The following is a 60,948-nucleotide window of genomic DNA, read 5'->3' as shown; positions in this document are numbered from 1 at the left end:
GGTGAATAGATCTGTACTATTAGTGGGTGGCTGAGCCATAGCTACAAGATCTATGCGATTCCTTTGTTTTTCTCTCTATTTCTTTGTACTACTTGTTTAGATCCGGGAGGATCTTGTGTTGTCTTATTGACTAGGGCTTTCATGTGTGCAGGTTCTCGGTGATTCCTTGGAGCTTCCCGTCCAAGATTGCAAGTCCGAGACAATTAGCTAGCTACTGTTGTAATAGTTAGGATTCTTTGTAAATTAGTCGCGAGGTTGATAGTTTGACTGAGCTATCTTGTACAAGACCAAAGTGGTCTCGATAAATAGTGAATCTAAAGTAGTCCGATCCCTACACATACAAACCAAATAAGACTTTTATTGCGAGATTGAGGGAGTATTTGATAAACACCAAGTATTAAAATGACTTAAATTGGAGAGCTTCTAGGAGGTTGGCAGATGAGGTGGATTGAGAAATTTTTGGGTGGGCATGAGAGGGATACTCAACGATATTACTCGGAATAAAGAAAATAGTCAGAAGATAAGCAAGGTCGGCAAAACGAAGATAAATCAGTACAAATAAAAACAGAAACATTGATCCAAGTATAAACAAAGATAGAAAATCATCGATGAAACTGAGGTTCCTCGTTGGTGGTGACGCACATATTTAAGCTCTCACGATCCTTTGAACGTCCCCCACACAATGGGTGTCTCCAAAATCTTGTTTCTTTGCATACCTCTCATAATAATCTCTTCCGCTACTACGGCCTCATCCGGCATAAAAGCGGCGTACTGGCCTTCATCTTCAGCACTTCCACCATCAGCCATACCCACTTCCTACTTCACCCACTTATTCTACGCCTTCCTCCAACTCGACCCCACAACTTTCCAGCTCCTCCTCACCCCGCCCGACCACCACCTCATGCCGGCCTTCACCTCCTCCGTCTCCCCCGCCAAGGCCATCCTCTCCATCGGCGGCCAAGCCGCGGATTCCCGAATCTTCTCCAGCATGTCCCGCAACCCCGACAACCGGGCTGCATTCATCCAGTCCTCCATCCGCACAGCAAGAGCTTATAGTTTCGACGGCCTCGACCTCGACTGGGAATACCCGGCCGATCCCCAGCAGATGGCCGACCTCGCGTCCCTCTACCAGGAGTGGCGCGAGGCCGTCGATCAGGACTCGCTAGCCTCGGCCAAGCCTCCTCTGCTAATTTCGAGCGCAGTCTATTTCGCGTCCAGCTTCTTTCTCCCGGGAGACGTCCCACGGACGTATTCCGGGGACGCTATCGGACTGTATGTCGACTTTGTGAGCCCGATGTGCTACGACTACGCCGGCGCGTGGCAGCCGAACTTCACTGGGGCCCACGCGTTGCTCTACGACGGGAGCAGCAACGTGAGCACGAGTTACGGGATTGCCACGTGGAAGGGGAGCGGCGTTCCGGCGGAGAAGATAGTGATGGGGATGCCGGTTTATGGAAGGGCGTGGCGTCTGGAGGATCCGAGGCAGCACGGGATCGGAGCTCCGGCGGTTGGAATCTGGCAGGAGGAGACTCTTGGAGTGATGAATTATTCGGCTATAGTGGAGTTTAATCAGGAGGGTAACGCCACGGTGGTTTTCGACAACGACAGCGTTTCGGCGTACTCGTATGCAGGGACGGATTGGGTAGGATACGACGACGCTATTTCTGTTGAATACAAGGTCAAATTCGCAAAGGCCCAAGGGCTTGGGGGCTACTTTTTCTGGGCGCTTGGCTTTGATAGCCACTGGGAACTTGCTAAAGCAGGTACGTATCCTAATCCAAATACTCCTACGCTATTTGTTTTCTCAAAATAGAAACTTTTTTTTTATTTTTTTTTCTACTCATTTTCCACTTTTCCATCTCTCTTACTTTAATAATTTTACTATTTTGAAAACATAATTGGGTTTGTGTGATGTTTGTAAACCTTTTGCTTGCAGCTTCCACAGCTTGGGATAGTAATTGATGGTTGATTCCGCATCAGCCTCCAGCAATAAGGATGATTCTATATTTCCCATTCATACATATATACTATTACTATGTATATATATTTGTTAGTTTCCTGCTTTTTTAATTTCATTGTTTAAATTTTAGAGCAATCTATTTTGACGAAACCATTCTCACTTCAAACTCCCTTCTGGTTCAATGTAGTACTTACTAACAGGTATATTTTCTGTATTTAGCTAGCCCCCCATCTCCTTTCTCATATAGAGCTTATCTATATTACCAAAATAAATTAATTTAACCATTGTAAACGCAGCCCATGTAAAGGGTGAGCAAATATGACCATAAACTTGATTGACCCGGATTTTACCCATCAGATTCGTTCAACATGACACCATTTTTATGAAATTGTTTAAGTGTATGGTAATTAGATTGTGGTAATGGAATATGAGAATCACATATCACATACCACATACATAGTAGTTATTAATTTGAGATTTTTTAATATCAATCTTTTTGACTCCCATTTTTATTTCATTACTCCTTCCCTCTCATAAATATAGTCTTCTTTTTCTATTTGGTCGTCTCATAAAAATAACTCAATTCTATTTTTGGCAAGTCTTTTATCTCTTATAAGGTGAGTGTCATTCTTCACTAACAATACTTCAATCACTTTTCTTTCCACATCTCTCTTACTTTATCAATTTCACATTAAAAATCGTGTCGTCCCCAAAGTTTATATTTTTATCGGATGAAGGGAGTATTTTTAACCTCGATTTTGAGTGATATTTTATAAAGTTTGAAAATTAATCTCACCTTATACAATATGTATCACATTATATTGTAGATGACGTACAAGGCCGCATGTAACTTTGTTTTTCAATCTAAGAACCTGATTAACTACAAAATAATCAGTTCACTAATTAAAAATTGAGGTTTCGAACAAGACGGAAATTTGGACTATTATTCAAACATCTCAAAATCTCTATATATACATTCATTGAGGACAAATTCCCCCAAAAGTCTAATGTTTTAAAAACCAGACCGGTTTAATCACTGGTCAAACCATTTTACTATTGCAAATATATACTCCATCCGTCCCACTTTAGCAGTCCTGTAACGACCACTAGAGACTAGAGTTCACCATTGGATTTTTAATAATTGTGTGTAGTGTGTATAAATTGTATGTGAGTTCTTGTGCATGTGGAATGTGTGTAGTGTGATTTTTTTTCAATTAATAAAATTTTATTTTATTATAAAATCTAAAATTATAAAAGTGAGATGATATTGAGTTTAAATATAATACTCTCTGCATCCTCTAATATGTATCTTGTTTTGAATCGACACGAGTTTTAAGAAATGTAAAAGAAAGAGAGTTGAAAAAGTTAGTGGCATGTGAATCATACTTTTATATAAGAGTATTATTTTATACTTCCTCCATCTAACAATATTAGTCCTATTTGATTTGGGCACGGGTTTTAACAAATGTAAAGAAAAATGGGTTGAATAAATTAGTGAAATGTGAGTCTCACTTATATATATATATATATATATATATATATATATATATATATATATATATATATATATATATATTAGTTAGTTTTATAATAAAATGTGAGTGGAATGAGTTGATGGAATATGAGACCTGCTTACCATTCAAGGTAAAAGTAAAATAGGACTCTTATTGTCGGACGAACAAAAATGACAAAATAGGACTCTTATTGTGGGACGAAGGGAGTAATAAAATTGTGAGAGAAATTGAGTTAGTGGAATGTGAGGTCCATTACTAAAAGTAGTAAAGTGAAGTGAGACAATTGATCAGGGAGGTACAAAAATAGAAAACTGTAACACATAATGGGGGACGGAGGGAGTATAATATAATATATTGTATGATTTTGCTAATCTAAAATAAGAAGAAAGTAGAATGAAATGACGCTAAATGGAAAGAATGGTGATTCCAAATATAATGATGGTTTCTAAGGAAAAAAAAAATACCAAGCAAATGAATGGAGGTAGAAATACCATTCCATTCGGTAATAACAAGTTATCCCTTAGTCTCGAAACTTAGAAAACAAAAGGTTGATGCCGATAGGATCCTCCACACTTTGTTTTCCACCAAAACACCGACCCTATCCTAACTTCACACCACACAGTTCGTCGGGAAGTCGACGAACCGCTGCTGGATGAGATACGTGAATCTGGCCAGGTGTGGAGGCGTCGCGTCGCCACGCTTGAGCCGTAAAATGAAATACCTCCCCTCTCCTACTTTCTTCACGTCATCGGTCACCACCATGAGGCAACGGTGGTGCTACTAGTATATGAGGGAAGGCCAGCCAACCGTCCACCTTAGTTATTTCGGCCTAACGATGCAGATTTGACTCCTCTACTATATGTTCATAAACTCTTTTTCTATTCATAAATCTCTAAGTTTATTATTGAAAGTACACATTTATTGTTGTAAAATTTTGGGATATTTTTGAACCGCAGAGTGTAAGATTAGTTAAAACTACAAATGCAAAATATCGACAAACACGTTCGTCGTAATCCAACTTCTTTACTGAGTCACTTGATAATTAACGACAACTGATTAACCATCTTCACACTCCGCTGTTTTTGTATTTTCACTATGAAGAAAAATATGTGCTTAATTTGTTTGTCCATCTTTGGAGATAAAAAAATTCCTGTGACAAACCATAATTAAAGAATCAAAGTGGAACGCAGCTCACATATGTCAAGTCTGAAAATTCATATATAACTAAATCATAGAGAAGCAGTATTAATAAAAGCCAAAATGACGATTCTAAACTTGTCATTATAAGTAAAAATATGATTGATCAGAACAGGAGAAGGAAAAAATACAAAAACAAGAAGCAGATGCAGAAGTAAACTTTTCGAAAGAATGGCGTATTATACAGCCAACATTACATGTCAAGTATATATTCAGGAATCCCAATCAACGACATGTATGATTTTCCGAGCATAGCTTTGGATTACCAGACTTATGCAGTCGCCACATTGTCTTGTCGTTTCGTCCAGTCAACATAATTATCCAGAATTAAAGGCCAAGCTTCATCTGAATCATAATTATTAAGGTCTGGGAAGCTTATCTGTCAAAGTAAATAAACAAAGTTTACAAACGGCCAAGGATGATGCCAGACAAGAAACAATCGAAAAATTAACTGAGAAGTACATACCTCTTGGCAAAATCGAAAGAAATTCGTCCACTGATCCATATTTATTACCTTGTACTCACTTTGACTCTGAAGACAACAAATTTACCATATCAATCAGGAAAGTGGAATTATCAATACTGGTCACACTTATGTACATGTTACTTAGATTGAGCACTCATAAACATCGGAGTACTTAAGGTCGAAGCATTTCAGAGTCAGAGGATTATATTTCAAAGCTTAAAGGGGAATGAATATTCATATATAGCAATCACTACTCACCTTAAGAAATGTAATGAATGAATCTACCTGGGCCTGATATTGGACCCCTAAAACGAGTTGTAATAATACACATGTGGTCTCAATGTCTAGACACTTTTTATTATCCTCTGCAACAAATCAACAGGCTAGAGTTACATTAGAAAGAGAACACACTTATATCGGCACAGAGATTGCAGCTGTACATCATTGCTTACCTGTTAGGCAGTAACGGAAGGCATATCTGTAGAAACTAACAAAATTCTCTGACTTCATGGCCTTCCAATTAACAATATGAATTCGTTAGTGCTATGTTCTCAGAAAGGCTAAAACATCAATTTCAGTGAGCAATTGCAACAGAAGCTTAGCTACCTCTTTCTCAAGTTCTGGCAATGACTTCTTCAGTTTAGTTAATGTGTCAACCTTAAGAGCTTTCAAGCCTCTTCGCCACTCATCCTGATGGATCAAGGACACGAAGAAAATTAAACCCAAGGAAAACAATGCAATGTATGAACAAATGTTGACAGACAGAACAATATTGTGTAGCACAGATTGAGCATACAAAATTGAAACTTTATATTTCGAATCAGAGCTAAAACCAGATCATTTTATTATGAGCAAAGTTAGCTGGAGTCTAGAAATGAAAATTGAAGCACCATGAAACAATAAAATTGAGAATAATGCATTGATGTTTCATGGTGAGATATTTCTGACGTGCTTCTCAAGAGCAAAATGTGAAATGCTAAATTTTGCCAATGTAACTCTCAAGTTCAAACATTAGGCCAATAGACAAGAGGGATATTCAATAAGTAGCATGATTTGTCGTCACATAGTCACCAAAAAAAACACCAAATAGAGAATCATGTGTTCGGGGCTCGGGTGAAGCCAAGAAGGCCCAACTAATGGCCAAAGGATGGAAAAGGTTAAAGGGATAAAACACAAAAAAACCACACTGGTTAATGATGGAAGTGGAAAACAGAAGAATACGTATGTCAATCACCTAAGAAGCACAGGTACAAGCAGAAGGCTGGAGTCGCTGTTCTAGGACGTATATACTACAAAATACTTTTCAATACACCTAAAATACATATTACATTCATATTTATAATAAATTTTGATATTAAAAAAATACGTCTTGAATACGTTTTAGCCCTAGCTTAATACGTTGTAGCCAAGCCCAATACGTTCTAGCCCCCTGCTTCTCTGTTCACACGCTTCTCTGTTCCTAAAACGTCGCCTCTGCTCTTAGGATTAACCCATGTCCACCCCAAGTTCATCTGGCTCAGATAAACTTGGATGCTTAGTAGTTATTTTCTCTATTTTTTCGTGTTAAATAATATTAGAACTTATAGACATTTAAACCTATTTTAGATGTATCGAATCTTGGTTTTTGGAGATTGACATATTTTCATCCTCACATAATATCATATTTGCATCATCCCAATGGTTCTAAGTTAATCACAATAGGAAAAGGATGGAAAGGAAAAAGGAAACAACCTCATGCGAGATAGGTTTGTTTTGTTAAGGTTATAAAGAAAGAACTGATAAAACTAAACAACAATAAAGGCTCACCTGAGTAAAATATCCCTGCTTCTGTGCATCCATTTTCCTTATAATAAGTAAAACATATCCAGGTTCAGGAAATAGAATATAGCAAGTTACATGTTTACAAATAAATTAATTTAGTGCGATTTTTCTTCAACAAATAACTTACCAAGCTAGCATCAATATCCTAACATCAGTACAGTCCACCTTTAAATCAGAGCATAATGCTTCAACACCTTCTGGACTGTTCAACAAATCATTATAAGATACATTATTCTGTGAGTAATTAATGTCTTTCAAAGAGGCACGATGAATCCAGATTTACTTAGAATTAATATGTTAAAACTAAACACAGAGAGTAGCAGTGCAAAAGCTTAGTTACTCAAGGAAAATTACTATAGCAATCATCACTATAACTACAACTAGTAGGGAATTTCCAGCTACCGTTTCTCTTTTTTGTTGATCTCTACTACTTGAAGTACAAAATTACCAATACAACACAATCAATTTCATTTATAGAGGTGAGAAAAGTCCCTTGATATTATACAGCTTACATACAGTCGTAGTTAAAATTCATCCAAAATTATCCATCTACCAATGCCCCAAAGCCAAAGCATCAATATCCCAGAAATTGAACACATATTGCTTTTGAAATTTGTTGGAAGGAAAACAAGAGAAAAGAAAATATGATAACCATTAGTAATTTACTTTAAAAAAATCAGAAGTTAATCAGCAAAAAGTTTAAGCCACAATGTCATCCCACAATAGGCTCCACAACTAATTTTCAAGTTTCAACACATATAGGAATGATCTACCATAAATGAACTGCAGCCCAATTTTTTATAAAATATATATAATCACATCATTCATGGCCGATATCAATCAAATTAAGTTTTCGTGGATTCCATGAATAGGACAGAACTTAGAAAAAACTAATTTTAACAAATTGTGAAGGCAATATTGCTCAGGGTTAGCCTACTTGAACTCAGTATGATTTGCTTTACAAAGGTGTCTTCAATAGTTCAATGTCACACACAAATGTAACTATATAAGTAAACCGCAAGGCATGTATTTGCAGAAACAAAGCATTGATAATTTTCATGCAAGTAAGTGGTTAAAGGCAGTAATCCACAAAAGAACACTCACTAAATCACACACGATGACTGGTTAGCATATTTTGTGTAAAGTTCATCAATACGTTCGTCCACTTTCTTTCCAGCTCTGCTGGATGCTGGAAAATAAAACCAAACAAAATTAAGTCAAACGATATAGAAAATGCATTCTAAAGAAAACTAGAAAAGAATGTGCCATTGCGACTGAGGCAAACCGTAAAAAGCATGAGCCAATGCACCAGCTTATGGTCCCACAAGGAAATTCACTAATTCAGAGCATTTAGAGTTTAGACCATAGTAACTACACATATTCGTTAGTACATTGAGTCTTCAAAAGTCTATCCATTAAACCATACAGAAAAGAGACAAAACTGATTTATTCTTTAAAAGGATGCATATCCCCTGGAAGTTGAACAATGGACCCCTCACAAAATCAAAACAACAAAATACACTTAACTAACTTGAATTCAAAATCACCAAAGGAAAGGACCTAACCTATCTCAAAACAAACTTGGTGGTCAATTGAATCTGTTGACTAATACTTTAATCCAATCAAAAACCTAATATATCATCCAATCAATACAAAACCAAATGCATTGCTCATCAATCCCAACCACACAGAATGACTATAACCAACAACGAAAACATACATTAAATGCCACCGAAAAGTATGCAAGTAAAAGATATTTCATAGATTAGAAATCATCACAGAACAGATACATAATAAATAAAAAAAACTGCGCAGCCGATTATATACCAGAACGAACAGAGTCGACGCGGGCAGTTTTGATAGGGGAAGAGGTTTGATTGTCGGATTTTCTCTTGGAGGCGCGAGTCATATTTGCCGCAATTTCGTTGAGAATTTGGTAATTTGTTGAATGAAAAATGAGATGGTTTAAGGAGCGGATTGCTTGGGTGTAGACGGGGATTATATATAGTTTTTCCGAGGGGACGTGAATGTAGAAGCCTCGGGCGCGGGTTTTCGAGGAAGAAGAAGCTACGGTTGTGCTGAATGCTACTGCCACACCCACTTCCCTATTGCCAGACAAGTTTCAAAACATTTTGACACAAAAGCACCAATGGGCCAGAGAAAGAAGGGCCTCGATCCAATAATATAGCCCAATACCATTATGTATCGTTTTGGGGCCGGGCCGGGCCGGACTAAGAAAAGTAAGCTAGTTTTATGATTTATTTGATTTTCAAATTAAAAGTGGCACAATAAATTATACTCCCTCCATCCACAAAAAATAGTCTCATTTGTCGAAGACATGAGTTTTAATGAGAAATTAGTAAACATACATGAGAAGAAAAAATTGGCAAAGTATGAGATATAAGAGGAAAAGTAGGTAAAGTATAAGAGAGAAGAGAAAAAGTAGGTAAAGTATGAGAGATGATTTTCATTTTAAGAACCGAGACTATTTATTGTGGATGTTGGAGATATAGCTGTAAAAACACTAACCGGACGTAATACAACCCGAGAGAAGATCGAAGAAAAGAAAAAACAGAAACGAAAATTACAATAAGAAATTCGAAACTTTAAAGATGAACTTAGCCGAGTCGAGCAAGGCCTCTTTCCGCAAGACGAGATACGCCCCGGTAGTGTTCTTGGTTTTGGCGCGTCGTCTCTAAAGATAAAACGGCTACGTCTCGTTCGTTGCAACACTGCAGTTGGAACGAGCTTCGGCGAACTTGAAGAGGAAGAGGGCAGGGCTTCGAAAAGACTATGTAGAGAGGAAGTATGCTTGTGATATTCAGTGTGTGAAATGCAATGGAATGGCTAGCCTATTTATAGGCCAAGCCACCATGCAGGGTCAACCAAGCCATGAAGGCTCATCATGGCTCATTCGTAACCGTCGGCGGTTACAAGCTTGTGGCAGGAGTGTGCCTTTCACGTGTGGAGCGTGTGGATTTCTCACGTGGCAGCCGTGTAGGCTTTGACTGTGCCACGCTTGACGATGTGTCAAGCCACTTGGATTGCTGACTCAGCGGTGGTCTAAAAAGATTACTGCGGGTTCAGACCCGAGCTCAAAGACCAATTGCCAAGATCCAAGTCCAAGATCGAGGCCCGAGGCCCGCGACTACGAGCACGGGCTCAGGCTCGGGCGGGCGGCAGCGGCGCGCGCGTGTGGGCTCTTTCACCATCTTGGTCCACTATAATTATTAAGTAACATTAAGCCACTTAATTTAAGCACATTAAAAGATGTGTCACTTCTCCTATGTGGGATAATTAACACTAGTTAATTATTCCCTAAGCTCAAACTCCAAGCTTTAGTTAAAAGCTAATTATGCCCAACTTTAATCTAATATTTCTCACTCACCGGAAATCGGATTTGAGAAAGTGAATATACTACATTTATCTACGTAAAATGTAGATCGACGCTATATCATTTAATTTCACAAAATTAGATGTCTCGTCACATTTATTATTTGGTCAAAATCCATTGACATGGCATATTTTATTCCATGATTTCTACAATCCATTACATGAGTGGAAATAACCAAATGCATATGCATGCAGACACAAGCTCAACCCTCATGAGATATGTAAGTATTAGGATAGGTAGTTTGTGGCTTTGAACCATCCATAGTCAACATCATCGGAAACACGAGCGGACTAGTAGCGCGATGCTTTGAACTATTCCTCCATCGCGTGCATCGAGACAATGGTGTTAACACTTAAACACCTCAACCTCATCCGTACTCACATTTTGTGTCCATTTCGGCCTTGGACACCACTTTGGGTTCATAAGTGCTTAATACGAAGTGACCATACTTCACACTTACATAGGTGATTCCTATTTGAGTATCTTGCCCTACACTATCTCCTTGAGAAGTCCATCTCTTAGAGATCTTTAGGATTCATTAAAAGTCATAGACTTAGCCTCACCACTAGGCAAGCTTAGCAACACTCTTTTGTTGTCTGGGGAATAGATTTTAGGTGAGTGTTTCGCACGAACTCTCATAGCTTAGTTTTCCCATTGAACCAAGTTCTTGGGATCTCCAGTCATCGTGGTTGGGTTACCACTATGATTATTCCTTAGTTTGTGGATTTCAGTCCAATTCCCTCTAGCAGTTTGTTCATTTGATCACGGTTTAACCCTTTGGTTAGCAGATCCGGTAGATTATCTATTGACTTCACATAGTCAATTGTAATCACGCCAGTTGTGATCAAGAGTCTCATGGTGTTATGTCGTCGACGAATGTGTCGAGACTTCCCGTTGTACAAGCCATTATTCGCCCTTCCAATAGCGGCTTGGCTATCGCAGTGAATCATCACCGGAGCCACAGGTTTAGACCAACATGGAATGTCCTCGAGGAAATTCCTAAGCCACCCGGCTTCCTCACCAGCTTTGTCTAAAGCTATGAATTCGGATTCTATAGTTGATCGGGATATATAAGTCTGTTTCGTAGATTTCCACGAGACATCAGCACCCCCAATAGTATAGACATATTCACTAGTGGAAAGTGAGTCTTTATTATCGGATATCCAGTTCGCATACAGTACCCTTCAAGTACCGGGGGGTATCTAGCAAAATGCAGCCCATGATTTTGAGTATGTTTTAAGTATCTCAAAACTCTTACAAGAGCTTTCCAATGCACTTTGCTTGGATTACTCGTGTAGCGTGCTAACTTGTTCACGGCGCAAGCAATATCGGGTCTCGTACAATTAGTCAAGTACATAATGCACCTGATAACCTTCGCATAATCTTCTTGTGCGACAGGTTCGCCTTTGTTCTTGCTAAGGTGAACATTAGCTCTATAGGCGTCTTAGCCGGCGTGCTGTCATAAGCATTGAATCTTTTTAGCACTTTCTCCACATAGTGAGATTGTGTTAAGGTGATTCCCTCGGATGTTCTTAGAATCTTCATTCCAAGAATTACACCGGCTAGACCCATGTCCTTCATGTCAAAATTTCTTTTCAACATGGCTTTAGTTTCGTTAATTATTCGGGTGCTACTGCCCATGATTAACATGTCATCAACGTAGAGACATACTATAACATATCCGTTATTAGTATTCTTAATATAGACACACTTGTCACACTCGTTGATTTTAAATTCATTTGATAACATTACATTATCAAATTTTAAGTGCCATTGGAGCGGTGCTTGTTTTAATCCATATAAGGACTTAACCAGTTTGCAGACCTTATTTTCTTGTCCAGGTACTACAAAACATTCAGGTTGTTCCATATAGATCTCATCTTCGAGTTCATCATTTAGAAACGCAGTTTTTACGTCCATTTGGTGAATCTCAAGATTGTGCAATGCAACAATCGCGAGAAGCACTCTTATAGAAGCAATTCTCGTTACAGGTGAGTACGTATCAAAGAAGTCATGTCCTTCCTTTGTTTAAAACCCTTGACTCCTAATCGGGCTTTATATTTATCAACTGTTCCATCGGCCTTAAATTTCCTTTTAAGGACCCATTTACATCCTAGAGGTTTAGCTCCTTCGGGAAGATCAACCAACACCCAAGTGTGGTTTAGCAAAATTGAGTCAATTTCTCTTTGAACAGCTTCTCTCCAATGCAGCCTGTCTGGGCCTGCATAGGCTACTTTGAAAGACGTTGGTTCTTCATCCAACATGAAGGCAATGTAGTCGGGACCAAAAGATTTTGGTGTTCTAACCCTTTTGCTTCGTCTCGTTACTGCCTCATTTGGATCAGGCCTAGCACGCTTGCGAGATTCGGGCTCTTTATCTAATGACTTAGCGTTCGTTATTTCATCCTCAATTCTTGCTTCAAAATTAGATGCTACATTTTCTTGTTTTTTACAAGGAAATGTATTTTCAAGAAATACAACATTTCTTGATTCAATTGTTGTTCCAACAGTCACAGTCGATATTTCAGACTTATGAACAACAAATCTATATGCACTACTGTTAAGTGCATATCCAATGAAGATACAATCAATCGATTTAGGTCCGATCGTAACTTCTTTGGGCGGAAGAACCATCACCTTTGCCAAACACCCCCACACTTTGAGGTATTTGTAGGATGGCTTCCTTCCTTTCCACAACTCGTAGGGAGTGACATCCTTACCTTTTAGTGGAATTTTATTCAAGATATAGTTAGTTGTCAAAACAGATTCCCCCCACATGTTATGTGGTAATCCTGAACTGAGTAGCAGTGCATTCATCATCTCTTTTAGAGTTCGATTTTTGCGTTCTGCAACCCCATTAGATTGTGGTGAATAGGGAGCATTTGTTTGATGAATTATGCCACTTGTGTTGCATAGTTCTTCAAACGGGGCTACATATTCGCCTCCTCTATCACTTCGAATCATTTTGATTTTACAACCAAGTTGATTCTCTACTTCGTTCTTGTAATTTTTGAATGCTTCTATTGCTTCATCTTTACTTCTTAAGAGGTAGAGATAGCAATATCTTGTGCAATCATCTATGAAAGTGATAAAGTACTTTTTACCACCTATAGTTTGCACAAACTTTAAATCACATACATCCGTGTGGATTAGTTCAAGGGGTTTCGTGTTTCTTTCTACTGAATGAAACGGTAACTTGGCCATTTTGGCTTCAAGACAAATTTCACATTTATCTTTAGTGTAAACTTCATTTGCCTTTATTGACTCTAGATTTACTAGTCTTTTACTGGCATTTGAACTTACATGTCCCAATTTTAGATCGCAACGTAAATCAACAAACCACAATTGATGAAATTAACACAGCAATGAGCAATCGAATAGGAAATGGTATTAATGCAACGTAAACGATCACCAAATACACTGCAAACATAAAGAAACATGGGATATAGCTTCAGATCCACGATCTAAGCTCATGAACAAACACACAGCCTAACATGACATGAAGATGGTTGTGGTCCCTTTTTATACTCCTCTGATCACACGCCCCACGCCTTCCTTGCCACCTCACTCCGCCACCTCAGCCTGTCAGCTCGATTGAAACATGTGCTACTTATTGATCCAGATAAGCTTATTCCATATCTAGTAATTAACTAAGCCACGTACACCTCCGGATCCCCAGGTAGCTATCTATGTTGCGTGCACATACGAATATTGCAATATTGCTTGAGATAATCGTTTATGTAACAGAATTACTACAGATGTATCTCCTCTTTTGTTTTGTGCTTTCGATGAAAAAAATTGGTGTTTAGTACGTAAGTCTTGGAAGATAAAGAACGATGCAATTTGGTCGGTTAAGAATTGAAAGCATCTAGTATTTCTATACTTCTAGTATAACTAAACCTAAATCCTAATTTTATTAATGCTACTATTCTTGTTGAAGGAATCATGATGTTTGTGAATTTATATTGGGTTAGTAGAATTGTCCACATTCTAGGTATGAGTATGGCTTATGATCTACCTAGTTCGAAACGAACACGGAGAGTGTTTCATATAATCAGTTAGTTTCAATTTTATGTGATAAGATTAAAATAGACAAGAATGTTCGAACTCGGAGAGTGTTTCATATAATCAGTTAGTTTCAATTTTATGCGATAAGATTAAAATAGACAAGAATGTGTACACGATAGATATAACATGGAGACATGTTGTAATTTTCGGAGGTAGATTCAGTCATGTAAGTGTAGAACTTGATGACAGATGCATGCAGCATATCACTGGTGGATCCAGGATTTTTGATTCGGGGTACGATAAATAATTATAGCGACTTGATTTTTTAAATTTCGACCGATACTTTATTTTCTCTTTAATACATTTCATAATCATAATCTATATCATTTTTAGTGGATAGTGAGGTCCATATTATTAGTAGTGTGTTTAGTTTGACTAATTTAGAACATTCATAATTTTAAGGGGCAGCTAAAAAAATACTAGTACATTACATATTTTTAAGGAACAAAGATAGTATTTTATATGCACCATAGATCATAATACGCAATGAATTCTGACCTATGTAAACAATCGCGAGAAAGTTGTATATTGTTTCGTGTACATTGGGAAAAATGTCTTACGGACTAAGAGCGTTAGCAATGGGAGCCGATCGCAAAGGCTGAGCGATCGGCCCCCGGCTCCGGAAGGTCTCCATTGTGGAGCAAGGGCCGATGGCCACTCACCATGGGCTACTCCCAAAGGCCGATGGAACGGCTCAGCCGATCTCCCTCTTTTCTTTTTAAAAAAAAATAAATCATCTTTTATCCAATATATACCTCATTCCCCATCAATTCACATCCATCCCTCTCCAATCTCAATCTCAATTTTACTTCTCTCTTGTTTTTTTAATGTATGTTGTTTTATTTTGTTTTTTTTTTAAATTTTGTTGAAATTTGCTTCTCGTTGTATTCTTTTTCCCAATATTGTAATACAACGAAGAATTAATTTATTATGTATATTTTAATTAAAATATTTAGACATTGAAATAAAATAATGATGATGTGGAAATGAGATGAGCTCTGAGATATGCTCTGAGTTGGGCTCTCATTGCAGAGAGATAGGCTCTGAGATAGGCCTGCTGACGTGGCATGAGAAAATGGAGATTTTTATTGATCTACTCCCTCTGTCACATAGTAAATGGCATAGTTGAAGAATGACACGAGATTTTAGGAAATGTTGTTTTGTTTGTTAGAAGGAGAGAGAAAATAGTATATTTATATTAATGTGAGAGAGAACTTTTTCCAAAAAGGAAAATGTGACATCTTTTGTGGGACAAACTAAAAAGGAAAGTGTAACATCTATTATGGGACGGGGGAGTATAATTTAACCGCAATTGGGCGGTGCAACTATAGTCTAGTGCATTCTAATCATTCTGATACCTAAGGTGTCGTAAGCATCCATAACGGCGGCCGTCGCGGCGGACATCCGAACGGCATGCCGGACGTCCGTGCGGGATGTCCGCCATTAGGCGTGGGAGGGACGGATGCGGAGGTCCGCTGCGGACATCGCAAATCCGCAGCTTTCCGACGACGTCCGTCGTGATGTCCGCCATTGCGGGTTCCCGACGGACGTCCCGATTTTTATTTGTTAAAAAAAACTCTGTATATACGGCTCGTTGAACTTCATTTCATTCGCACCACTTGTTTTAACGAGTTTCTCTCTCTGCGTTTCTTTTATATATCCAGAATGTAATTTGTTTAGACTTTTTATTTGTTGAAATGTACTTTTTTTTATATTTAATGAAATTATCATTGCACTTTCTCAGTCCGTATTCGTGTCGAAATTTTAATTCCGTAAATTGTTTAATTCCGTAAACTGTTAATTTGGTGAATTTGTGAATTTTTATTATTGTGGATGTCCTTGGGGATGTCCGCCATTGTGCAGTGGGATGTCCTTATGACGTGACAGTGCAGTGGGATGTCTTTATGACGTGGCAAGAGGTGTTTTTGGGAAGTCCGTCGGGATATCCGCCGGAACATCCGTCCCACTGTGGATGCTCTAATATGGTTACCCACGATCGACTTGAACATGACTTAGTCAAAATGCTAACTAATTATCACTCCCTCCATCCTTGATAATTTGTTAGTACTTATTTTCATTTTCATCCGTCCCAAAAATTTGTCAGCTTTCATTTTTACTATTTTTTATAGTGGACCTTATATTCCACTAACTAACTCTCACTCACATTTAATTATAAAACTAATAAATAAAAGTTGGATCCAAATGTCACTAACTTTTTCAACTCACTTTCTATTACATTTCTTAAAGCTCGTGTCAGATCAAATGGTGACTAATTATTAGGAAAAGAGGGAGTACTATGATTATATTATGTAATTTTTGTTTTCTAATTTTAGGATTTAAATTATATAGCAGTAATTTTTAAATTTTAATAAATTTTCTATTTTTAATGAAAACGCATAGTTACTTTAAATATAATACATAATACATAAATGAATAAAAAATTAAAAGTGAGACTATGAATAGTGTTAAAAAAAAGTTGTGTGTTGTTTTATAAGTAAAAAATGGTTTAAGACTCAGCTAAACTTCTGCCAACTGAGGTTCTGATTGAATTCTCGTCTGCTAGCAATGCGCTTATATTCATTTTCTATATTTAGTTGTGAATTGATCTATTTTCAATTTTAGCTGATATCAATTTGCTCTTAATAGTTCAATTCAAGTGTTTTATAGATATTTGATAATGCATGATATTTTTGTCTCATCTCTTACTTGAATTTAGTCTCCACGGCCTATATTAGCATCATTTTCTTTTGAGTATATTTTGATAAAATATAGTCCTTCTAATATAGAAATTTATTAAATTGTATTGATTGGCAGTTCACATTTGAAGGTGAAAACTCGCAAGTCAACCTTTCACTATTGAAAAAACTAAATATGGAAACGGATAGAGAAAGTGTTGGATGGCGCATTGTTTTCGCATAGCTAAAAAAACTATTATAAAAGGAACATTAGGTGTGACAGAAAAGGGTGTGTTCATTGTGCTCACCATCAAGTTATTGCTTGGCAGTCACACACTGTTAAGCAATAAGGAAAGAGATACAAACTTTTATCTCTTTCCACTTGAACCATAAATAAAAAAAAAAAACATGGCTTCCGGCATTTCCTTTGAAGACATAAGAAATGAAACAGCTGATCTTGTAAATATTGCATTGCAAGTTTTGTTGAAGAATGATCGTATAAATATCGTTTCTTCTTGTTGTTTCACAGGAGAAGATCCCCGTTGAGGAAGTGTTCGCAGCGTTGAAATGTACGAGGGAGGGATTGACCTCAGCCGAAGGAGAAACGCGCCTCCATAATAAGCTGGAGAAGAAGGATAGCAAGTTCCTCAAATTCTTAGGCTTCATGTGGAATCCTCTTTCTTGGGTGATGGAGCTTGCTGCTATCATGGCTATTGCTTTGGCAAACGGAGGCGTATTATCGTCGTTTCCTTTCGTAACCTCCTTTTGTGTTTGTTGTCATTCGACTTCAACGATCGTGTTTTTATGCAACAGGGGAAGCCTCCGGACTGGCAGGAGTTTGTTGGGATTATGGTGCTTCACATCATCTACTCCACCATTAGTTTCATCGAGGAGAACAATGCTGGAAACGCTGCCGCCCGCTCTCATGGCTGGCCTCGCCCCCAAATGCAAGGTTTTGAGAGACGGAAAGTGGTGCGAGCATGATGCATCTATCCTTGTTCCGGGAGACTTGATCAGTGTCAAGCTCGGTGATATTATTCCCACTGATGCTCGTCTCTTGGAGGGAGATCCTTTAAAAATCGATCAGTCTGCTTTCACCGGTGAGTCCCTCCCTGTGACCAGGCACCCGGTGACGAGGTTTTCTCCGGGTCCACCTGCAAGCAAGGCGAGATCGAGGCGGTTGTCATTGCAACTGGAGTTCACACCTTCTTTGGAAAGGCTGCTCACCTTGTTGATAGCACCAACAATGTGGGACACTTCCAGAAGGTAACTACCAATGCGCCTGATACAGACCAATCAGGAGAACTCAGCCCAAAAGACTAGTATGTTAGAGAAAGCCCATTTAGTCTATATACCACACACCAACTGTTCAGTTGTTCTTACGACTGATGTGGGACATTGAGTCCGTAACAACCCCATTTTTGTTTTTTTTTTGTTTTTATAGAAAATGCTGATGATTGTTTTTGGTTAGGTGTTGACTGCTATTGGCAACTTCTGCATCAGCTCTATCGGTGTGGGAATGATCATTGAGATTATTGTGATGTTCCCCATCCAGCAGAGGAAGTACAAAGACGGGATCGACAACCTGCTGGTATTGCTGATTGGAGGGATTCCGATAGCCATGCCAACCGTGCTGTCTATAACAAGACGGGAATGCTCATGCTCAACAAGCTCACCGCTGATAAGGCTCTCATTGAGGTGTTGTTAAGGATATTTACTCAAATGTGATCAATAGGATATCCTGAAAGGCATGAAACACTTTCAGATCAAATCAATTTGGTGGTTCTACTAATATTTGATCGGATATAATTCAGGTTAGAAGTTTCGTATGTTGATTCTGCTATATCTCCTTTGAACCAAAAATGATCAATAAGAAGAGGCCTGAAACGAAACGTCGCGTCTTTTCATGAAACGTTGCGTCTCTTCGTTTCTTAACCGATTTTAACTGTTTCAAATATTGCAAATTAGTCCTTCGACTATCAGAAATTATATTTCCGGATGAATTTTCTATACAGCTCTAACCCAGCCAGGGGCTCTGCCCCTTGGACCCCGCTACTCGGCGGCACTGGCCCCGAACCCCCCGTCTAATCATAATGAATTCAAACAAGCGTGCACTCCGCACTTTCCAAACTTAGTTGATGTCTCACTATAACAATATTGATCAATCAAGTTAATCCAATTACACTAAAATAACCAACAATCCTCCCCTATTTTAGTGCAATCCTTGATTAAATAAAAACATGTCATCTCTAAATTCAAACTTTTGCATAAATGAAATATCGTAACGATTGAATTGCACCTTAGTACATTACACATTCCATACATTCGAATACCCAGGGTGTCTCTAAGGATTGAACCCTGGGAACTCACATTGAATACACGAAGATAATGTACACAAAAGTTTACGTACATATATGTTCTATCTTGACACTATATTTACTAGCCTATGTCCTTATCCTTCATACACATGTCGAAACCAAGTCCTAGTTTCTTGAAGCGGCTAATCTTCATGCTTATATAGGTAGTTATTTTATTCTTGCACCTACATATGCAATTTTTCAAAAGAACTATTAAGAATATATATACATTCAACCTCTTTAACTTGTAAGTCTGAACACATACCTGGGGATGATTATTCAATGTGTTCCAATCTCTAAACATTAAGCCTTCCACATTGAATTCAACATCTAGTATCATACTAAATGGGAACTGGGTATCTTAATATCAAAGATTTATAGTGGACTTTAATCCCATACCTATAGCCGACTTGTGCATAAAATCTCTACTTAACCCTTTGGTTAAATGATCGGCTAAATTGTTATGAGTTCTCACAAACTCCACATATATCACACCATCCGTAATAAGTTCACGAATCATGTTATGTTTAACACCTAAGTGTCTTGACTTTCCATTATACACTTGACTATATGCCTTAGCCAAGGTAGCTGCACTATCACATCTGATAGATATAGGTGATATCGGTTTTGGCCACAATGAAATTTCATAAATTAAATTTCTTAGCCATTCAACCTCTTTACCAGCTGCTGCTAATGCCACAAACTCAGATTCCATTGTTGAATTAGTGATACAAGTTTGTTTCATTGATGCCCAACATATAGCACCACCTCCAAGACGGAATACCCAACCACTTGTGGAAGAATGATCTTCCATATTGATAATCCAACTTGCATCCGAATAACCTTCAAGAATAGAAGGAAATCCAGAATAAGACAAACTATAATCCATGGTTCCTTTTAAGTATCTGAATACTCGATTCATTGCTTGCCAATGGATTAAACTTGGATTATGAGTATATCGACTCAATTTTCCAACTGCAAAGGCTATATCGGGTCTAGTACTAATCATAGCATACATCAGTGATCCAATAGCCTTTGAACATTCAAGATGATTCACAACAACTCCTTTATTAGGCACGAGTTTTGCACTAGGATCAAAAGGAGTCCTAACTGGAGAACAATCTTTGAAATTAAATTTTTCCAACACCTTCTCAATATAATGTGATTGAGAAATGGAAATTCCTTGTTCTCCATGTGTGATCTTAATTCCAAGAATCACATCAGCCTTCCCCATGTCTTTCATCTCAAACTTACATGACAAAAATTTCTTTGTGTTTATCAACTTGATCTCGTTCAGTACCAAAGATCAACATGTCATCTACATATAGACAAATGACCACTCCTTTACGAGTAGTATCAAATTTGTTATATACACACTTGTATGCTTGATTTAATACAAAACCATTAGACAATACCACGTCATCAAACTTTTGATGCCATTGCTTAGGGGCTTGCTTTAGTCCATAAAGAGGTTTTACCAATTTACATAGCTTATGTTCATTACCAGGCATGACAAAGCCTTCTGATTGTTTCATGTAAATCTCTTCATCTAATTCACCATTCAAAAATGCAGTCTTAACATACACTTGGTGAATTATAAAATTATGTATAGCAGCAAGTGCTAACAATAATCTAATGGTGGAAATCCTAGCAACATGAGCATAAGTGTCAAACAAATCAATTCCTTCCTTTTGTCTAAATCATTGGATAACCAATCTGGCTTTATATTTGTCTATTATTCTATCCATATTCATCTTCGTTTTGAAGATCCATTTACTATCCAAAGGTTCACACCCAGGTGGTAAATCAGTCAGTTTCCAAGTATTATTTTGGATTATAGAATCCATCTCATCTTGGATTGCCTCTTTCCAAAATGCAGCATCCCTCGATGCCATAGCTTCTTTGTAGGTCCTTGGATCATCACCAATATTAAAACAATATTGGTATTGAAAGTTAATTTCATTCCTTGATCATTCTACCAGGTACAATCGGAAATCATCACCAAAAGACTTAGCTTTTCTTGCTCTACCACTTCTCCTAGCCTCAGGAGGTGTATTAGTCACTTTGTTAGTCACATCGCAGTTACTAGAACTTGCAATCATGCCTCCAAGTTTAGGTAAAGACGTGAATTTATCCTCATTTCCAAAATCAGCATCTCTTGACTCAATAATAGAGTGCACGAATATGTAGTCATTAGGCTCTATGACATAGAACCTATAGCAAACAGAATTTTCAGGATAGCCAAGAAATACACAATCTATACCTCTTTGACCTATGGTTTTCATTTTAGGGTCATTTAGTCTTACCACAGCTCGACAACCCCAAACTCTGAGATAACTCAGTTTTGGTGGTTTCTTATGCCAAATTTCATAAGGGGTTATCTTGTTCCTTTTATTAGGAAATCTATTCAGTAAATAACAGGTTATTAACATAGCCTCACCCCAAAATCCTTCACTTAGGCCAGAATAGCACAACATTGAATTAACCATTTCTTTCAATGTTCTATTCTTTCTTTTCGCTACACCATTTTGTTGTGGTGTATATGGAGCAGTGGTCTGATGTACTATACCAGTAGATTCGAAATATACTGCATCATAATACTCACCTCCCCTATCAGTGCGAAGAACTTTAATCTTCACACAATGATGGAGCTCTACACTTTCTTTGAAGATTTTAAATTTATCAAGAGCTTCATCTTTTGAATGACACAGATAGACATTGCAATATCTAGAAGCATCATCAATAAAAATAACTACATACTTTTTATTACCAAGTGATAGAGTCGAATGAAAGTCACACAAATCACTATGTATAAGTTCTAATACCTTAGTATCTTTACTGATATGTTTATTGAAAGGTTGTCGAGTAATCTTAGTTAACATGCAAGTTTTACACCTTTCAACATTCAATTCAAAAGCTGGTATTAAACTCATTTTCGACATATCTTTCAATCTCTTGTAATGTACATGACCTAATCTAGCATGTCATAATTCTGATTTGCTAACATGATTACTAGAACTAGTAGAAGTCATGCAAACATAATTTTCAACAAAAGAAACATCTAGATTCAGTTTAGACATACCACAAAGATAACCAAATCCAATAAAAGTATCATGTCTTGACATAATGTATTTGTCACTTTCTAAAACTTGTTTATATCCACAATTATTTAATACAATACCATATACTAAGTTTTTACGAATTCTAGGTACATACACAACATTTTCTAAAACTAAAGAGTTTCCAGAAGTAAATACTAGGCTAACATTTCCTATTCTTTTGACTGGTTCAGTTGCAACATTGCCCATCTTCAATGAAGATCCATCTTCAATTGGTTTGAAATCTTTGAACCATTGACGATCCTTGCACACATGACATGTTGCACCCAAATCAACCCACCATGAGAGATCATCATCATGCACACATAGTGCTTCAGAAATTATTGATGCATAATAATTCTCAACAGAATGATCATTAGGTACAGAAAACGAACCTGATTGTTTTCCCGGATCCTTGGATGCACTTGTACCAGCCTCGTTCTTTCCTTTACTTCCACCGTTTCCAGACTTGCAATCCCTCTTGAAGTGCCCGGATTTACCGCTCTTCCAGCACATCAGTTTAGGCTTCTTATTCCCAACCTTACTGTTGTTTCCTTGAAACTTTCGTTTCCCTTGAAATGTTCGTTTCTCTTTACCAGCCTTGGAGGATTCACCCTCTTCCACCATGTTCACAGAAGAACCAACCATTGTTTTACCATTACCAACTGAGCCTTTTTCCATATCACGTATGGACTATTAGATTTGGAAGTCACTTCCAAGTTCGACCAGATTTAACTCCTCCTTCTTATGTTTCAGATTATTTTTAAAATCTTTCCAGGAGGGTGGCCGTTTATCGATAATGCTAGAAACAGAAATGGATTCATCCATTTTCATATCATATTGGGAAAACTGTCTCAATATCCTCAACAATTCGTTGTATTGTTCCATGACAGGCCTCGAATCCACCATTTTATAGTTAATAACATTCCCAACAAGAAATTTCTTGCTAGAGGCATCTTCTGCCATATATTTGGCTTCGAGGGAATCCCACGACTCTTTAACAGACTCTACGTTTTGATACACATCAAATAAGGAATCAGACATACCGTTTAAGATGTGACCACGACATATGTAGTCGTCTTTCTCCCACTTCATCTGCCTCCTTGTTTGTTCCAGAGTTTCATTTTCAACAGCATGGGGCATGGGAGTACTCAGAAAATACACGACCTTCAGATTCGTCAACATGAAATGCATCTTCTTTTTCCAGCGTCTGAAATCCTGGCCAGCAAACTTGTCCAACTTCGCGAAACCTTTCGTTGCTTCCTTCGCCGTTTCCTTGTTCGACATTTAAAAAAAATTGATTTGATCTTTGTTAGGGATATTTACTCAAATGTGAACAATAGGATATCCTGAAAGACGTGAAACACTTTCAGATCAAATCAATTTGGTGGTTCTACCAATATTTTATCGGATACAATTCAAGTTAGAAGTTTCGTATGTTGATTCTGCTATATCTCCTTTGAACCGAAAATGATCAATAAGAAGAGGCCTGAAACGAAACGTCGCGTCTTTTCATGAAACATTGCGTCTCTTCATTTCTTAACCGATTTTAACTGTTTTTTTTTCAAAGGATTTCGAAACGTTGCGTCCCTTGGACCCCGCTACTCGTGGGCGCTGCCCCCGAACCCGCGTCTAATCATAATGAATTCAAACAAGCGTGCACTCCACACTTTCCAAACATAGTTGATGTCTTACTATAACAATATTAATCAATCAAGTTAATCCAATTACACTAAAATAACCAACAGGTGTTCCCCAAGAAGATGAGTCCGGATACTCTCATGCTGCATGCGGCACGGGCTTCTAGGGTGGAGAACCAGGACGCCATTGATGCTTCGATTGTCAACATGCTTGCTGATCCTAAGGAGGCGAGGGTCGGGATCATTGAAGTGCATTTCTTGCCATTTAATCCTGTCCAAAAGCGCATTGCGATCACCTATTATGACTCTAATGGAGATTGGCACAGATCTAGCAAGGGTGCTCCTGAGCAAGTAATAATTATACTAAATCATATCTACACAATCTTCATTCATATGTTTCCATTTAAATACTTCATCCTTTTCAACATGTTAGATTATTGAGCTCTGTGACCTTGGAGCGGCATTGAGATGGCTGGTCTTTTAAAGGTATATTCTTAGGTCCAGAGGATTCACTAGAGCACAGGGTCTAGGAGATCTTGAACTTTCAGAATGCAGTCGTTGTCACAGCAACCCCGCTTCAAAACCTCAACCCTCTACACTATTGGCTAGTATAGGGAAGTCGGGATCGAATCCACGAGGACGGAAGGGTTAGAATGCATTGAGAGAAGTTTTGGAGGTTCGGCTGCTGCCACGCAACAAGAGGGTTGAGTTTTAACTACTGGGAAATTAATTCTAGTTTATTCTAACTACCAGATCTGGAGAATTGGAAGTACGTAGAGTATAAATGCCTGCATAATTTGAACCAAATCCAACTTTAGAATATTCACCGAATTTCCTGGGTCAAGTAAATGAGTTTCCTAAAATAGCTAGACACTAAGCATGCTAAAGTAAACGACAAAACATATTTCCCTAACTAGCTACTGACAGAAAACTGCAACTGACCAACTAAAGCAAACTCGTCTATAACTACCGATCGACTTCATCTTCTTCAGCAAACGAACAGGAAATGAAAAAAACAGAACATAAAAACATAGCATACTTCAATCGAACATTAAACGAGACGATTAAGCTAAACATCACCAGATCTAATCTACCAGGTCAAGCAAATCAACAATAACAGAAAATTTCATGCAGATCCAAAAGTGCGTACTGAGATTCAAACATTAAAAATGAAATCTACACTAGATCCAACAAATTCAACACCAACAAAACCAGATCCACAACTTTCAACACCATTTCAACTTCGATTCAACCTCGATTCGCTAGATCAACTCCGATCTACCGATCTCAACTCCAATCAACAATTCAATTGTGTAAAGCATCCAACTCAGTAAAACAGAACATAAAGCATCAGAATCAAAACGAAAACTGAAAACAGAGCTAGATTAACCATAAACTGCAAACAAGTCACAAAACATTCGTCGAATTTCCCGCAAGGAAATCGGCGAGAGAAAGTACGTGCGAAAAGTAAATTGTTTCTTCGCTCCTTATCGGAGTGGTGTTACACTTTCCAACTGAACAAAACACCACACTATACTACCCCAGGTCTCCCATGGAACCAAGTGCGTGAGCTAAGTGAGTGTTTCAGAGAGCGACCCGAAACACCTAAGGAATTTTCTAACTAAGAGCCTCTCTTCCAAAAAAAACTTTTTTCTTTGATATTTTTCCTCATATTTATAGGCACGGCTCCAATCCCTAGGGCAATCGGTCTTTGGGGTTTGACGTTTATGCCCTCGAGGATTCTGCTCATTTTCTTCACTTTTTGCTCATGTTTCCTCTGCCCTGGTAAATAGAACACGTTCCTAGGTCCGACAGAATATTTCACACACCTGGACTTATAAATGCGCGTTCGCACTGTAGAAAACACAAAATTTATATCTAAAATAGATGCATGAAACGAGCCTTATTAAACTGCTCACACTTAATCCATACTTGTCCTCAAGTATGAAAGACAAGAAAAAAGAAAGAAATAAGGCAAGTTTCAATGCATCCTCCCGTTTTAACCTTCCCCAAAAAAACGTAAACTCCTAGACCTAGACGCAAAAGACAAGAAACAAACAGAAATCACAAGACAAAATAAAGAAAAACACATAAGCGCATAAACTGGTATTTTTCTAGCAGCCATCCCCACAAGTTTAAGGTCAATCCAAGCATTTACAGCCTCAGATTCTTCCCCCTCCCTCCTTCTATCTAGTCAAACTGTCAGTTCGTCAAGATAGCCTCAAATTTTTACTTCCTGTTGGATTCACTCGATCACTAATTCCTTACCAGGGACGTAAGGATCATCCACCCTTTATTTTGTCATACCATTGATGCCTTAAGATTGATACCACAAAATAGTTCCTTAAGGTCTTTCGTTGGGTTATAATGGGGCTAGGGGATTACAATGTTTATAGGTGAGAATCCTAAGGGACCTAAGTTCAGAAATATAAGTGAAGACATGATGCGGACATGTGAACTTAGGGACAAAACTTGGTAACAACCTCCCCGTGTATAATTTCATCTTCCCTAACATTTTGGAGATGTTCCTTGGCGATTCAGCCTTATTTTTCATACTCTATCCTCCCTGGGTAATTTTTTTTTCTTGGGTCAGGTAATAAATGTTCTGCCCATTTTCTTTTCTAACTTTTTTCTGGGCTGATATAATTTTTTCTGCCCTTCTCTCTTTTTTCTGTATTTTTTCTTGGGTCAGGTTACAACTGTTCCTGCCCGTTTATTTTTTCTAACTTTTTCTCATTTTTCCCATGTTTCTCAATCTATCTTTTACCCTTACTATCGAGCTACTCCATCCATGCCCCCTTGTTCACATGGCATGAAGGCTTAGAGGTTCCAAAGAAAATGGATAAAGTTTAGTACAGGCCCAAGGAGTTCACTAAGGGGGTGCCTTTCCAATGAGGCAGGTTCAACAAGTTCGAAAGAATTAAGCTCAAAATGGTTATCCCTATTGCCTTTAGTCCTTACTATCTGTGTCATTTTTCCTTTAGTATCAATGGCAGCCACTCTATTTTTTTTAAGTGTTTAGTAGAAAGTGTTCTACTCTAGGCTTATAACTCACCTTTTCCAGATGGCTCACAATAAGCTTAAATTCAGGCATTTTCTACTGTTCTTACTTCTTCCAACTGACTTAGATTTATTAAGGAAAAAAGGGATTCACAAATTAACATGTATTCTCTCTTCAATTACTCTCCCTAAGGGGTTTTTGCTATTTATTATACCAGTTATGTATAAACACAGATCCTAAAAAAACTTCTACTAATTCTTAGACCTAACAGAATATGTACATGACACTAACGGCACTAATTGCTTCCCCCTCCCACTTCGTTTATGCTTGTCCCCAAGCAATCCTCATGAAGTGGAAAGTAGGGCAGTTAGTGGCGACACAGACAGAAAAGCAGAAAAAAACACAAAGCACAAATTTCTCACACTTAGACCAAGCATTGGGCTAAGTGTAAGGAGGCAAAACACAACAAAATATATACAAAACAATCTTCTCACACTTAGGCCAAGTCTGGGCTAAGTGTGAGCAGATACACAAGAAACATAGAAAATAACACATCCTAAGCACACAAACTTCTCACACTTAGGCCAAACCATGGCCTAAGTGGAAGAAAGCATAAGAAAAAGAACACCCTAGGATGCATACTAAAAAGAAAACTAGACTCGAACCAAAAATAAAGCAGAAATTAAAATTACTTGGTTACTCGGGGGGTGTCGGATCAATTCTGGCCCTGGTCCCTGCGGGGACCAGGCTTCCGGGCTACTCCTCTGGGTGATGGTGGTGTTGCATCCTTCCTTCTGCTCTGTTCTGGTTGGCCGGCTGGTTGAACTGGTGCTCGCTGAACAAGGGTAGCAATGGGCGGCTGTGCTGAGGGGATTCGTCATTCGACCACATCTATCATTCTAAGCATGACATTAATGGCCTAGGTCATTTTCCTCGTCTGAATCTCACTAATTCGCCTCTGTGAGGCAGCAGCCTCGCCAAGCTTGACCAGCATTGCTTCCATCCGTTCTTCCAGCCATCCTCGCTTTCCTTAGCCGTCGATGCCTCTTCATATTCTTGGGCTTGCTGTACAGCCACTACTTTCCGTCCACCACCTTTGTAAAATTGGACTTCACCATCCTTAAGCACAGTGAGTCTCTTATTAAAGAAGAAAGGGAGATCAAAACTCCCTGAGGTGGCACACATGGGTAGGTCGGTGATTGTATCAGAGATTTTCATCACTATGTTTCTCTTGAGGAACGTTCCAAGCAGGTTACATGTAAAGAGGTGGCGATCTGGATGAGTTCGAACCATATGGGAAGCATGGGCTATCCAATAGCCCAAATGTACGTTTACTCCATTGACCATGCACCATGTGAAATAGAGTTCAGGTGTGGTGAGAGTGGCCCCAACTTGCCCCAAGAGGTTGTATCCAATGTAAACCTGGGCTAATCTGAGGGAAGGGTCAGTGATGTGTGCCCCTTTCGAGTAGCTTGTCTTAAATTTCTCTCCTCTTTTGTGGGCCACTGTTCTCCAGGCGTCATCTACGTTGAACCCCCTTGTCTTCTTGGGCGGGCCAATGGCTCTCTCATCCCATTCACATTGTTCATCCTCATCTAATGTAAAAAGGCCCAACCGTAGGGAAAATTCTCTGATACTTAATAAGAATTCTTGGTTGAACAGCCGGAAGGAGATAGAATCTGCATCTGGATCTGCGGTAGATTTGAACGTGAAGGTTGTAAAGAATTCTCTGGCCAGAGTCACCGGAACCTCTTCGGTAAAGTCGCTCAAGAGCCATTGAAATCCAATTTGCTCAAAGTAATTGGCGAACTTTTCATCCACACCAAAATCCTTTAAGTCCTCAAGACACAGCTTCCTTCCTGACTTAGCCATCTTTCTGCTAGACTCTTGCCCTGCGTACGCTGCACTTTGCTTAGGATCCTCAAATCTGGCCATGTCATACAACAACCTCTTAGTCACCAGAATTTCTATCCTCTCGAATGCCCCCTCCTCTTCCTGGGGTTGTCCATCTCTTCTTCATCCTCATCATTGGTCCATGATATCTTTGGATCAGATAGCTGATCGAAAGGGACCACAATAGTTTCGGGATCATCCTTTGGACTCCCAACTGGCGGGTGTTTGGCGGGGTTTCTTGGGAGTGGGTTCAGCTATGTGTTTCCCCTTCCGTTTCCATTCTAAAGCATAGTTTTCGTCCAGGGCCTCCTCTGTAGCATTCGGCTTCAACCCCTTTTTTGAAGTTATATCTTCCAAGCGTTTGAATCGCCGCAACTGCTTTCTGACCAGTCTTTCATCCACTGAGATTTCTTTATCATCTGAAGTCACATCATCGAGTACAATGATCTCGGCGTCTATCATCGTCTCCTCTTTCTCTTTCTCTTTCTCAGTAGTACCAGCTTCATCCCCAGCGGCTATCGGCTCTGCTTCATCAGGGTTTCCCAGCATCCTTTCCAATAACTCTTGTAACTCATCGAATTGCACATTATCTCCCGCCCCAAACCTGTTCTTCCCTGACACACCTGCCACAGTTGGCTCCATATCGCCTTCATCTCTTAACTCTGCAATATCTGCACTCTCTGTTCCGACCTCCACACCTTCTGCTTCCAACCGTTTTTCTTGTTCGTTGATGGCCTTGATACCCCTTCCCGAGTGATCGATAAGGGTTTCGGTAACATCTTGAGGAGGTAAGGCTTCGGCTGGAGTGGTAGGGTTATTTCTTAGCGAGTTCAGTGCTCGTGCTGTAGGGGTCTCAATGAGGGATTGGAGCCTCGATGGAATTTCCAAGGGAGTTAGGGTTTCAGTGGCCTCTTCCTCCTGACAAGCCACAGCCATACGCGTGAAAAGCTCGCTAGCATTTACGCCCTGGCCGAATTTGTTGAGGAATTCTCTCATAATCTACTCTGGGTTAAGCTTGTCGGTCGTCGCGGCCGCAATAGGGGTGGTTGAAAAGGTGGGGCTGCCTAAAGTAGGACTGGCTGCGGTTTCTCTGAGTTGAGCAGTAGCGAGTCTAACCGCGGCAGATGCCTCTTGAAATCTTTGGACGGCCGTACATGATGGTTTCCCCTTCGTTTGCTCCTGTGATTGTGCATTCTTCTGTCGGGGCTGACTGGTGGCGGTTTGATTCTTCATCGCGGTCGTGTGTAGCTACAGCGAGGGTTCCCCCTTTTTTCTGCAAAGAAAATTTGTAGCTAATGAGAGAGCGATTTTGGGAGTTTTAGGGGAGGGTTCACAATTTGAGGGGAGTTTATTTTGGTAAAAGAGACATTAAGAAAATAAAACAGGATATTAAAAATATTGATGGAAAAATGGAAGGTTGTGCGATGACATCAGCGACCGTTCGTTTCCTTCTCTCTTTTGAATTTTAAAATTCAAAAATCAAAACTCCCGCCCTTTTCTTCTGCTTTCTCCTAACTGCAACCGCTGCATCCCTGTATCCACAAAACTTATAAAAACACATTAAACAAAAGAATGAAACACCGAACTCCCAGGTCAATGGATATTAGGTAGAAAAACATTTCAAAGTTCAACCGACCCTTTAGGGTTGTTCGACATTTCAAAAATATTTTTGGGTGAATTTTTTTTTTTTTTGGATTTTTATAAGAAAACATAAAAAAACATATTTACATAAATCTGTTTAAGTATTCTTGGGAAGATGGGTTCAGTCCTCAAAATTTCCAAAACTTCTTACTCATCTACCTGACCCAAGAATTCCCAAAAAATACTTAAACCTTCTGACCAGTTAGGCGATAGTGGAGGGCATGCGCAGTGGAACTTCTTCCACCATACACAGCTCTGAACCATCCCTAATCACCTTGACTCTATGACCATTAACTAGGAAAGGGATAGAGTTAGGAATACATCCCTGAATTTCCACGGCTCCATTGGCTCTGAGGCTCACAATAGTGTAGGGTCCGGTCCACTTAGACTTTAGTTTCCCGGGCATCAGCTTCAGCCTTGACTGGAAAAGGAGCACCTTCTGTCCAACCTGCAGTTCCTTCACCCGGAGATTTTTATCGTGCCACAACTTGGTTTTTTCCTTGTACCACATTGCAGCATCGTAGGATTCGAGTCTTAACTCCTCCAGCTCTTAAATTTGCAGCTTTCTTTGCTCTTCACAAGTCATGTTCATCTCTCTGACTGCCCAATAAGCCTTGTGCTCTATCCCAACCGGAAGATGGCACATCTTGCCAAACACGAGCCTATATGGTGACATTCCAATTGGGGTCTTGAACGCTGTTCGATAGGCCCATAGTGCATCATCCAGCCTTTTGCTCCAATACTTCCTTGACGGGTTAACGGTCTTCTCCAGAATCCCTTTGATCTCTCTGTTAGAAATTTCTGCTTGACCGTTTGAAAGGACCTAAGGTGCGGAGGTGTCGTTCAAGCAAGGATATATCCTACTGATCAGGATAGAAATCCTAACTAACCTAGACCTTGGTTTCAAAGATTCCTCAACCCACTTCTACTGATCAGTATAGTGGTGGTAAGGGTCGAATCCCACAGAGATGGTGCGTTCTTAAACTACCGCGGTGACAATCGGAAGATTTGGTTAGCTACCACGCTGGGTTGAGTTTCTACCTAGGCTGGAACTTAAAGGAGGTGTTCTTCTGGTCAGGCGGTAAGGAAAACATTTGGAATGTAACTGTGTACGTGGAATGGGGAGATAATTTTGTAACAGAAAATATTTGGAAGGTACGGGTTTCTATTTCGGGCTAAACAGAATATTCAGAGTGTAGTGGAAGTTTTGTGACTGGGCTGACAGGGCTTAACTAAAAGTGAAGGACAAAAGCAAAAGCATCTTGAAAAGTAAGTGGTCCCCTCCAATTGAAATAGACATCATCTTCTTCAACAAACACTTCCAAAATTCAGATAACAATTCCAGATTCAACACGGAAAAAACTCAGATTAACAGCTTACAAACACAGATCCAAAACTAAGAAATCAAATCCGAAATCAAACACTGAAACTGGACTTCTGCATACTGGTCAACATGAAAGAACGATTCAGAAATTAAAACTAAGCTTTGCATTCAACGACCTACTTTCCGATCAAACAGTACTTGTTTATCTATCCTAAAGAAATTTGTTACGTAAACGGAATTGAGAGAATCAGCACTTTAAACACCGAGAAACTTTAGATCTAAGCTAACTAGGCAAGGGAATAAAGAAACACCACAATAAACGAAACGGAAATCAACTTCATAGCATAAACACGTTCGGATCTTCAACAAAGTATTTCAAAAGCAGAAAATATCCCAAGGTAAACAAGATCCAACGTAAGGAAAGCGAGAAATTTAAAACTACGAAAGCAATGTAAAAGTGTTTTGCCACTCCGGGCGATGAGACTCTAAACTACGATCTTGCTGGCTGGAATGGACGATGACTGGAATTCTGGGAACATCTGATCGTCAAGTGATCATGGCTACGGCGAGGCAAGAAGTGGGACACGGCTGAAAGACTGAAACTACCGAGAGAACTTTCTACCTAAAGATGGTGTGTTGAATGAGTCAATCCCGCTCCTCTCCAATTTGGCTTCCTTTTATAGGGAGGCTACCCTTGATTTTAGGGTAAATCCTCGTTGCAATTTGACTTCTTTGCCCTTAATTGTGGGTAATCCATCCCAGCTATCCGTCTTCTTCATCTCAAGCCGTTTTAGCACGAATACTGATCAGTATGAGATCATGCTGGCGCCTTCTTCACCTAAACATTCCGAAACTTCCCTACTGGCTAGAATGCTTAACCTGCACACTTTAAACAACTGTTTTGCAAATATAATCAATTAAGCACATCATACTGACCCGTAACCAAGGCCTAGAATACGACTTATCAAACTGCTCACACTTACCACAGGCTTGTCCTCAAGCGTGAAGAACAAACAAAGAAAAGAATAAGTCGAATTCTAGCCTGGTTACTCCCCTGACCGACTCTACCTAACTTAGACTCTAAACTATGACGCAAAGAAAAACACAAACAAACACAGAGAAACATAAACACATAAAAGACTGAAACACATAGATCGGGCTATATTTTCAACCATCCCTACCCTCTGGATCAGGTGCAATCCGGCCTTAGACAGCCTTGAACTTCTGTCGCCCCCCTTTTCTCTTCCAGTCAGTATATCCGTTTGTCAAGATCGCCCACACTCTTGGCCCAACACTAGGTTCGCTCAGTCACTCATACCTCACAGGAATGTCAGGACTGCATTCTGTCATTATGCTCACCACACTTAGATTCCACGAGCGGCTACTGAAGGACTTATAGGCTTGTAACGGGGCTGTTGGTTTGTAATGTTTTCGGTGGATGTTCCTAAGGCTCTAAGGTTCAAAAATTTCTATTTTTATTTATGCGGGGGAACTGTGTATGTTAGGCTTCTGATCAGTTGCTTTCTTTAGTTGGCGCTTCTGGCTTTGATCTCCATTGGTCAGTAGCATCTTGTGGCTTCGCCACCCTTATTCCTTCATTCATCTCTTTTTTGTGGTCAAATCTTTCTGACCATTTTCTTCATTTTCTCGGTCCCCTTTTTTTTTTTTTTTTTTTCGTTCCTTCGTGGCTTCGCCACCCTTATTCCTTCTTCTTTTTTTGGACTGGGAATGACTCCCTGGTCGATTTTCTTCTAACTTTTTCGCCCAGCTGGTTTCTGCTTTTCCGCACTTCTTCCTGGCCAGTAAGCTCCATTGTTTCATGCCTTACACAGTCCCAGTCGGCTGGGGTGTTTATCTGGGTATATAAAAGGTTAAGAAGAAAGGGTTCTAAAGGTGGTTTTTTTTTTTTTTTTTTAAACGAGGGGGGGGGTTCCTACTGCCTTCAGTATTTGCTACCCGTGATCACTTCACCCTAGGCGAATTGTGGCAGCCTCTCTCTTTTTTTCAATATATGTGGAAAGTGGTTCCACTTTAAGGCTTATAACTCGCATTTTAAGAGGGCTTTCGTGTTTGGCTCTAAGTATGGGCTTTTCTCTCATACTCACCTCATCTATCCTGACTAGGAGGTACTAACGGGGATGGTTTAGGTTTTCCAGCATGTCCTATCTCCCTCAATTCCCCTCACCTTCAGCTCAAGACGGTTGAGTTTTAAGCCCAATCACAAACAACATAAAACTAGACCTAACAAAACAAAACAAAAGCACAAACACAAAGACTACACATATATACATACATCTTACTGGCCATTGCGTCCCCCCTCTCACTTCACAAGTGTCTGCCCTCAGATAAGGCTGTGAAGTGGAAAAGGTGATGGCCAGTACGATGGCACACAGACAACAAACAGCAAAACTAAAACAAAAACTTCTCACACTTAGACTATGGAATAGGCTAAGTGAGAGAGGTGTTATCACCTATACAGAGATCAACAAAACATAACCACAAACACATATATACAAACTCCTCACACTTAGACCATGCAATGGGCTAAGTGTGAGCTAACATGCATGCGACATAGAAAACAAAACAAACAAAACAAAGAAAACATGCTCCAAAGAAACAAACCTTTAACTTCTCACACTTAGACTATGGAATAGGCTAAGTGTTTTGAAGTGGGGTTTGCGCTCAAACACAAATTATACTACCTAAACAAAACCAACTTATATCAACAATACGAAAAGTTAAAAGAAAAAACTGAAAATTAAAAAGAAAAACTAACTTGGTCAGTAGGGGGGTCTATCGGAGTCTCCTGCTCCTTCGTGGGGCAGGTGGTGCAGGTCGTTCTATCGGTTGGTCCTCCGGTTGGTCTGTCTCCATTCCAGCTTGGTGCTCATCATCCTTTGCCGGCTCCTCGGCAGTTGCCAGCACTTCGGCTTTCTCTTCCTCTTGCTCCTTCACTACGGTCTCTGGGACTTGTGGTTCAACATTCTGGCCAGCATGGCCGCTTGTTCCTGTAGCTTGTTCTTTCTTCCAGCTGGTCACTTCTTCCAACAACACATCTATCACGGATGCCATCCGGCCCATCTCCGTGATCAATCGATGATTTTCCTCTCCCAAGGTAGTCACTAACGTCTCCATAGCGTCTTGCTTTTGAGCCAATGTCTCCTGCTCTGCAGATCTCTTCAACATCCTTTCCATCACTGCCGCTAGCTTGACCACCTCTGCTTTCAATTTCTTATTCTCCTCTCTAACTTCATCCATTTCCTTCTCCATTCTGGCTTGACGCTGTTCCAGGTCCGATGCCAATCCGATCATGTCTGCCCTTATCTGCCTGCTTCCCTTCGCTATCTCCTCCATAGCTTTTTCCATCCCCTCTTGTTTCTGGTCGTGTGCCGGTGCTTCATGAGCTGCTGCCAACCGAGCAGTGGGTGTAGCTTCCTCTCCCATCGCGTAGAAGTGTGGCACGCCTTGCCTCATGTATACCGCATTCGTCCGGACGAATAGGGGGGTATCAAACAATCCTGGGCCGTCCACCATCGCCAAGGGGGTTAAGTCTTCGTCCTCTGAAACGGTGATATTGTTTCTCACAAAGATTCCCAATATATGGCAGAGGGAAATATTCCGTGCTGGGTGGGTAGCGATGAGGTGACATGTGTATGCAGTCCAGAACCCTAAGTGCAACTTCTTGCCTCTCTTGGCACACCACATAAGATACAATTCCGTCATCGATGTCCGGACTGCCGAATTCGACTGTCCTAAAAGGTTGTATCCCAAGAAGAGTTGAACCAGGCGTAGATTGGGATCGTTGAGATGGATAGATCGGGAGATAGTGGACTGAAACTGTCCTGCCCTGGGGTGAGTAAGCTCTTCCCAAGCTACCTGGGGCTCAAAGTCCACACGCCTGCGGGGAATCCCCCGCTCCCTATTTCTCCACTCGGGCCCTATGGCCTCCTCCAAACTGCATATCCCTAGCCGAACAGTCCATTCAATCAAATTCATCCTAATCTCTCCTCCAAATACTCTGAAACTGATGCACTCTACATCCAAATCCGTTGTGACCTTGAATCGAAAGGTCGGGAAAAATTCCTTGGCCAAATCGACCGGAACATTCAAATTCTCATTCCTTAACAGCCATTCAAAACCCAATTCGTGGAAAAGGGCGAGAAACGATTCCCGAACCTTCAATTCATCTAAAGAGGGGAGATGAATTACATTTCCACACTTAACCTTCTTGCCTTTTGCGTTCTTGGTGCGATAGATGGATTGGAGCTCCTTGGAGTCAAAAAATTGCATCCCCTCCACCACGTCATCTGTGAGCTCCACCGTCCAACGCTTATATCGGAGTAGTTCTGCAGGTGGATGCAATAGTTCCCTATGATCGTTAGGGAGTTGCTGCTCCTTGTACTCCTCATCTTCCATGGTCGTATCGCTATCGGATTCAGATTCTTCACTGATCTCATATTCACTGTCACTCTGTGTTTGCCGGTTTGATGAGGTCCTCTGGTCAGCCTCAGTGATCACGATGCTTGTGTTCATGGCACGCGGTTTTTTGGTACTCGGCTTGTTCTTCACAACGGCTTTTCCTTTCCTTTTTCTTTCTCGCTGATATTGTGCTTCTTCCTCCTGAGCAGTAGGCTGTGCAGGTTCTTCCTCGCTCTCGATCTCTACTGGGGTCTCAGCCGTGTTTGTCTTGGCCTTGCTGGCTGCTCTTTTGCCCAGGCATCGCTGAGATACCCGCGTCTTCAAGACCAATTGCCGCCTCACTGGGTGGGGTTTTAAGATGGGAGGCGCCACAGTTTCCGGCACTTGAGTGTCTACGGTCGGTCTCCCCTCCTCTACTTGGGTATCAACTGGCTCTGCCCCTTCTTCTTCACTCTGTTCTTCCCTCTCCTCTTCCCCTACTGACTGGGATGCCTTATCCCTCGATATGGGTTCTGTAAAAGCTTGTTCATCCTCTCCTACTGCCCTTGATGCGAGGTCTAGACCCTCAGCCATTAGAGCAGTATCTTCCCTGCGATTCATCTCCTCCACTATTGATTCAAACTCCGTTTCCGTCATGAGGCCGCGCTTTTGGGCCGACTTATTCAGGTCGATCTCCTCCCTAATTACTTCTTGGTGAACCGCTTCCACTTCTGGCGTCTCCTCAATTCCTTCTCCCCCTTCCTGGTCTTGTTGCTCCCTTCTCAGCCTTTCCGCTCTTTCTTCCTCATCAGAGGCATAATAAGCCGCAATGGCCTCGAGATCCTCAAGTTCGGCTTCCTGGGTCGTCGGAAAAAATTCTTCCGTCTCTGTCATTTCGGCTTCAGTTGAGGGGTCGCTTTCCTGGGGAATCATCGACGGAATCGGCAATGTAGATGAAATAGGGGTCAAGGGTTGCGTAGTGGTTACTGGCATGGTTGCCGCATGAGTTGCTCCGGCTCCGCTCCCTTGCCCTCTACCTCGGTTAAAATACTCTAACTCCGCTGCCCAATTCCTATTCGGATCCTGCAATCGGAGAAACTCCGTCATTGCATCCAGAGAGACCATCAGCGGGGCTTGTTGTGTTGGCGCGGGACGTTGTGGGTTTAGTGGTGGTGGTATTTCGAGGTTTCTTTCCTCACTGACCTTCTTTGAGGGCGGTTTGATTTTGGTAGCAAATGCTTTCTTCCCCATGGCTGAAAATTAGGGCTTGTAAACAGTGGAATTTGGTCTTGATATCTGGGAGAAAATGGAAGAAAATGAGGGTTTGTGATTTACGCTTTCTTGAGAGAGTATGGGATAATATCTCTTGAGAAAGGGAATTTGAAAATGAGGGTTTGTAAGGGATAAAGTTTGGGACGGTCGTTTAATTTAGGCGAGAGATAGCAGTTGCAGGTGGTTGCAACCGGCTATAGGGAGTTGCCGGTCGCGACGCTTGGACTGAAGGCGGTTAGGAATGCTGGCCCCTGATTGGCTATCGCGTCTACTCTCTCTGCTCCACGCCACTCCAGCCGCTGCCACCCTGCAAAAGCTGCAAGAGTCTTAATTCAAAATTTCGTCTTTTCTCGATACCCACCTAATAAGGGAAATAATTCAAATGGGCTCTTAAATTAGAATTGAAATAGCACCAAATAGGTAGTCTCTTGGTCAATGTGTACTCCAAATCAAATTTAAGGCCCGAAAATATTTTTTGGATTTTCTTAGGAATTATCTGACATGCAAAGATTAATTACGTATTTACAATATTTACACCTTTCTTGGGTAATTTGGAATCCTACTTGGCCAGTATACGCAGAAAATTATCAAAAAGGAACTAGCCATGTGGAATTCCAAATTCCCATCTTACTGATCAGTATGAAACCGATGTAAGTGTTTGCAGTGGAATTTCATCCACTACACCCACTTCGCTATTCTCCCTGAATATTTTCAACCTATGTCCATTTACTATGAAAGGTTCCGAGTTAGGAAAACTCCCTGAAATTTCTACTGCTCCATTGGATCTGAGTGCAGTTATGATGTAAGGTCCTGTCCATTTGGACTTGAGTTTCCCTGGCATAAGCTTCAATCTTGACTGGAAGAGTAGTACTTTCTGGCCAACGTGGAGCTCCTTAGTTCTCAGATTTCGATCATGCCACAGTTTGGTTCGCTCCTTGTACCACATGGCTGAGTCGAATGACTCCAATCTAAGTTCCTCAAGCTCCTGCAGCTGCAGCTTCCTTTCCTCTTCGCAGGCTGTAGCATCCATATTCACTTTCTGTACTGCCCAGTATGCTCGATGTTCGATCCCAACCGGTAAATGGCACATCTTCCCAAAAACGATCCGGTAAGGGGACATGCCTATGGGGGTTTTGTAGGCTGTTTGATACGCCCAGAGAGCATCCTCTAACCTCACACTCCAGTCTTTCCTCGAAGTGTTCACAGTCTTCTCCAAAATCTTCTTTATCTCACGGTTAGAGATCTCCGCTTGACCATTGGCTTGCGGATGGTACGGGCTGGAAAGTCTATGGTGCACACCGTATTTCTTCATTAAGGCTTCAATTGTGCGATTACAGAAGTGTGTACCTTGATCTGATATGATCGCCCTTGGAACTCCGAACCGGCTGAAGATATGACTCTTTAAGAACTTGGCCACCTCCTTTGCTTCACACGTACTTGTGGCCTTAGCTTCTACCCATTTGGAGACGTAATCTACCGCGACTAGGATATACAGATTGCCATAGGACGAAGGAAAAGGCCCCATGAAATCCATTCCCCATATGTCGAATAGCTCGCAAACTATTATAGGAACCTGCGGCATTTCGTCCCGGGCAGATATTCCACCGGTCAGTTGGCAACGCTCGCAACTTCTGCAGAACTCGTACGCATCTTTGTTGAGTGTTGGCCAATAAAAGCCGCTATCCATAATCTTCCTTGCCGTCTTCTTGGATCCGAAATGTCCTCCGCATGCTAACGAATGGCAGTGGGTTAGAACATCCCGCTGCTCCCAGTCAGGAATGCACCTTCTTATCACTTGATCGGATCCTACCCTCCATAGGTAGGGGTCGTCCCAAAAGTAGTATTTTGCTTCACTCTTGATCTTCATTCTTTGTGCCTTGGTAACACTTGGTGCTTCTGGAAGTTCTCCAGTTACTAGGTAGTTAGCCAGGTCCGCATACCATGGCTCCTGCCCCACCTTCTCCTTTCCTTTTGCTGTATCATTCTGACCAGTAAGTTTGTACACTACTTCCCAATCAATTTCCCTGGGCACAAAAATCACCTCAAATAAATGTTCCTCTGGAAACTTATCATGCACTCCGTCACTGTTTCCATCTTGCATTATTCTGCTCAAATGGTCTGCCACCTTGTTCTCGACTCCTCTCTTATCTTCTACCTCCCAATCAAATTCTTGTAACAAGAGTACCCATCGGATCAAGCGTGGTTTGGATTCCTTCTTGGCAATCAGATACTTAATGGCTGCATGGTCAGTATATACTATGACCTTGGATCCCAACAAATACGGCCGGAACTTCTCGAAAGAATACACCACTGCCAGCATCTCTTTTTCAGTGGTATCGTAATTCCGCTGGGCTTGATTCAAAGTCTTGGACGCATAAAAAATTACGTACCTCTTCCCATCGATCTTCTGACTCAGCACGGCCCCTACCGCAAAGTCGCTGGCGTCGCACATCACTTCGAAAGGATGGTCCCAGTCAGGAGCCCGTATGATAGGTGCGGATATCAGCTTTTCCTTGAGAAGATTGAAAGCAGCCTTGCATTGCTCATCAAAAACGAACTCCACGTCATTTTGAAGTAGCCTGGTAAGGGGTTGGGCGATTTTGGAGAAATCCTTAATAAATCGTCGATAAAATCCGGCATGCCCCAGAAAACCCCTAATCCCCTTCTGATCAGTAGGAAACGGTAATTTAGATATAACGTCCACCTTTGCTCGATCTACCTGGATTCCCCTTTCTGAGACCACGTGTCCCAGAACAATCCCTTCGGTGACCATAAAATGGCACTTCTCAAAGTTCAAAACCAAACTCTTCGCTTGACATCTCTCAAGAACTATATCCAAATGATGAAGGCAAGAATCGAACGAGTCTCCGTAGACCGTAAAGTCATCCATGAATATCTCTATGCAATCCTCAATCAAATCAGAAAATATGCTCATCATGCAGCGTTGAAACGTACCTGGAGCGTTGCATAGGCCGAAAGGCATGCGCCGGTATGCATAAGTTCCAATTGGGCAAGTGAAGGTGGTCTTATCCTGGTCTTCAGGATCCACGTAGATTTGGAAATATCCGTTGTACCCATCCAGGAAGCAAAAGTACTTTTTCCCAGCGAGTCGCTCCAACATCTGGTCGATAAAAGGCAGAGGGAAGTGATCCTTCCTTGTTGCATTGTTCAGCTTGCGGTAGTCGATGCACATTCGCCAACCCGTGACTAGCCTCGTTGGAATCAGCTCATTCCTCTCATTTTGGACGACTTGGATTCCCGACTTCTTTGGAACCATGTGGATTGGGCTGACCCACTCACTGTCTGGCACTGAATAGATAATCCCTAGCGACAACAACTTCAAGATTTCCTTCAATATTTCCTCTCGCATGTTAGGGTTTACTTTCCTTTGGGCATCTCGATGTGCCCTTGCTCCATCTTCCAGCCTGATATGGTGCATGCAGACGTCGGGGCTAATTCCAACTAAATCTGTAAGACTCCATCCAATCGCCTTCTTGTTCTTGCTCAGCACGGTTAGTAGCCTAGCTTCTTGTTCCTTCGTAAGGCTGCTGCTGATGATCACTGGATAGGAGTCCTCACCTCCGAGGAAGGCATACTTCAAATTTGGTGGCAACTTCTTCAGCTCAACTTGAGGTGGAAGTGTGTCTTCGGGTAGAGGGTTTTTCTCAATCTCTCCTTCTTTTTCTAAACCTCCCTTCGATGGTTCTTCTATACTGGCTGGTAGCTGAACCCCTGCGGCTCCAGTGAACTCCGATTTCTGACAGAATTCCTTGATTGCTACTTCTATTTCTTCATCAGTCAACCCTTGGCTACTGATCATTTCACACCATGCAGCGGCTTCGACGTCAGCCTGCTCATAAACATCTAATGTTTGGAGTTTTTCCTGCAATAGTTCGGTCTCAAGGAAATCTTGGACAAGGGGGTCAATTCCGTCAACATAACACAAATTTTCAGAATCAATCGGTTTCTTCATGGCTTCATTGATATCAAAAGTAAATTTCTCTCCATGGAAATCAATGCAAATTGTCCCCTCGGCCATGTCTACTATTGTCTTAGCCGTTCTCAAAAAAGGTCTTCCTAACAAGACTCCACTCGACTCCCTCGCTTCATGCTCACTCATTTTGATCACATAAAAATCAGCAGGATAGGTAAAATCATGCACTCTTACTAACACGTTTTCTAAAACTCCCTCAGGACTTATGCACGACCTATCAGCCAGTTGGATCAACACCCTTGTATTAGACAATCTAACTCCCTTCAATCGGTTATAGATAGACAATGGCATAACATTTATGGACGCCCCCAAATCACACATTGCATGTTTGACCTTCACATCTCCTATAGCTATAGGCAAAGTGAACATACCTGGATCGGCCCTCTTGGGTGGTAACTTCTCTTGCACTATTGCTGACGCTATTCCTTCCACCACAATCTTGCCATCCTTCTGGGCTCTCCCGGCTATGAAATCCTTTATGAATTTCCCAATGGGGGGTAGTTTCACGGCTTGGAGAAATGGTATGGTGACATCCAACTTCCCAAAAATCGACAAATAGTCAACCGGGTTCTCTTTCTTCCTCTTTGTAACAAATCGGAATGGGAATGGTTTCTCCCCTTTTTTCTCATCTACTTGTCCCTTAGCAACCTTCTTGGAGTCTTTCCGGGGTAGTTCCTGAGTCTGGGCTTCCATTCTGGGCTCTTCCTCTCGATGAGGTTCCTTTCTGGTCAGTAGGGTTTCGGGTTCATCTCCTGCAATTGGTGTAGCATCCAAGAAGAATGGATCCTGCATCTGAGGCATAGGTCTCCCTAGTTCTTCCGCTGAAACGGTATCGCCTCCTATCTTCGTTCCGTTAGATCCTCCACTAGGTCGTTTGGGTTGAGGCGCGTCATAAGTAGTTTCTGACCTCAACGTAACCTTACTCACATTTGCCTTTTCGGGCATTTGGACTGTAGATGGTAGTTTCCCTGCATTTCCCTTCAAATCACCCACCGAACTGGCCAGTTGGGCTAACTGCCTATTCATCATATCCATGTTCGCCTTATGTTCTTTCTGGGCATTTTGCATCCCCTGCACGACCTCGTTATGGGATTGCAATTCTCCTTTGATGCTCTGTTGTGACGCTAGCATTTCACCCATCATGTCCTCAACGGACCTCCTTGGCCTGTTCGGACTTTGGAAATGATTCGGCCCTTGGTGTTGGTAGTTCTGGAAGTTTTGCTGGCCTTGATTAGGCGGGTATTGGTTATACTGGGCAGGAGGGACGTACTGATCTTGAGGATATTGATTCTGGTGCTGGGCTTGAAACTGATTTTGGTTTTGATGGTGTTGGGGTGCATGATTTGGCTGATTTTGGAAACTGTGGAAGTTTCTCTGGTGGGGTGGTACATAAACAGGATTCGGGTTTTGGCTTTGTGGGCTTTGATTTTGGGTTTGTTGGTTTCTTCCTGACCAGTTGGGCTGGTAGTCTGGGTTTGCTAGTCCACGGTTAGGGTTTTGGTTTGGATTGGGGTTATACTGGTTCTGTCCTTGGTTCTGATTTTGGCCCCCGTCTCCCCATCGAAAGTTTGGATGATCCCTCCATGGTGCATCCCGTTGTCTACCCTGAATCCAATGCCCACTGGAATTGAAGTACCCCGCAGCATTGACCTGTTCCATATTCACGTAGTCACTAGGCTGTTCATAGTTCGGTCCTTGATTTCCCTGTTCTGCACCTTTGTAATTCCCAGCTGGGGGAGGTGGTGGGGTGCTCTTCTCGATCGCACTCAGAAGTGATTTCTTCAGCTCATCCATCTTCAAGTCCATTTTCTGCTCCAGTTTATTTTCCTGATCAGTAGACAAGACAACAGCAGCCCGCTCTCGGTTATATCCTTCCCTTGAATGGTCATACTCTTTCTTTGCATTCAGTAGCTTCCTTAGGACTCTCTTCGCTTCACTGACCCGTAATTGTGTGAAGCTTCCTCCTGACGATGAATTTGCTAGATCCTTGGTTACCGCGTTCATACCTTCGTAGAAAGTATGATGCACTTCAATGTCCGCCATGCGATGGTTGGGACATGATTCCAAAAGACCCATGTATCTTGCCCAATAATCGCTCAAAGGTTCATCATATCCTTGCTTCACATTAGTTATTTCCCTTTTCAGCGCGCTTGTCTTTGATGACGGGAAAAACTCGCCTAGGAATGCTGACTTGAAATCGGCCCAAGTCTCAATGGAGTTGGGGGGCAGGCGCATGAACCAGGTGTTGGCTTCCCCCTTGAGCACAAATGGCAAGGCCTTTAACCTATAATCATCCTCATTCGCTCCTGCTGGTCTCCTCTGCGCCCTACAAATTTTACAAAACTCATGCAGAAACTCATACGGCCCTTCATAGCTCTTCCCACAGTATGTAGGCAGAATCGCGATCACATGAGGCTTCACATCGCAGGCGGTTTGCCCTGGAGTGACGACTATGGCTTGCGATGGTTCTCCCTCGGTATGCGCGTTAAGGGTACCGATCTCTGGATCCTCATCTCCGTTGGCGGCCATCAGAACTGGAATGCCTTCCAACAGTGGTATCTCCTCTGGTATTGGTCCTTCTATGTTGTATTGCTCTTCGTCGCTACTCGAACCTAAGTCAGATAAAGCCGTCGACAACCCGGATCGAGTGGTTACGAGTATCGATCCTCGCTGAAGTATCTTCGGCCTCCACTGGTCAGGAGCCGAACTGCTTCTCATAAACTGAAAAGAAAAGGAAAAAAAAAAAGAAAGGTTATGCACAATATATACACCGAAGTATCACTCACAGTAATTGCAAATAACGCTATCCATCCCCGGCAACGGCGCCATTTGAAAGGACCTAAGGTGCGGAGGTGTCGTTCAAGCAAGGATATATCCTACTGATCAGGATAGAAATCCTAACTAACCTAGACCTTGGTTTCAAAGATTCCTCAACCCACTTCTACTGATCAGTATAGTGGTGGTAAGGGTCGAATCCCACAGAGATGGTGCGTTCTTAAACTACCGCGGTGACAATCGGAAGATTTGGTTAGCTACCACGCTGGGTTGAGTTTCTACCTAGGCTGGAACTTAAAGGAGGTGTTCTACTGGTCAGGCGGTAAGGAAAACATTTGGAATGTAACTGTGTACGTGGAATGGGGAGACAATTTTGTAACAGAAAATATTTGGAAGGTACGGGTTTCTATTTCGGGCTAAACAGAATATTCAGAGTGTAGTGGAAGTTTTGTGACTGGGCTGACAGGGCTTAACTAAAAGTGAAGGACAAAAGCAAAAGCATCTTGAAAAGTAAGTGGTCCCCTCCAATTGAAATAGACATCATCTTCTTCAACAAACACTTCCAAAATTCAGATAACAATTCCAGATTCAACACGGAAAAAACTCAGATTAACAGCTTACAAACACAGATCCAAAACTAAGAAATCAAATCCGAAATCAAACACTGAAACTGGACTTCTGCATACTGGTCAACATGAAAGAACGATTCAGAAATTAAAACTAAGCTTTGCATTCAACGACCTACTTTCCGATCAAACAGTACTTGTTTATCTATCCTAAAGAAATTTGTTACGTAAACGGAATTGAGAGAATCAGCACTTTAAACACCGAGAAACTTTAGATCTAAGCTAACTAGGCAAGGGAATAAAGAAACACCACAATAAACGAAACGGAAATCAACTTCATAGCATAAACACGTTCGGATCTTCAACAAAGTATTTCAAAAGCAGAAAATATCCCAAGGTAAACAAGATCCAACGTAAGGAAAGCGAGAAATTTAAAACTACGAAAGCAATGTAAAAGTGTTTTGCCACTCCGGGCGATGAGACTCTAAACTACGATCTTGCTGGCTGGAATGGACGATGACTGGAATTCTGGGAACATCTGATCGTCAAGTGATCATGGCTACGGCGAGGCAAGAAGTGGGACACGGCTGAAAGACTGAAACTACCGAGAGAACTTTCTACCTAAAGATGGTGTGTTGAATGAGTCAATCCCGCTCCTCTCCAATTTGGCTTCCTTTTATAGGGAGGCTACCCTTGATTTTAGGGTAAATCCTCGTTGCAATTTGACTTCTTTGCCCTTAATTGTGGGTAATCCATCCCAGCTATCCGTCTTCTTCATCTCAAGCCGTTTTAGCACGAATACTGATCAGTATGAGATCATGCTGGCGCCTTCTTCACCTAAACATTCCGAAACTTCCCTACTGGCTAGAATGCTTAACCTGCACACTTTAAACAACTGTTTTGCAAATATAATCAATTAAGCACATCATACTGACCCGTAACCAAGGCCTAGAATACGACTTATCACCGTTGCTCTGTGGATGATACGGAGTAGAGAGTCTGTGATGTACCCCGTATTTCTTCATAAGAGCTTCCATTGTCCGATTGCAGAAATGCGTTCCTTGGTCTGAAATGACCGCCCTTGGCACCCCATATCTACTGAAAATATTTGCCTTGAGAAACCTCGTGACCTCTTTCGCCTCACACGTGGTAGTTGCCTTGGATTCTATCCATTTTGACACGTAATCTACTGCCACCAATATGTAAGAGTTACCGTAGGAATATGGGAATGGACCCATGAAGTCCATCCCCCAAACATCGAACACCTCGCAGACGATTACTGGAATCTGGGGCATCTCATCTCTGAGTGGAAATTCCCCCGGTTTGCTGGCATCGGTTACAATTCTGGCAGTACTCATAAGCATCCTTATTCAATGTCGGCCAATAGAATCCGCTATCTAGAACCTTCCGAGCAGTCTTCCTCCACACGTTAATGCATGGCAGTGGTCCAGTACGTCTCTTTGCTCCCATTCCGGAATGCATCTCCTGATTACTTGGTCAGATCCCATTCTCCATAGATACGGATCATCCCAAAAATAGTATTTAGCCTCGCTTCTGATTTTCATCCTTTGGGCCCGGGAAATTTCTGGAGCACTGGGCAGTTCCCCTGTGACTAAGTAGTTTGCCAAGTCAGCAAACCATGGTTCTGCGTTCAGCGGATGCTTCCCATTTTCAGAAACTCCAGCTCCAGTTATGGCCATCACCTTGTCCCAACGAATAAGGCTCGAGGGTCCCCCTGTAAAGTATAGATGTTCTTCCGGGAACGCATCTGGTATAGCTTCTTCAGTATCTCCTTGGAAAATTCTGCTAAGATGGTCAGCTACCCTGTTCTCGGTGCCCTTCTTGTCTTTCACTTCCCAGTCGAACTCTTGAAGTAATAGTACCCATGGGATCAACCATGGTTTGGACTCCTTCTTTACCAGTAGATACTTTATCGCTGCGTGGTCAGTTAATACTATTACCTTCGACCCCAACAAGTATGGTCGGAACTTCTCAAAGGAGTATACCACAGCTAGCATCTCCTTTTCCGTGGTGTCATAATTTTTCTGGGCTTGATTCAGGGTCTTTAATGCATAGAAAATCACATAGTTCTTCCCTTTAATTCTTTGACCAAGGACTGCTCCGACTACATAATCACTGGCATCACACATTACCTCAAAGGGATAATTCCAGTCTAAAGCTCTGATAATAGGGGCTGATACAAGCCTTTCTTTCAGAAGTTGGAAGGCCCCTTGACATGCCTCATCAAAGTTGAAGTCTACGTCGTTCTACAGGAGGCGGGTAAGTGGTTGTGCGATCTTTGCAAAGTCCTTGATAAACCTTCGGGAACATCTCGTTCTTTTCCAAATAAGCATATCTGAGGCCTGGGGGCAATGTCTTCAGTTCCTTATTTGTTGAACTTGTCTTCTGGGGTAATGGGTTCTTCTTTACCTCCTTGGTAATTAATCCTTCAGGCTCAGGTAAATTTTCCATATTAGCTACGCAGGCTAATCCCTTGGACCCGACAGATTCAGGACTTTTATAAAATTCCAGAATTGCTTCTGCTAACTCTTTATCTGTCATTCCCAGTATGTTTACTGCCTCGCACCAATTGGCCACCTCTTTGTCGATGGAGTGACTCAATTCCGAATATTTCACCAGTTCCTGCATCAATTCTGTCTCAAGAAATTCTTGGACACGGGGGTTAATCACATCTACAACATGCATATTTTCTACATCCAGTGGCTTCTTCATAGTCTTATCAATGCTAAAAGTGAACTTTTCTCCATGATAATCTAAGCAAATAGTTCCATCAAAAACATCAAAGATTGTCTTAGCGGTGCGTAGAAATGGTCTTCCTAAAAGCACTCCGCTAGACTCAGCAGACTGGTACTCACTCATCTTGATAACGTGGAAATCAGCGGGGTATAGAAAATCATGCACCTTGACTATTACATTCTCTAACATGCCTTTAGGACTGATGCACGATATATCAGCTAATTGAATTACCACCTTCGTATCAACCATTCTCACTCCTTCCAGTTTCTTATAAAGGGAAAGCGGTAAAACATTTATTGACGCTCCTAGGTCACACATAGCATGCTCGACTTTAATGTCGCAATCGAAATGGGGAGAGTGAACATACCTGGATCAGTACGCTTGGAGGGCATTCTTCTCTTCTGAATCACTGCCGACACGGTTTCTCCAATCACTATTTTGCCGCTGGGTTTAGTCTTCCCAGCGATAAACTCCTTGATAAACTTACTGAAGATGGGCAATCTTAAAGCGTGGAGAAACGGTAGATTAGTTTCCAGCTTCCCAAAAATTTCCATGAAGTCCGTTGGATCCTCCTTTTCTTCATAAGTTCCCCTCTGTAGGGAAAGGGTTTTACTTGCTTTTCATTGTTGCTAACGTCTACCTTGGAAGATTCTCCCATCTCTCTCCTGATTTCTTCTATCTCCACCTCAACTCTTGGGCCTGAGAAGTGTTGGTCAGCTTCTTGGGGTACTGGTTTTTCACCGTTCTTGTCCTGGCCACCGTTCTTGTGCTGCTGCGAGTTCACCAGATCATTCACCAATTCATCAATGCTTTTCGGCTGTCTGGAGCTCTGCTGGCTGGTATTCGGCCCTTGAGGGTGGTTTGGGCCATGCCCCTGATTCGGGCGAAAGTTTCCTGGACCTCCAGGGTTATTGTATTACGGATTCTGTCTCTGGTGGCCTTGATGGTTGTTTTGAGAATTCTGAGGGTTGCTTTGGTAATTTCTCTGATGTGGCGGCACGTATGAACTTGCTGGGTTGTTCTGATTCCTGTTTACCCAGTTGGGATGGTCATTTTGCTGCCGGTTGCCCCAATTGTTCCCCTCCTAATTTCTGTTCACCCAGTTCGGCTGTCGCTCCTGAGGGTTTGAATAGTTGTTGCTCTGTTGTTGGGGTGGCAGATTAGGATCATTGTCGGACCATCTGAACTTTGGGTGATCCCTCCAGGGAGCATCCATTTGCCTGCCTGTTCCAACTTCCGTTAGGATTCCAGCTTCCCATGGAATTCGCCTGAGCTTGGGTATCTCCCTCGCTTTGCTAACCATAGCACTGGTATACTTCCTCTGGACCTGGCATTTGCTTGATCTTCTCTCCTGAGTCTAAGGAATTGTTCTTTCCTAAGGCGATCAGAATTGCCTTCTCCAGCTTGTCTATCCTCGCATCTATCTGGTCTTCACTCTGCGCGTTCACTGCCTCTACACTCCCCCTCTTAAGAATGGTGCGAGGTGAGTCGTACGCCTTCTTAGCATCGATTAGCCTACCCAAAATCTCTCGGGCCTCGCTTACTTGTTTCTTGGTGAAATTTCCCCCGCTCGAAGAGTTTAGTAAATCATTAGATTCCGGATTCGCCCCTTCATAAAAGATGTTGTAAACCTCTGCTTCGCACATTCGGTTGTTAGGGCATGAATCGAGCAATCCCTTGAAACGGGACCAATACTGGCTCAGAGACTCATCATAATCCTGTCGACATGCCAGAATCTCCTTCTTGATTGCATTTGTCTTATTTGATGGGAAAAAGTAGTCCAAGAATAGTAGCTTGAAGTCTGCCCAAGAGTTTATAGAGTTTGCCGGCAGCCTCAGTAGCTAGGTGTTCGTCTCTCCCTTCAGTGTGAAAGGAAGAGCACGTAGCCTATAATCTTCCTCGGTAGAGTTGGGTAGCCTCTTCTGAATACTGCTGAGCTTGCAAAACTCGTGTAGGAACTCGTAGGGACATTCTATCTTGCAGCCATAGAAGTGTGGCATAACTGCCAGTACATTGGTCTTGATGTCTATCAACCTCTGAGCTGGGGTGATCACTATTGCTTATGCCTGATCACCGTTCAAATGAGCGTTGAGCGAACTGATCTCTGGATAGTTGTCTGGTTCAGCCACCATTCTGACGGTTCCTTCTTCGCCTGAGTCTGCAGTTGACTCGACTTCCTTCTTAATGGGCGGGACTAGGTCGTCGTCACTTTCGGAACTCAGCTAGACCGGATCTCCTGTTGTCAACCCAGATCGGGTAGTAACATGGGAGACTGTTTTCTTGATCTGCCAACTAGTTTGATCGTCTTTCCAACCAAATGAGCTATTCTGGTGTCCAGACCTTGTACATCTGCTCATAAACTGAAAAGAAAACGAAAAACAACAAATTAAAACTATGTACGCCAAAAATCTCTAAATGCAAGCATAAACAACTCCATCCATCCCCGGCAACGGCGCCATTTGGAGCGGCATTGAGATGGCTAGTCTTTTAAAGGTATATTCTTAGGTCTAGAGGATTCGCTAGAGCACAGGGTCTAGGAGATCTTGAACTTTCAGAATGCAGTCATTGTCACAGCAACCCCGCTTCAAAACCTCAACCCTCTACACTATTGGCTAGTATAGGGAAGTCGGGATCGAATCCACGAGGACGGAAGGGTTAGAATGCATTGAGAGAAGTTTTGGAGGTTCGGCTGCTGCCACGCAACAAGAGGGTTGAGTTTTAACTACTGGGCCTGGGAAATTAATTCTAGTTTATTCTAAATACCAGATCTAGAAAATTGGAAGTACGTAGAGTATAAATGCCTGCATGATTTGAACCAAATTCAACTTTAGAATATTCACCAAATTTCCTGGGTCAAGTAAATGAGTTTCCCAAAATAGCTAGACACTAAGCATGCTAAAGTAAACAACAAAACAGATTTCCCTAACTAGCTACTGACAGAAAACTGCAACTGACCAACTAAAGCAAACTCGTCTATAACTACCGATCGACTTCATCTTCTTCAGCAAACGAACAGGAAATGAAAAAAATAGAACATAAAAACATAGCATACTTCAATCGAACATTAAACGAGACGATTAAGCTAAACATCACCAGATCTAATCTACTAGGTCAAGCAAATCAACAATAACAGAAAATTTTATGCATATCCAAAAGTGCGTACTCAGATTCAAACATTAAAAATGAAATCTACACTAGATCCAACAAATTCAACACCAACAAAACCAGATCCACAACTTTCAACACCATTTCAACTTCGATTCAACCTCGATTCGCTAGATCAACTCCGATCTCACCGATCTCAACTCCAATCAACAATTCAATTGCGTAAAGCATCCAACTCAGTAAAACAGAACATAAAGCATCAGAATCAAAACGAAAACTGAAAACAGAGCTAGATTAACCATAAACTGCAAACAAGTCACAAAACAGTCGTCGAATTTCCGGCAAGGAAATTGGCGAGAGAAAGTACGTGCAAAAAGTAAATTGTTTCTTCGCTCCTTATCGGAGCGGTGTTACACCTTCCAATTGAACAGAAAACCACACTATACTACCCCAGATCTCCCATGGAACCAAGTGCGTGAGCTAAGTGAGTGATTTCAGAGAGCGACCCGAAACACCTAAGGAATTTTCTAACTAAGAGCCTCTCTTCCAAAAAAAACTTTTTTCTTTGATATTTTTCTTCGTATTTATATGAACGGCTCCAATCCCTAGAGCAATCGGTCTTTGTGGTTTGACATTTATGCCCTCGAGGATTCTGCTCCTTTTCTTCACTTTTTGCTCATGTTTCCTCTGCCCTGGTAAATAGAACACGTTCTTAGGTCCGGCAGAATATTTCTCGCATCTGGACTAATAAATGCGCATTAGCACCGTACAAAACACAAAATTTATATCTAAAATAGATGCATGAAACGAGCTTTATCAGACCTCAAAGGGGAAGCCTTGAAGAAGGCACAAGAGATCATCGACAACTTTGCCAACCGCGACCTTTGTGCTATTGGCGTTGCACGACAGGTGATGCATGCATACATATCTTTTGTTTTACTCATTATGTATTATAGTTATGGTGTTATGTATGTTACAGACAATCTCGGAGAAATCGAAGGAGGGCAGCGGTGATGCATGGGAATTTGTGGGACTACTGCCTCTGTTTGATCCTCGAGACATGATAGCGCAGAGACCATCAGGAGAGCCCTGGAGCTGGGCGTCAACGTCAAGATGATTACGGGCGATCAGCTTGCCATCGGTAAGGAGACCGGGCGAAGGCTAGGCATGGGCACCAACATGTACCCATCTTCATCACTTCTTGGAAAAAGTAAGGATGAGTCCATTGCTTCCATTCCCATTGAGGAACTCATTGAGAAAGCCGATGGCTTTGCTGGAGTTTTCCCATGTAATGAAACCAAAAAAAAGTCACGGGTTTTAATGCAATATTAGTAAAGTAAGAGAGATGGGCATAAAAAGTAGTGGATTGTAAGATCCATTTCCTAAAATGGAGAGTTTCTATTTTTAAGAAACGGAAGAACAAAAAGAAATGGATTTCTATTTTTAGGAAACAGAAGCAGTAATAAAAACTGATGGTGCATAACACAAATACGAGATCATGAAGAAACTGCAAGAGAGAAAACACATATGCGGCATGACAGGGGATGGAGTGAACGATGCCCCGGCCCTGAAGAAGGCCGACATCGGCATTGCGGTTGCTGACGCGACAGATGCGGCCAGGAGCGCGTCAGACATCGTGCTAACGGAGCCGGGTCTAAGCGTGATCGTGAGCGCAGGCTGACGAGCCGCGCCATCTTTCAGAGGATGAAAAACTACACCATCTACGCAGTTTCGATCACCATCCGTATCGTTCTAGGATTCATGCTGATCGCCCTGATCTGGAAGTTCGACTTCTCGCCCTTCATGGTTCTCATCATCGCAATCCTCAACGACGGAACCATCATGAGAATAGCCAAGGTCAAAGTCAAGCTGTCTCCCATGCCCGACTCATGGAAGCTCAATGAGATTTTCGCCGCCGGCATTGTTCTTGGGACTTACATGGCTATCATAACCGCCATCTTCTTCTACCTCGCAGCTGATACTGACTATCTCTCTGTAATTCAACTCATGAACTCAACTCAAAAAAAAAAAAAAAACTATGGTGATTCATTCATTCATGCATCTCTTTTTATTGTATTAAGGCGATTTTCAAAGTGAAGTCTTTGAGGGAAAGTCCGGATGAGCTTACAGCTGCTCTCTATCTTCAAGTGAGCATCATCAGTCAAGCACTCATCTTCGTGACGAGGTCACGAGGCTGGTCTTTTGTCGAACGCCCCGGTCTCTTGCTTGTTTTTGCTTTCTTCGCAGCACAGTTGGTGAGTTTTGTATGTGATCCATTCATTGGTGCATGTGGTATCATTTTATTCATTTATTTATGTTTATTCAGGTGGCCACGGTGATGGTTGTTTATGCCAACTGGGAATTTGTAAGAATCAAAGGCATTGGATGGGGCTGGGCTGGAGTGATCTGGATCTACAGCATCATCACTTATTTCCCACTCGACATCCTCAAATTCTTCATTCGCCTTGCCTTGACTGGTAAAGCTTGGGATTCCATGATTCAGAATAAGACCGCTTTCACTACCAAGAAGGACTATGGCAAGGGAGAGAGGGAGGCGCAATGGGCCGTGGCTCAACGTACTCTCCGTGGCTTGTCGACTGTATCAGAGAACAACAAGGATCACATCGAGTTATCTGCAATTGCAGAGCAGGCAAGGAGAAGAGCTGAAGTTGCCAGGTACCTGTTGCTGGAAACATATATAACTGTATATGATTTCTTCAATCATAATCACTTTCCTTTTTTACAGGCTGAGGGAAATCCACACTCTCAAGGGACATGTTGAATCGATGGTGAAGCTCGAGGGATTGGGCATCGAAACCATCCAGCAACACTACACTGTGTGAAGAGTCAGCTTTACAAATTGATTCAGATCGAAGAAGCGCCGGATACCAGATCGAGATCTTCATCTGTTTCTTTCGTTTCATGTCATGATAAAGAATTGGATGGAAGTCATTTATAAAACATTCTTCACTGCTTCTCTCTTCTTTACCTTGCTTCACTGCACACAAGTTGCACACTTTTCTTACAACTATAAATTAGGATATCTATTACATAATCGAGTTTTTCTAAAACAGAAATTATACAACAAAAGAATGGGCTGTGCTAATGTATACACATTTAATCATCTACAGCTATCGTATATGCCCTTCGCTTTTAAGGTACCACAGGGCCCTTTCTGCTGCGCTCTCAGCGGCGTCTTTCTTCTCCAATACACTCAAGCTCTTCGTTCAGCTTTCCTGCAATTTGCAGCTGGACCTTGTACACAAACCTGAAATATTTATGTTGAATAAAAAGATGAGAAGAAATATAACTGGGTAATCAGATAACTTACTGTTTTAAATGGCGCGGTCCTGTCGGGCACTAATTATAGAATACAAGATGAAACACGATTTGGATAAAAAAAATTCCTAAGATGAGGGTGACACTTAAAACAAAATAATGACAGTCGATTAAGTACAAATTTCATCTTATTATTTGTCTTGCAGCAATATTCTTTGCTGTTTCCCCACTTACATTGGATGCATAAGCAGTTTCAGAGACTTCAGCATTGTCAACTTTAGCTTCAACAACGAATTCACCATTTTTCTTCACTTTAGAAAAATGTACTAAATCCCAGTTATATAATTGACAAAGTTCCGTTCCCTAACCTGGAAGTGTTAACAAGAGGATCAAGGAGAGACAACACAATCTTCCACAAAGAGTTCAAATCAAACCCCCTGTCAACAAATATTGCACCCACACAGGACTCCACCAAGTCGCCAAGAACCTGCACCGATTAGGAAAACTACATGTTAAATTTGCATTGCTTCTACAAGAAAGATGAGTAGTTAATTACACAATCATTAACCACTTAAACCCTCAAAATATGATAATTTTACAAAAAAATATTCTTGATTCACAATTTCATTACATCTATATGACCACTCATATGAGATTCTATTTGAGTAGTAACAAATATAGCATAACAATTTCAAAATTTGCACCAAGTGAATTTATAGGTTTCACCTTTCAGGAAGGTAAAATTTATATTATAAATAAGCAGTGCAGGGTAGAGCAAATTTGTGCATGAATGCAGAAAGCTTACCTTTGGGTAAGTTCTCTCTTCTATATCCTCTGCCTCAGATGAGAAATTCCCAATTTCATTGACAAATTTACTCATTAATTCACGGAGAGCACTAGAGTCGCATATAACAAATTTGTGCATGGACAGGCGCCACGCTACATCATGTTTTTTTAAAAGGCCAACTCTCTGAGGATTCAAACAAAGTGTCAGATTTATTATTTGCTTCATTTTTTTCCTTCATTCACAGCAATGTTCAGAAAATTGCTAGGTGGCTAGTAAGGCAGTCAAAGGGTGTTAGCAATTAGCCGGAGAAGGCAGCGCAGCACCTAGGGGCCATTTTATAAGTATAGAAAATAAATATTTTTATAAAAGATTTAATAAAAGTTCTCCACACCTTCAACATACAAGTGCAACGATCGATCGAGTATTTTGATCGCTATTCTTAATTGCATTTTCTCTTTTTCCTTTTTCACCCACATTGACTATGATTCTTAGGGAAGTCAATTCATTCCAAAACGGTGGGTTGATCCAAATTGGGAAAAAAAATTATAAGTGTTACGATTTTAAAAAATTATAACCGAAAATTGGCCCACCAGGCTTCCTTTGCAGCCTTAGATGTTTTTGTTCATAAGTTTCTCTTCAAAACATCAATTCATACACAGTTAATCATTGGATAGCTAATGTCGTTATCTTTCAACCATATACTACTTGTTGGGCAAATGAAAGAAAAATAAATATATCAATAGTCCACATCGGTATAAATATATAACGAAAAACATTATATAAATCTCATGGGTCACTCATCCTATCACCAATTGGTTTTAGGATGGAACCCTATGGACTTTTATCATGGTATCAGAGCAGAGAAGGTCGCCAACTTAAAGGGCTATAAATTTGGGGTCAGTTCAATAGAGAACTGGTCCAACCGATTACAAAAAAAAAGTTCACACCCCCCAAAATTCACCTTAAAGGGGTTTGAAGGAGGATGTTGGGAAATGAATAAAAATAAATATAACAATATCTCACATCGGTATAAAGAGAGAACTGAAACCACTATATAAATCTCACGGGCCACTTCTCCTATGACAAATTGATTTTAGGATAGAATCCTATGGACTTCTATATCTACTCATCGGCATATTCCAAGTAATGTAAGATTCATGCACGTTCACACTTGCGGCCACAAGTAGATGAGCCATATTTAGGTAAGTTATATTTTCATATCCACACACACACATATAGCTAATGCCTATAAATATTAGTGTTATGTAGAGAAACTCATATATGAATGTTTGATCATTTGATATTGAAGCCTTGAAGTTTGAGAATAATATTAGTTTTACTACTTGTTCCTACATGGAAATCGAATATGATATTTTTTTTCGGTTCATTTCGTACTCAACTCTAGTTATTCCTCTCTCGTCAACTATACGTTATTTTTCGAATTAAATTTTCACCATACAAATATATCTGCAAATTGGAGACTACTTTAGTAGTAATAGTTGGTGATATCTATCATAGAATGAATTGTTTAGGGTTTGTTCCGTATATATGACGCGGAAACAAGTGAATTGTGATTAGTCATCAATATGGGACAATCCCATGGAAAATTCCTTTATGAGTCCTTGGCCAAAACGAAGCAGGTTGGTGCTATCTATCATAGAATGAATTGTAGAGTGTTTGTTACGTATATATGATGCAGAAAAAGAGTGAATTATGATCAGTCGTCAATATGGGGCTATCCCATGGAAAATTCCTTTAAGAGTCCTTGGCCAAAATTAAGCAGGTTGGGATGGTTGATGAGTATGTGGGCACCTTTATGGCTCGTATGGCGAATGTTGTCGATCATTTGATTCTCACTATGGCTTGTGCCAGGATACATCTGTTCTAAGGATGCAACTAATATCTTACTGAACATGGTCAAATTAGGATGGTCTTTCCATATAACAACTCAAGGCTGTTTCAAGCGGTTTAGCTGTAAGAATCTCTTGGCTTGGAGGATTACTTACAAAGAAAAATACAATCAATTATAGTTATTACTCAATTAATTTATTCTAGAGAAATATTATTTTCTTGTTTTCTTCGAGTGAAATAGCTGGTTGATGAAGGAATGAAGGAGGAAATTCGTTAATAAGTTAGCTCACTGATACGATTATTATTATTATTATTTAGTTAGTTAATTATAGATTTGCATATCTTTTTCATATCTTTTGTCTTGCTCATTAAGTTAGTATCCACTATTATAAATAGTGGACATTGTTCTTTAGTTCAATCATTCAAGAAATATCAATCCAGTTTATCCTTTATCGTTACTTTATCTTTTATTGTACTTTATTTTCCGCAAGTTCATCACGTCAAACCCTAATTAACCGAGAACCCTAGGCTGCTCGACGGGAGGATCCCGCGAACGAACCTAACCCTTCTCCGGCGACTTCGCGCTGCCGGAACCGATACGAGTACCCTCGTATCATTTGGTGCTTTCATTGAGAGCTCATCCTCCGTATTTCCGCATCATGTCATACACCTACACTGACTACGTCCATCGCCAGTTCAATAGACCGTTCCTCTCGCCACTGCCCATGCCGAGCCCCACATCGTGTTGGTACCTCCAGAGCCAGAACATGCAATTTGGATACTCCTATCCAGACTCACCATTGTTATATCCGCAACCTCCCGATCAACCGGATTGGCAATGTCTCCCAACGACCAACGATGTCGGCCATATGGAGCCTCTCAACATGCCACGTGATCCAGTGACGCCGGAGTTTGAACCGAACCTAACGGTGGCTGCCTTGGCTTCACAGCTCAAGCGTTTAACTGCTACTATCAAGCAATTGACGTCTCGGATGGATGCAAACAAACGCTGCCTGGGCGATCCACACGTCGCGACACGACCTCCACCAGACTACAGCCAGTGTCATGTACACGGAGCCGGTATCGTGTCCCCTACCACAGATGACAGCCGCCGCCCCAGCTGATCTCCATCACGATCCATCTAGAAGCTCACTGCCTGTTGTCGTTGCTATCCCGCCTCCACCAGCCACAATATCTCTGTCGTGCGACTCCAATTTCGAGTATGACTCGATGGAATTAATTGTCGTTGATAATGATGAAGAGGAAAAAAATGTTATTCATTCTAGTGTTGATGTTAGTGGACCAATTTATGGTAGTAAAGATGACAAAGATGATCCATGTAATGTTGTTTTTACTTGCCGAGAACCTATACATGTGGTAGAGCATAACAGGTTGGATATTACAATGTTGAGCAACAAGATTGATTCTTTTTTGTTGAAAGAGGACGAAGATGGTTCCATTGAGGATATGAAGAAGGTAATTGCCTGTGTATATGTGGTTTGGCATGTTGGTGATGTTACAAGTATTAATCATCGATCAACTTTCCTCGACGTCGATGCCCGGTTGATTCCTCTGCAAAATGTCACTCTATGCTTGAGCATTCATGGACGCATTGATGCTGGGAGACGCTCAACTATTCGGTGTATGTTTGACCCAGGAGGATTCCTCGACACTCATTGTTGCTTCATGGTGCCCACCTTGGGGACAAGGTGGATTTCAACCGTGGGGGAGTTGATACGATTATTATTATTATTATTTAGTTAGTTAATTATAGATTTGCATATCTTTTTCATATCTTTTGTCTTGCTCATTAAGTTAGTATCCATTATTATAAATAGTGGACATTGTTCTTTAGTTCAATCATTCAAGAAATATCAATCCAGTTTATCCTTTATCGTTACTTTATCTTTTATTGTACTTTATTTTCCGCAAGTTCATCTCGTCAAACCCTAATTAACCGAGAACCCTAGGCTGCTCGACGGGAGGATCCCGCGAACGAACCTAACCCTTCTCCGGCGACTTCGTGCTGCCGGAACCGATACGAGTACCCTCGTATCACTTACACTCGACTTGCCTCTAGTACGATAGTATTACCCAGTCTTATTTCACAAAAAAACAGCCTAGAATGGCCAGGTTGCTGAGGCACACTAAAGTGAACCTTCAACAGTGTTCAACACAGTGGTATAAAGGTCAAACTATCACATACATATAAGTGGAAAGTACTTGAATCAAATTTAAATGGATGCATTGTTCATCCGCTTAGTTGTGAGGCTCATTATAAAGAAAGTATAAAATCTTTTTATAGATAGAAGGAACACGTATAATTGTTTGCGGTGTTCCCAATCAAAATTCAATGGAAGCCATAATGTATAAGGACAGTGACTTTCAGGTATGAAGTGACATGTGTGGAATACATCAAAATAATTTGCATCTACCGAAAAAAGAAGGAAAAACAGATATACGTTGTTTACCTGTAAATTTTTCAGCTTGAATAAATTATGATTGTTTGTTAGTTTTGACCGCTTTCTTGTTAGCTAGCCCTCATCTAGAGCATCATGCTTAAGAAAAAGATATCTACCAACTGCGAACTTGAGAAATGCATCACCAAGCAATTCCAGCCTTTCGAGAGAATTGTACTCATTACATCCTTCACTCGTGATAGCTTCAAGAATCTGCATCCAATTATAAATGAACTATTAACAATACCTTAACTATGAAAAACGGGATCAAATACAATGTAAGAGCTTAATGGTGGACAAAGGAGATCTAATAGAGCATACCAATTCTAAGATAGCACTTACTCTATCCGTAGTTACTTCTGCCCCGGGAATGAAGCGCTTAACTTGTCCTTCTGTTCAATGGCGGTGCATGATTGATGGTAATACGGACAATGAGCTTCCGATATCTTTAGAAAAACCAACAATTTTCAACTCACAAAGTTCAGGAGGCAAGTGGACAATGTATTCCTCTTTTTCTCGCCATTCTCCTCAAGTACAAATATTTATAAGTAATCTAATTGGAAGATTAGAAGGAACTAATCCAAATATCAGCAAGCCCCAACAGATGAAGTATTCATTTACAAGGACACTATATCTCTATGCAGTCTAATAAAGTGAAGAATGCTTATGAGGAAGAAGGAAATTGTTGATTGGCTTCCTACACTGCATTAAATAATGTACCAGATTACAAGTTCCCTGTCTCGCTATACAGATTCTACTCGGTGAATCATGTTTGTAAGTAAAATATACCTCATCGATTTTTCTAACTAACAAATTTAAAGAATTCTATAATTATTCATCAAATATTAAGGTTTTGAATACGTAATATTCTTAAAGTTAAACTCCAAAACCATCTTTTTTACCTCTTGGATAAAAAAATATAAGAAAAAAATTTAGAGGTAGTCAAAACTAAATGTTGCAGGGACGGAACCAGAAATTGAAAGAAGCCGGTGCTAAAATTTTAAAATATTACTAATATTTAATTATAAAATAATAATAATATATTAACATATTTAAATTTATAAAATAACAATATTGAAATATTTAATTTTAAATAAAATATTTATAATTTTTATCAGATGGTTGATGATTATTGTTCATATCCATCAAATCAAAGAGCAAATACATGAAACAATTATTAATAGGAGCTCCATGATATATATTTTCAAATGGTTACAAAAATTATTCATCTTGACATTGTACATAGTAACAATAACATTAAATTTTTAATATATATACTACGATATGATAGAATTAAAAATTATACATCTTGACTTTGTACTTAGTAATATATTGGTGTACTAAAGTGATACTGATTGAATTCTTCAACTTTTCGTTGATTTTACATAGAAGTACTTACATATGAGAAATAAAGAAACAATTTAGATTGAAATGTTTATAGTTTACAAAAATAGCATATTTATTAATTTATAATACTAATATTATACATTTCAAAATGCTAGCAAATATATTTTATAAGATAATAAAAATGATTATATCTTAGTAGGGGTGTGTTAAGGTCCTTCGCAACTTTTCAGTCCAAGCTTCTTTTTAATCACAACCCTTGGATCCTTGAATTGGATGGTTGTGATGATCTGCATTATTACACTATAATGGT

At 40.8% G+C, this 60,948-nt stretch overlaps 2 protein-coding genes and 1 pseudogene across 2 annotated transcripts; 2 read left to right on the top strand and 1 right to left on the bottom strand.

The window, feature by feature from the left end:
- Window positions 1-456: 456 nt before the first annotated feature.
- On the top strand, window positions 457-2,012 carry LOC121747734 (class V chitinase CHIT5-like). The gene is made up of 2 exons (XM_042141833.1): window positions 457-1,763; window positions 1,937-2,012. The coding sequence occupies exons 1-2, from the start codon at window positions 683-685 to the stop codon at window positions 1,960-1,962; spliced, it is 1,107 nt and encodes a 368-aa protein (XP_041997767.1). The 5' UTR covers window positions 457-682; the 3' UTR covers window positions 1,963-2,012.
- A 2,711-nt stretch (window positions 2,013-4,723) lies between these two features.
- LOC121746426 (DCN1-like protein 4) lies at window positions 4,724-9,061 on the bottom strand. The gene is made up of 9 exons (XM_042140254.1): window positions 8,786-9,061; window positions 8,063-8,147; window positions 7,086-7,160; window positions 6,944-6,980; window positions 5,744-5,827; window positions 5,590-5,650; window positions 5,396-5,502; window positions 5,138-5,203; window positions 4,724-5,050 (listed from the first exon to the last, which is right to left on the bottom strand). Exons 1-9 carry the CDS (start codon window positions 8,865-8,867, stop codon window positions 4,943-4,945), a joined length of 705 nt encoding a protein of 234 aa, XP_041996188.1. The 5' UTR covers window positions 8,868-9,061; the 3' UTR covers window positions 4,724-4,942.
- An 8,441-nt stretch (window positions 9,062-17,502) lies between these two features.
- Window positions 17,503-53,758, top strand: LOC121749696 (annotated as a pseudogene).
- The last annotated feature ends 7,190 nt before the right edge of the window (window positions 53,759-60,948 follow it).

The sequence above is a fragment of the Salvia splendens genome, chromosome 9, assembly GCF_004379255.2.
Source record: "Salvia splendens isolate huo1 chromosome 9, SspV2, whole genome shotgun sequence".
In the NCBI taxonomy this organism is placed as follows: Eukaryota; Viridiplantae; Streptophyta; class Magnoliopsida; order Lamiales; family Lamiaceae; genus Salvia; species Salvia splendens.
This window is presented reverse-complemented; position numbering and strand designations above follow the sequence as displayed.

Coding starts and splice junctions, on each gene's coding strand:
- LOC121747734 (XM_042141833.1), top strand. CDS start 683: ATGGGTGTCTCCAAAATCTTGTTTCTTTGCATACCTCTCATAATAATC. Junction 1,764..1,936: donor CTGGGAACTTGCTAAAGCAG/GTACGTATCCTA, acceptor TTTTGCTTGCAG/CTTCCACAGCTTGGGATAGT.
- LOC121746426 (XM_042140254.1), bottom strand. CDS start 8,867: ATGACTCGCGCCTCCAAGAGAAAATCCGACAATCAAACCTCTTCCCCT. Junction 8,148..8,785: donor CGTCGACTCTGTTCGTTCTG/GTATATAATCGG, acceptor TTTATTTTCCAG/CATCCAGCAGAGCTGGAAAG. Junction 7,161..8,062: donor CAGTCATCGTGTGTGATTTA/GTGAGTGTTCTT, acceptor TTTGTTGAACAG/TCCAGAAGGTGTTGAAGCAT.